The sequence below is a fragment of the Podarcis pityusensis genome, assembly GCF_964106645.2.
Source record: "Podarcis pityusensis genome assembly, chromosome: 2".
Taxonomy (NCBI): Eukaryota; Metazoa; Chordata; class Lepidosauria; order Squamata; family Lacertidae; genus Podarcis; species Podarcis pityusensis.
In genome coordinates, this window is record NC_138029.1 from 10,923,227 (window position 1) to 10,984,174 (window position 60,948).

General features: G+C 47.3%; 2 long non-coding RNA genes across 5 annotated transcripts; one reads left to right on the forward strand and one right to left on the reverse strand.

The window, feature by feature from the left end:
• Nucleotides 1–17,142: 17,142 nt before the first annotated feature.
• Nucleotides 17,143–29,091, reverse strand: LOC308471164. Of its 4 annotated transcripts, XR_013982733.1 has the most exons (5): nucleotides 29,053–29,090; nucleotides 20,666–21,712; nucleotides 19,851–20,034; nucleotides 19,052–19,187; nucleotides 17,143–18,735 (listed from the first exon to the last, which is right to left on the reverse strand). It is a non-coding gene; the product is annotated as an uncharacterized lncRNA (long non-coding RNA). The 4 variants fall into 4 exon arrangements; XR_013982732.1 differs by having other exon boundaries at nucleotides 19,851–20,822; nucleotides 29,053–29,091; XR_013982734.1 differs by having other exon boundaries at nucleotides 17,143–18,732; nucleotides 19,851–21,712.
• A 98-nt stretch (nucleotides 29,092–29,189) lies between these two features.
• Nucleotides 29,190–58,174, forward strand: LOC308471200. Its single transcript, XR_013982785.1, has 3 exons — nucleotides 29,190–29,234; nucleotides 30,277–30,315; nucleotides 57,879–58,174. It is a non-coding gene; the product is annotated as an uncharacterized lncRNA (long non-coding RNA).
• Nucleotides 58,175–60,948: the final 2,774 nt, after the last annotated feature.

Consider the following 60,948-nt stretch of genomic DNA (forward strand, 5'->3'; position numbering starts at 1 on the left):
CTCTGACTCAAGGAGGCGGGAGCAGCAGCAGTTGCTGGAATCATAGGTATGTAATGTGCTTTCAGCTATATATATTTGTTGTTGCATGCCTCTTTGGTTTTTTTTTTAATGCAATTGTGAATATATCCAGGGTGTGTGTGTGTGCGAATGACAGTGGGTTGAGAGAAAGAGGCTGAATTGGGTTGGACAGATAGTCTCTTTTCCTAGGAGAAGAGGCTGATTGGAATTGTCAACGCTTGACCCAAAGAGAGCAGAGATTCTTGTACCTTTAATAGCTGTGTGGCTCAGTGGCTGCATTGATCTCAGCCATTTGTCCTTGTCTTCTTTCAGATCAGGAGGAAAACCCCTAGCAATCTGCAGGGAACTGGCCCAATGCATTTTGCTGAGGCAAGGGACAATACTACTACTACTACTACTACTACTACTACTACTACTACTACTACTTTATTTATACCCCGCCCATCTGGCTGAGTTTCCCCAGCCGCTCTGGGCGGCTCCCAATCAAATGTTAAAAACAGTACAGCATTAAATATTAAACACTTCCCTAAACAGGGCTGCCTTCAGGTGTCTTTTAAAGATAGGATAGCTGCTTATTTCCTTCACATCTGGAGGGAGGGTGTTCCACAGGGTGGGCGCCACTACTGAGAAAGCCCTCTGTCTGGTTCCCTGTAACCTCACTTCTCGCAATGAGGGAACCACCAGAAAGCCCTCAGAGCTGGACCGATGGGGGTGGAGACGCTCCTTCAGGTATACAGGACCGAGGTCGTTTAGGGCTTTAAAGGTCAGCACCAACACTTTGAATTGTGCTCTGAAACGTACTGGGAGCCAATGCAGATCTCTCAGGACTGGTGTTATGTGGCCCCGGCGGCCACTCCCAATCACCAGTCTAGCTGCCGCATTCTGGATTAACTGCAGTTTCCGGGTCACCTTCAAAGGTAGCCCCACGTAGAGCGCATTGCAGTAGTCCAAGCGGGAGATAACTAGAGCACGCACCACTCTGGTGAGACAGTCCACGGGCAGGTAGGGTCTCAGCCTGCGTACCAGTTGGAGCTGGTAGACAGCCGCCCTGGACACAGAATTAACCTGTGCCTCCATGGACAGCTGTGAATCCAAAATGACTCCCAGGCTGCGCACCTGGTCCTTCAGGGGCACAGTTACCCCATTCAGGACCAGGGAATCCCCCACACCTGCCTGCCCCGTCCCCCCAAAACAGTACTTCTGTCTTGTCAGGATTCAACCTCAATCTGTTGACAAGATAGCAACCCCCGTCCCAGATAGTCACAGACTGGACTGGCAGTGGAGTCTTACTTCAGCACCAGCAGTGGGACAGCGTCCTTTTCTGAACCTGAGAGCAGCAGGCCAGCTTGCAGGGGTTGGGGAGCTTAGAGAGAGCAGCCTATGTAACTTACACAATACCTCAAGGATCGCCTCTCTCCATATGAACCTACACGGACCCTGAGATCAACTTCTGAGGTCCTTCTTCATGTGCCTCCTCTACAAGAGGTCCGGCGGGTGGCAACATGAGAATGGGCTTTTTCTGCAGTGGTTCCCCATCGGTGGACGAATGCTCTCCCCAGGGAGGTTTGCCTGGTGCCTTCATTATACACCTTCTTGGGCTTGCCGATCATAAGGTCAGCAGTTTGAATCTGCGTGACAGGGTGAGCTCCCATGGCTTTGTCCCAGCTCTTGCCAACCTAGCAGTTTCAAAGCATACCAGCGCAAGTAGATAAATAGGTACCGCTGCGGCAGGAAGGTAAATAGCATTTCTGTGCACTCTGGCTTCCATCACGGTGTTCCGTTGTGCCAGTAGCGGTTTAGTCCTCCTGGCCACATGACCCAGAAAAGCTGTCTGCAGACAAACGCTGGTTCCCTTGGTGTGATGGTCTGGGACTCGGTCTCGGTCTCGGAGCCAGAGGAGTCTCAGTCCACACCGGATCCTTTGCCCCAGGCGGCATCTGAACCTAGTCTGGGGCCTGATTCTAAAGAGTCCCAGTCTGCACAGGCTCCCCTGCAACAAGCACCAGCTGGGCCGAGTCAGGGGCCTGAGCCTGCCCTGGCTCCAGATGCGGGGATTACCTCGTTGCCTTCAGCTGGGCCATCACTTACAGCTGCTCCACTACCAGCTGGGTCAGGAGAGGCTGAGGCGGTCTCTGGGTCTAGTAACCCACCGACATCTCCCGAGCTGCAGAGACTGAGGTCTGAGAGAAGGAGAGACCTGAATACTCGCAGGAGGAGTGCTCACCCATGGGCAAGACAGGGAGGTGAGTCACCGGGGGATCAGGACCGGCCGTTACCTCAACAGAGATAAAAGGCTGCTGGACCCCGCCCCAGGTTGCGGGAGCAATGTTGCTGTTTGCCAGAACCTGCCTGTGATTCTGTGCCTGACATTGCCTGGTTTCCTGCCTCGTGTCCTGCTTTGGCCCTATCGAACTGACTCCTCATGGGACCCTTGGATTTGGGACTGGACCTGGACCACGTTATTCGGATTACCCCTGGGCCCAGCACACTTGGCCTGAAAGTGAGATGAGCGCTGCACCCTGTAGTCGCCTTTGACTGGACTTAACTGTCTGTTAGGTGCCAGGCAAAAATGTTCCTTTTTAACCAGGCCTTTGGCTGATTGACATCCAATGCCCTTTTAAAAGGTGTTGAGGTTATCTGGTTCTTCTTCTTCTTCTTCTTCTTCTTCTTCTTCTTCTTCTTCTTCTTCTTCTTCTTCATTTTGTGTTTTCCTATTGTGTCTTTATGTTGTGACGACTAGCCAACTTAAGAATAAAAATGCAGCTGCTTTTCTGTGGGTTCCACTTAAAGCAAACCCATGGGTAAGACTAACCCTACAGGCCCTCAGTATGAAATCCTTGTGCAGCCTGGATTGGGAGAGGTGCTTCTGGGGGCTAAGCGAGTGACCTCATCTAAACCATGCAAACCGTTAACAGTGCAGTTCTACAACACTCACCTGGGAGTGTCACTGAGCTCAGTGAGACTTACTTCTAAGTATACTGTATACAGGTGTGACCGGAAATTTCGGTGAATGGTCACAGAAATCGGACAGCGAGAAATATTCGAACATACATACCTTACAGGCCTTCAGAGTAGGCCCCCTCTGATACAGTGCACCATTGACAACGTTCGTAGAACTGTTGGAAACTTCTGAAGAAGTCCTCTTTTCGTACTGCTTTTGGTTCCCTCGTCACAGCAGCTTGGACGTGTGAAATGTTGGGAAATCTGTGCTGTTTCAGTGCAGATTTCAGTTTTGGAAAAAGAAAGAAATCCCGTGGGGCCAGGTCGGGAGAATATGGAGGGTGGGACAAATCAGTAACCCCAGTAACGATTTCACACAGAATATGCAATTCTTCTGCCATCATTTGGACGGACAAACGGCGATCCTGCATCAATAGCTCAACTCTGTTGACATTTGCCGCCGTTCTGCTCTTTGATGGTTTACCAGACCAAGGGTTGTCTTCTATGGCTTGCCGCCCTTCACGGAAATGCTTAAACCACTCATACACTGTATTTTGAGTTACATCTCTGCACACAGTTGTGAGGATTTTGTGGGTTTCCGATGCCGATTGTATGTTCGAATATTTCTCGCTGTCCGATTTCTGTGACCGTTCACTGAACTTTCTGGTTACTTGACATCTTTCCGCAGGGCCTGCGAGACATCTGTTCCACCAGGCCTTTGGCCAGGGCACAGCCTGACCCCCTCCTCTGGCAATCCTCACAGAGCCCAATGGTTGCCATTAATCTGATTTGAACTGATTTTATAATGAAATGATTTTAGAATGTTGTATTATTTTACCGTTGTTAGCCGCTCTGAACCCGGCTTCGGCTGGGGAGGGCGGGATATAAATAAAAATTTATTATTTATTATTATTACAACTTGTATTTATAGTTGGATGGGGGAGCTGTGGCCCTCCAGTTATTGTTAGACTCCAACTCCCATAAGCCCTAGCCAGTAAGGCCAATGGCCAGGGATGCTGGGAGTTGTGTTTTTTCAAAGCTGAAAAATGGGTTTCAGGGGACTGAGACCCCCCCCCCTTCCCCAAGTCAGTTGCTTTTTTGTGTCAGGAGAGCGAATGGCGTTCCTTCATGCTAAGAGAAGGGTTTCTCTCCTCAGATAAAAAGGCATCTCCTTTCTCTGGCCAGGTCATGACTAGATGATATTGCCTTGGAAAAAAACAGCCTTCCCCTCAGAGCACATTCTGCCTGCTGTAGGGAACATTCTTCAGGGAAAATGTTCTTATCAGGGTTTAGCAGGAATGGCCTGCCAGGGGTTTAGCAGGCACACAAAAGAAGGCACTTGCTATTAAAAGTGTGCTAATGACAAAAAGAGTTCTGATCCATAATACCAACGCCTTAACCAGCCACCCGTTGAACTTGCTGTGATATTCCCTGTTAAAAGAAGGATACAGTATGGCCTTTTTAGGTTCTAAATAGAATGACAGTTAAAAACCATGAGGGTCATCTAGCCCAACCCCCCTGAAATGCAGGAATCTTTTGCCCAACGCGGGGCTTGAACCCACAACCATGAGATGAAGAGTCTCATGCTCTACTGACTGAGCTATTTCTACAGGCAAGCTGTTTATTGAGCATTCATCCTGGTGGTGCTTGCATGGAGGCTAGATGGCAGTTGCATCAAAGTAAGTGTCCCAAACACTCCTGTGCATCTCCCTGCCATTTTTCTTAGTGTAAAAAGCCTAACTGGGGAATGTGCGTTTTTTGTGGAAGACCTCCCGGCCAACCACAATTGTTCAACCTGATTTTGCCACTGGTTTATGACTGAATCCTTCCAGCAACCATTGGAAGTGCTCCTCTACATGGTTCTTCCATTGATAGATTTTCTTAGGAGGAGAATTTGATGATGATTCAGTTATGCTTATTTTGATTGTACTTATTAAAAACTAGCTTCCTTAAACCTAATAGGTAAAGGTAAAGGGAACCCTGACCATTAGGTCCAGTCATGGCCGACTCTGGGGTTGCGGCGCTCATCTCGCTTTACTGGCCGAGGGAGCCAGCGTACATCTTCCGGGTCATGTGGCCAGCATGACTATTAGGCATAAGCCTATTAGGTGGCTTCAATATTAGAACATAATATAAGAACACAAGGAGAGCTTGTGGGGTTGGGGTAAAGGCCTATCTAGTCCAATGCCCTGTTCTCACAGTGGCCAACCAAAATCCCAATTGGAGCAGGACACGGATGCAGCAACACTTTCCTCACCTGCAGTCAGTGGCGAAGCTACATGCTCCGGCACTGGGGGCAGATAGAAGGTGGGGGCGTGGCTAGTGCACATCCTGGGGGCATGGCGCGCTGTCTGCGGGGGTATGATGTCCGGAGCGGTGGGGGAATGCAGCGCATGTCCGGGGGGAGCCATGATGGTACCCCCCTCTTCGATGGTGCCGGGGGTGATGTGCTCTCTCTGCCTCTCCCCCCCCCCCCCATTCCTCCACCAGTGCCTGAAATTCCCAGCCACTGGTATTTGAGAGTTGAGAAAGAGCATAGACATCCTGGCTAGCAGCCATTGATAGTCTTATCCTCCATAGATTTGTCCAATCGTCTTTTAAAGTCTTCCAAATTGATGGCCATCCCTGCTTCCTGTGGGAATGGTGTCCACAGTTTAACCCACTTTTTCTTTTCTTCCTGAGGGCCGAAACTGCGTTCACTTGGGCAGAAGCCCCTTAGACAATTTATCATAGTGACATGTGTTTCCGTTACATTTCATGACAGGTACCGGGCTTCAAACTCGCTTCTGTGGATCGATTTAAAGGGGTTGACGTGCTCTGTCGTTTGTGGAACACTGGTTTCTAGGTGTACATGTAAGAAACTGGTGATTGTACACATACACAAAGTTGGTATAGTTGTCCGAGAACTTGGATTGATTGCAGTTTCCTGTTGGTTGTTCCCTTGAAGGCAAACTGGCTGCTTTGCACTGTGAAGTGTTACTGATATGGGAGCTCGACCTTCCCAATCCTACATTTTGGGCTGCATTTATTGAAAAGCGAGAGACGGGCACTCTGCACGCGCTTGGAGGTATTGCCGCCACAGCCAACTCCTCCAAACATATAGGAGGGTTGAATCTCTCTCTTTCTCTCTGCCCCAAACAATATGCTTACATTTTTCATGCTGTTTTAAAAAGCAGATTCAAACCGGCAAATTTTATTTTGAAGGGGAAAGCGTCTGTGGGCCCTTAATCCTGAACGTAATTCTGATGCAGATGATTTCCTTGTGAAATAAAATTGGACAGTTCAAGCACGTTTTTGAAACAGTGTGATGAACATAACCCGGAGAAGTAGCCCTCTGCCTTTTAGAAACCAAAGCCTGCTTGCTTCTGTTTACATCGTGAAAATGATGCTATTCACAGATTAACAATGCCTAGAGGGCCCTGGGGTTGCTCCAAGTCGGAATGTATACTTCTTTTCTGTGATTCCAGAGTGCCTGAAGGCCAGACATTATTCTCCTATCCCCAAACAGTGTGTGGCTCTATCTTGCGGTCTGTTCCCCATCAGCTGAGCTAATGGGGTTTGGACTCACAAGGCTTGTTGTAAATGGGTTGTGATTCGATCACCCGGAGTCAGTGTGGCGTTTTGATTATTCCCCCTCCCCAAACCCCTTTCCTCCTTTGCCGGTCTAGGAGATAAACATTAACCATGACTTTAATTTCTCCACAAACACCTCTGCTGCCAACTCCACTTGCCCACTCACCCTTAATACACAGTGTAGGAGGATTTTAGCCGCCAAGCTTTCCGGGATAAAGAGCAAGTCTCAGCAGAACCCTCTCCCACAATCCTTGTTTTGTCTCTGCTGCTGCCGGGGAGCCAATTTGTTAAACAATCCAGTTGCCTCGTCGTGGAAAAAGAAAAGTCTGTATGTGCGTCTCGCTTGGGTGAGGGGTGCCTGGTTCGCTGGAATGAGGTTTCTTTTATCAATACTGTGCTTCCTGCGTTCAATTTGGGCAGGGTGTCTTGGAGTGAAAGACCTGCCGCAGCTACTGCCGGGCCTCACGTTGCTATTGATCAAGGGGATCAATAGGAGAGAGTCTGTCTGACTCCATTTGACTCGCTGCTTTCCGGTATTTGCAGTACAATGGTGTTGCCGGCATTATTGCCAGGGCAGCCCGTAATGTCATACAGAACAGTTCCGTCTCTTGTGAAGGACTCTGGGAGGAGTAAGTACATTCTGTCTCCCATTGGACACACTTTGGGTAATCAATCTGCAATGAGCTTCCACTTTTGAGACTGAAACCAGTTTCTTAAGAATTGCTGTTGAACACGTGTAACATAAAAAGCAAGCACTCGGTCTCATACAAGGTGTAACCGGAAAGTTCGGTGAATGGTTACAGAAATTGGATAGCGAGAAATATTCGAACATACATACCTTAGGTAAAGGTAAAGAGACCCCTGACCATTAGGTCCAGTTGTGGACGACTCTGGGGTTGTGGCGCTCATCTCGCTTTATTGGCCGAGGGAGCCGGCGTACAGCTTCCTGGTCATGTGGCCAGCATGACTAAGCCGCTTCTGGCGAACCAGAGCAGCGCACAGAAACGCCATTTATCTTCCCGCCGGAGCGGTACTATTTATCTACTTGCACTTTGACGTGCTTTCAAACTGCTAGGTTGGCAGGAGCAGGGACCGAGCAACGGGCGCTCACCCCGTTGCGGGGATTCGAACTGCCGACCTTCTGATCGGCAAATGCACCGTTGACAACATTCGTAGAAACGTTAGAAACTTCCGGAGAAGTCCTCTTTTCGTACTGCTTTCGGTTCCCTCGTCACAGCAGCTTGGACGTGTGAAATGTTGGGAGATCTGTGCCCTTTCAGTGCAGATTTCAGTTTTGGAAAAAGAAGGAAATCTGGTGGGGCCAGATCGGGAGAATATGGAGGGTGGGACAACTAAGTAACCTCAGTAATGATTTCACGCCGAATATGCAATTCTTCTGCCATCATTTGGATGCACAAATGGCGATCCCGCATTAGTAACTCACGACATTTGCTGCTGTTCTGCTCGTTGATGGTCTGCCAGACTGAGGGTCATCTTCGATGGTTTGCAGCCCTTCATGGAAATGCTTAAACCACTCATACACTGTCTTTCGAGTTACAGCTTCATCTCCACACACTATTGTGAGCATTTTGTGGGTTTCCAATGCCGATTGTATGTTCAAATATTTCCCGCTGTCCGTTTTCTGTGACCATTCACCGAACCTTCCAGTCACACCTTGTAGAATCATAGAATTGCAATTGGGAGGCATCCTAAGTGATATCTAGTCCAACCTCTGCAATGCAAGAATCTCAACTAAAGCATCCATGACAGATGACTGTCCAACCTCTGCTTAAAACCCTCCAAGGAAGGAGAGTTCACCACCTCTCAAAAGAGTTCATTCCACTGTCAAACAGCTCCTATTCTCAGAAAGTCCTTCCTAATGTTTAGGCAGAATCTCTTTTCTTGTAACTTGAAGCCATTGGTTCGATTCCTACCCTCCAGAGCAGGAGAAAACAAGCTTTTTCCACCTTCCATGTGACAGCCCTTGAGATATTTGAAGGTGGCTATCATATCTCCTCTCAGACTCCTCTTTTCCAGGCCAAACATACCCAAGCTCCTTCAACCGTTCCTCATAAGGCTTGGTTTCCAGACCCTTGATCATCTTGTAACTTGATGCCGTTGGTTCAGGTTCTACCCTCCAGAGCACTGAATACAATACAGCTGCCCATTGCTACAACTGGGGCAGTTACTAGAAGAACATCAAATGATGGCTTTTGGAATGGAATACAGTGGTGCCCCGCAAGACGAACGCCTCGCAAGACGGAAAACCCGCTAGACGAAAGGGTTTTCCGTTTTGGAGGCGCTTCGCAAAACGAATTTCCCTATGGGCTTGCTTCGCAAGACGACAGCCCATAGGGAAATCTCCGGGACAGCGGGGAAGCGCAGCGCGTCTTCCCCACTGTCCTCGGACCTCCTCCCCCGCCCGGCATCGGAACGAAGCTCCGATGCCGGGGGGGGGGACGCCTCCTCCCCCCGCCCGGCATCGGAAGAAGCTCCGATGCCGGGCGGGGGGGGAACGCCTCCTCCCCCCGCCCGGCATCGGAACGAAGCTCCGATGCCGGGCGGGGGGGGGGGAACGCCTCCTCCCCCCGCCCGGCATCGGAACGAAGCTCCGATGCCGGGCGGGGGGGGGAACGCCTCCTCCCCCCGCCCGGCATCGGAACGAAGCTCCGATGCCGGGCGGGGGGGGGGAACGCCTCCTCCCCCCGCCCGGCATCGGAACGAAGCTCCGATGCCGGGCGCGGGGGGGGGAACGCCTCCTCCCCCCGCCCGGCATCGGAACGAAGCTCCGATGCCGGGCGGGGGGGGAACGCCTCCTCCCCCCGCCCGGCATCGGAACGAAGCTCCGATGCCGGGCGGGGGGGGGAACGCCTTCTCCCCCCGCCCGGCATCGGAACGAAGCTCCGATGCCGGGCGGGGGGGGGGAACGCCTCCTCCCACCGCCCAGCTTCGGATGGCTTTCCTGAAGACTTGGGGTGGGAGGAGGGTTTTCCTTCCCACCGCCAACATTCAGAATGCTGTTCTGAATGTTGGCGGTGCGGAGGAAAAACCCTCCTCCCACGCAAGCCCCGGGAACAGAGGGAAAGCGCTGCGCGCCTTCCCCTCTGTTCCCGTACCTGTCCTGAAGGCTTGCGGTGGGGAGAAAAGCCCTTCTCCGCACCGCCAGCCTGGCAAGCGGTTTCCCTAGGAACGCATTAATTGATTTTCAATGCATTCCTATGGGAAACCGTGCTTCGCAAGACGAAAAACTCGCAAGAAGAAAAAACTTGCGGAACCAATTAATTTCGTCTTGCGAGGCACCACTGTAATTCAGTGCTATGATGCTCCTGGGGTCTTTCAGACAGTCGCTATGTAAGCCAAATCAAATGGTTTTACCCCAAGATTACCACTGTGACTCAACTTACCATGGAAACATCCAAACAAAGCAGTAGCAGCCATCTACTGAATTATAGCGGCACACTAGGATCTTAGGCAGGGGTCAGCAAACTTTTTCAGCAGGGGGTCAGTCCACTGTCCCTCAGACCTTGTGGGGGGCTAGACTATATATATATTTTAAAAATGAACAAATTCCTATGCCCCACAAATAACCCGGAGATGTATTTTAAATAAAAGGACACATTCTACTCATGTAAAAACACGATTCCTGGACCGTCTGTGGGCCGGATTTAGAAGGCAATTGGGCTGGATCTGGCCCCTGGGCCTTAGTTTGCCTATCCATGGATTAATATGTACCTGACCAGTAGCTTGGCTGAGCAGCCCAAGGAAATGATGCAAAGTGATATCTATTGGTTCAGATTCTACCCAGATCATGACATGTTAGATGATGGAATTAACAAAGCAGATTTCTTTTTTAAAAAACAAGATCATACAGAATGTAGCACTGCAGTTCCAGCACCTAAAGCATACATCTAAAATTTCCCTTGCCCTGTAATGGGTAGGCAACGCTTATTTATTTTCTGTGACTGCAAATATTTAGCTATGCTGATGTAACTGGACTGCCCCATTAGGACGTCTAGGTGAAGTGTACTCAGAATTTCCTTTTCTTTAGAAGAACATTCGGAGATTTACGCTCATGAACTCCAAGTGTCCTTGTTTATCAAGGACAATATACCTATTTTCTAGATCCAGTCCCTGTGTCTGATAAATTGCTGTCCCTATTTTTGCCTTTCAGGGATGCTTTCTTAAATGTTTTTGATGCAAGTTGCTGGAGTTGTCATTTTTTTCAAGCAGAAAAAGCCAACCTTTGAGGCTGTGATCCTATGCACATTTACTGGGGAGAAAGCCCCATAGAACTTAAAGGGACCTAGGTAAAGGTAAAAAAGGTCAAGGATCCCTGGACGGTCAAGTCCAGTCAAAGGTGACTACGGGGTTGCGGCGCTAATCTCGCTTTCAAGCCGAGGGAGCCGGCATTTGTCCACAGACAGCTTTCCAATTCATGTGGCCAGTATGACGAAACCACTACTGGTGCAATGGGACACTGTGACGGAAGCCAGAGCGCACAAAAATGCCGTTTACCTTCCTGCAGGAGTGGTACCTATTTATCTACTTGCACTGGCGTGCTTTCAAACTGCTAGGTTGGCAGGAGCTGGGACAGTGCAACGGGAGCTCACCCTGTTGCGGGGATTTGAACCGCCAACCTTTTGATTGGCAAGGCCAAGAAGCTCAGTGGTTTAGACCACAGTGCCACCCGCATCCCTTGGAATGGGACATTTCTCTAAGTAAATGTCCATAGGGTTGCAGTGTGAATGAGGGTGGCTGGGGTTGCATCCTGTCTCTAGAACACCTGAAGGAAAATGCACAAGAACAAATATTAAACCACCATGCAGTGCCCAGCCTGCCATTTCCCCCCTATTTTTTTTTATTCATTTTATAACACAAATAAAAAACACAAACAGAAAAGACAAACAATACAAACAAATTCTTGTCATATCCTTATTTTTCTAAACACTGTTAAGTGGGCTTCCCCAAGCCCCACCTATCTGATTTTCATTTTACTTCATCTTTAGCAGTTTACATATATCATAATTTCTAACCATCTTTTTTTCCACACTTACTTTAACCATAACAAACATCACATTTTATCACTTATAAAATCCACTATCTTCTACTTCTAACCCTACAGCCTATATCCACTTCCAAAGCTATTCTAAGATTTAAATATTAACATATTTTTTCAAATATTTCTTACCTTAAACTTCTTCCAGTCTTCTTCCACCGTCTCTTCTTTCTGGTCTCGGAGTCTTCCGGTCAGTTCTGCAAGTTCCATATAGTCCATCATCTTCATCTGCCATTCTTCGATAGTTGGTAAATCTTGTTTCTTCCAATTCTTCGCTAACAATATTCTCACAGCTGTTGTGGCATACAGAAAAAAGTAACATCCTTTTTGGGGATTTCACCCCCCCCCCTATACCAAGTAAAAAGGCTTCTGGTTTTTTAATAAATGGGTTTTTCAACACTTTTTTCAATTCATTATAAATCCTTTCCCAGAAGTCTTTTACCTTGGGGCATGTCCACCACATGTGGTAAAAGGTTCCTTCTTTTTCATTTCCAGCATTTATTATCGTGAGTATGATACATTTTTGCTAACTTCACTGGTGTTAAATACCGTCTATACATCATTTTCATCAACTTTTCTCTTAATACATTACAGTGGTACCTCAGGTTAAGGACTTAATTCATCCCAGAGGTCTGTACTTAACCTGAAACTGTTCTTAACCTGAAGCACCACTTTAGCTAATTGGGCATCCTGCTGCTGCCGCGCCGCCGGAGCACGATTTCTGTTTTCATCCTGAAGCAAAGTTCTAAACCTGAAGCACAATTTCTGGGTTAGCGGAGTCTGTGACCTGAAGCGTATGTAACCTGAGGTACCACTGTACAAGCTGTAAATTTGATTCTTTTTTTCCATAGTTTCTCCCAATCCACCATCATGATATTGTGCCCCACATCCCTGGCCCATTCAGTCATTACAGATTTCACTTGCTCATCTTTCGTATACCATTCCAGCTATAATTTATACATCTTAGATAGGTTTTTTTGTTTTTGTATCTAATAATTCCGTTTCCAGTTTGGATTTCTCTATTTGAAAACCGATTTTCCTATCCATTTTGAACACTTCATTTTTCTGTATGCACTGGAACCTGCCATTTTACAGCTGCAGTTGCATAGATATGTTTTGCATTGTTGATAACAAAAGTGGAGGCAGTAGAACAATTCCCTCTTTTTGGTATGCCTTTAACCAAAAGAACCATCACCCTCTTGGGTGCAAGACAGACTATTATGGAGCAAATGGATTTGGGGACTGCTAGGCTGTCACTGTTTATGGGTGGGATTCAATCACGTACCACCCAATTCAGGTGGTACAATTAAAGACGATTTGGCAGCCTTGCACAGCAAGCCTGCTTCGCCACCCCAAATTGGACTTTTGTGGGTTTTTTAGTTTAAAATATATATATATATTGTCAACAATAAAATTATTCACATATTGATAATAAACAATACGTACCAATTGCTGCTGCATGTTATAATAAACCCATACCTTCTTTTCTCTGTTTATTCTCAATATCCCTTTTACTGCTGAATTTACTCTAAATCTACTAGCGATCTAACCTGTTTACAATAATTCTTCATATAGTCTACAAACATTTTCCAATCCTCCTCAAAGGCTGCTTCTTCTTGGTCTCTAATTCTACTGGTTGGGCTTGCTAATTCTGCATATTCCATCCGTTTCGACTGCCACTCCTCTTTCATGGGAACTGCCTACTCCTGCCATTTTTGAGCATATAGAATTTGGGTTGCAGTTGTTGTTGTTTAGTCATTTAGTCGTGTCTGACTCTTCGTGACCCCATGGACCAGAGCACGCCAGGCACTCCTGTCTTCCACTGCCTCCTGCAGTTTGGTCAGACTCATGCTGGTAGCTTCGAGAACACTGTTCAACCATCTCATCCTCTGTCGTCCCCTTCTTCTTGTCCCCTCCATCTTTCCCAACATCAGGGTCTTTTCCAGGGAGTCTTCTCTTCTCATGAGGTGGCCAAAGTATTGGTCGGGCTGCAGTAGTTGCATACAAAAACTAATTCCTTTGGTTCTTTAATACATCTGACTCAATTATTCCTAGAAAACTCTGTGACACAGAAATTGATAGGAAAATTGATAGGAAAGTTGTTTAGCTATACTGAAGCTTTTGGGTAAAAGAGTATTGGGAAATAATTCATAATGAATTGAAAAAAAAGTTTAAAAGCACTTTTCCAAGTGCTTTTTAGCCTGCAGACCTAACATATAGAATAGAAGAACAAGAAGAACATACGTTTAGAGAAGATTGGAAAATGTTTATTGAATATATGGGGGGAAATTGTGCACACTGGAAAATGTTGGCAGCATTAAGATAAATTCAACAGGGTAAATAAGTTTTGATGGGTGTAATAATAGAATACCGAATGGTTTAGTTTATGTAAAATATGCAGGGATTTATGGTATGCAAAATGAACCATGGAAAGAAAAGAAGGGAAGTCACTGATAACAATCTAAATTGTATCTAAATTGTAAAACGGAAAATTTAAGTGTGTGGGGGGGCGGGCTATTTTTAAGGAAATTTACCTTAATCTACACTTCCAGCATGGGTTGCCATAGGTCTGGATTTTCCAGGACATTTCTGTGATTTCCACCCAGACATTGTTTCTGAGAGTGATTTCATTTACCAAGTGACCTTTAGTATGAGAACATGGTTGTGTGATCACGTTTGCATTTTCATCTATGAAATGTTGGAAGGAATGGGGACACTTGTCTGAGGGCACTGGCAGATGACCTAGCCAGTTGACTTGTCTGCAAGGAGATTGAACTGATGTTGCATCAAGCAGGCATTCTCCCCTACTTCATAGTGAATTTCCCTACAGCTTTCCTCTATGCCAAAAGTCTAGTTTTAGAGGGAAAGCAGGTTTCTGAATTGTTTACGGGAGGGTTAGGTGACGTCATGTCACAGCAACTGCTATCACACACTTTTCTTTGCCACTATCCTTTTTGCAAAGTATCGGGTTGTGGCAATCACACAGGGTCCCCGGACGTTTAACGGTCTATTGATCCATGTGCCACCACTCTGCTCGCTTCCCTGCTGCCACCAACCAGTTTGTTGTTGTTTAGTTGTTTAGTCGTTTAGTCGTGTCTGACTCTTCGTGACCCCATGGACCAGAGCACGCCAGGCACTCCTGTCTTCCACTGCCTCCCGCAGTTTGGTCAAACTCATGCTTCGAGAACACTGTCCAGCCATCTTGTCCTCTGTCCTCCCCTTCTCCTTGTGCCCTCCATCTTTCCCAACATCAGAGTCTTTTCCAGGGAGTCTTCTCTTCTCATGAGGTGGCTAAAGTATTGGAGCCTCAGCTTCAGGATCTGTCCTTCCAGTGAGCACTCAGGGCTGATTTCCTTCAGAATGGAGAGGTTTGATCTTCTTGCAGTCCATGGGACTCTCAAGAGTCTCCTCCAGTACCAACCAACCAGTTACTCTCTGGTAAAACACTGTAAGCTTTTTTTGTTTTTTTTTTGTTCACTTTTAACAACTGACTGGACTCAGTGTTTTACCAACACTGAGTCCAGTCAGTTGTTAAAAGTGAACCAAAAAACAAGTTTATTTTACAAACATTAACAAGTTTATGGTTTCTCAGATAATACAGTCATACCTCAGGTTGAAGTAGCTTCAAGTTAAGTATTTTCGGGTTGCGCTCCACGGTTGCTTCTGGGTTTCACCGCTTGCGCATGCGCAGACGCTCAAAATGACGTCACGCGCATGCGCGGAAGCGGCGAAACGCAACCCGCACACGCATCTTACGTTTACTTCAGGATGCAAACGGGGCTCCGGAACGGATCCTGTTCATATCCATAGGTAGCACTGTATTCCTGTCAGTATCTTAACTTTAGTTTCTTTACCGGCCTATACCTTCCTAATACCGTCTGACTGATTATCTCAACTGACTCCTCTTAACAAATTCTCTCACTCTCTCCCACCAGACTAGCCCAACCCACAGACTTTTCTTATCTGTCTCTTCTAACTCCAGACTGACTTCTCAACAACTCTAACTCTCTAAAAAAAACCACACCTCTGTGCTTAAACCTTATACACAGTTAACTCTGCCCCCTGGGTTCCCATTGGTTAGTCATTTTACAATTAGTTAACCCTTTCCCTATGAACCCAGTACGATGTCACACACATAGGAGGGCAAACGCCACACGGGTCTTTGGGGGTAGCAGGTTTGTTGCACAAGACCTCTCAGTCCACTATAATTGCTCCAGCTGAATTTGCAGGTATGCGGTTGTATCCCATCTGCAAATAGTAACATCCTGGAAGCACCAAAGCAGAGCAATAGGGCACACATGCATGCACACACACACACACGGAACAAAATAAAGAAAGAAACAAAAATGGTCTCATCTGAGTACAAGCAACTGGCAATAGCCAAAAGCAGCCAGGGTGACAATGGGAGTACAAGGACGAAAGAAGTCCTTGCCAACACCCAGCTATCCTTGGGCTGGTTGGTGGGATTAATGTGAGATTTCAAGCCCTGCAATATTTGTTGCTTTGTGGTAAATGGAGTAATAATTCCATCTGGGATGGTTTTACGATTCAGCAAAGGCCACTTGGGGGCTAGGATGATTCCCACTCGCGCCTTCTGCAGACGCCACCAGCAAACGACACACTACATGCACATTAAATCAAGACTGATGCTCAGCAGTGCAGACAAAACCCTGAGAAAAAGAGTGCGCACAGCTCAGTCTCATTCTTCCTCTCTGTTTCTTCTTCAGAAAAGCATCCTCTTGCACTTTTTCTCTTCAGCTTCCTTCCCCCCCCCCCTCCATTTGGTCCAATACCTGTGGCATTTCAAAGCTTTAACAACAACAAAACTATTAGAAGAAAAGCTTAAACACTGACTGTACTGCCAGGGATTCTTAGACGCTCTCCCTAGAGCCCTATGTAGAAATCACGGTTCGCTTGCCCCCATGTACTGCAAGGTATTATATGAGCTGGGAAATAGAATCGTTGCTTTTCAAAGATATGGGAGAGCTTGGCAAGATATGGGGAAGATATAGGCCTAAGATTCCTCAGGGCCAAATCCATGAAACCATTTGAGTGTCGGGCTAGAAGCTCACATTCCAGAGTCTGTCATTCACTCTGTATGGCCAGCCTACTACTACTACTACTACTACTACTGTTACCCCGCCTATCTGGCTGGGTTTCCCCAGCCACTCTGAGCGGCTCCCACAGAATATTAAAAACATGATAAAACATCAAACATTAAAAACTTTCCTAAACAGGGCTGCCTTCAGATGTCTTCTAAAAGTCAGATAGTTGTTTATTTCCTTAACATCTGATGGGAGGGCATTCCACAGGACAGGTGCCACTACCGAGAAGGCCCTCTGCCTGGTTCCCTCACTTCTCACAGACAAGGAACCACCCGAAGGCCCTTGGAGCTGGACCCCAATGTCCAGGCTGAACAATGTGGTTGGAGACGCTCCTTCAGGTATACTGGGCCGAGGCCGTTTAGGGCTTTGAATGTGCACATGTGTTGGGGGTGTTAACGGAAAAATCCGAGGGCTCCCTTGGACAAAAACAAAGACACCAACCAGGATAACTTGGAGCAAAACAGCAGCCTGTAGGCTTGGCCTTTATTGAACTGTTGCAACAGGGTGCTCCCCTCACTTGCAGGAGAGAGGAAAGACACAGAAAAAATGGTGTGTAAGGTCTTATAAAGACTTTTGAAATTCCCATCCTATAGATCAAGACCACCCCCAGAAACATCATACATACATCACAGAAAGGAGGGGTTGAGGGAGGAGTTGTGGTGGTAACCTGAGTGTCCTGTCAGCTGGCTGGTTCCCCCTTTCCCCCTCTCCATGAGTACTTTCCAGGTGACAGAGGGGAGTTTGCAGTTTCCTGCCCCCAGAGGGAAGAGCTGATTATTGTCCTTTGTTCCAGTCTGTGCTGAATCCACTCCCATATGCAAGTTCTTTGTGATCTTGATGGTCTTCTGTCTAGGACCATCAGGGTTGGCATAGCAACTGGGCAGGGCTCCTGTGGATGTGCTGGTATGCTGAAGGGATTATGGCTGCCCTGTATCAAACCTTCCCCATTTTGTAGTCCTTCCTTCATGGAGTAAAATAAAAGTGGAACAGTGCAAATCTGATGTATGGTTGATTTTCTATGAATTTAAAACAGAAGCGTAGCATATGTAGTGTGTGAGTGTGAGTGTGTGTGAAGTTTGTACAAACTGAATGATTGGGGGGGGGGGTTCCTGCTACAGGGGAGAGTGCATGGTCAGAATCAGGACCTGCCATCTTTCGATAGCTCCCAGGGCCTTGCATGGCACCTCTTTTTAATTCTCCCCTCCCCACCTGCATACCCTCCAACACTTTTCCAATGAAAATAGAGACATCCTAAGGAAAAGCAGAGGGGCGCGGATGGCGCTGTGGGTTAAACCACAGAGCCTAGGACTTGCCGATCAGAAGGTCGGCGGTTTGAATCCCCGCGATGGGGTGAGCTCCCGTTGCTCGGTCCCTGCTCCTGCCAACCTAGCAGTTCGAAAGCACACCAGTGCAAGTAGATAAATAGGTACCTCTCCAGCGGGAAGGTAAACGGCGTTTCCGTGCACTGCTCTGGTTCGCCAGAAGTGGCTTAGTCATGCTGGCCACATGACCCGGAAGCTGTACGCCAGCTCCCTTGGCCAATAAAGCGAGATGAGCGCCGCAACCCCAGAGTCTGCCATGACTGTACCTCATGGTCAGGGGTCCCTTTACCTTTACCTTTAAGGAAAAGCAGGGCATTGTGGGATCAAATCAGAAACCAGGATGGCTTCTGTAAGATTGGGACTGTCCCTGGAAAATAGGGATTCTTGGAGTGTCTTCACCCAGCTCACTACTCCAAGCAGCAGTAGACAGCTGTCAAAATGCCTAAATGTTTGAAGCTATATTGCATGCAATGGTATTTAGTATAATAGCAAGCAATACAATAATACTTAATTATCTTTAATAGTTGACACGCAATGAGATTAGTCCCTGACTGGCTGTGATGCAACGACAGGGAAAGTGGCTACATGCTTCGTTGGAACACATTGGCAAAATATGTCTTATTAGATCCTCCGGCCGACTCCCGTTTTTAATTGGCTTTGATTAACCATGTGTGCCAGGCCTCTGTGTTTTGTTTTCATTCGGGACTTTTCCAGGCAACTGCTTTAATTCGCAAGAAAGAAAGAAAAGGGGGAAAAGAAAGTGTTGTTCAAAGTGATCCAATTGCTATTGCCTGAGATCACAGAACCATCAAATTGTAGTGTTGGAAAGGATCCCATGGGTCATCTAGTCCAACCCGCTGCAATGCAGGAATCTTTTGCCCAATGTGGGGCTTGAACCCACAAACCTGAGATTAAGAGACTCATGCTCTGCCAACTGAGCTAATGTGGATGACTCCCAAACAAGGACAACCTGAAGGTGTCAAAACAGGCTGTTCTCCTGCTGAAGCAAATCTACCCTCACTACCCAGGGCACTGACCTGGGGGTTTGTGCAAGCCTAACTCTAACCAGGGGGAAGCAGGAAGGGTTCCTCCTCCTCCTTCTCCTTCTCCTTCTCCTTCTCCTTCTCCTTCTCCTTCTCCTTCTTCATTTTAAAGAGGTGGTTACCTGGTTACCTGGTAAAGTCCAGGGAAAACAAATGAGATTTGAGATGATGAATAATAGGCAATTATGGTTTGCATGCATGCATGGAACTGGTCCATTGAATTAATTCTGCATCTGCCACCACCCACCCACAGGTTGGCTGGCAAAGGGGGGGGGGGAACGCATCTGTTCCTTAGCCGAGGATGGATATGTACCAATTTACACTTAAAAGTTCCTGCATGACCTAGCCCTGCCCCCCGGGGGGGGGGGGAGACGGGACTGCAACAGCGGCTGGATCTGACACAGGATTGTTCCAGATGTTGACTGAACCACAGTAAAGGGGTTCCCCCCTCCTCTTTTCGAGGGGAGCAGGCTCATGCCAGATAAAATAACCGCGCGCAACTTCACCACCCATCCACTCACACTGACGCCGCGGTCCTGGCATGTTACTGGCCAAGCATGAAACCAGCAAAAGGGATTTGCCTCTTCCCGCGGAGCACTCGAATGATTATAAACATCGGCACGGAATCAAGTCAAAACTGGCTCTTAAAAAAAGAGAAAACCTTCCTAGATCTATGGGGATTAGCGCAGGCTGGGATGCTCGCTTGGCTGCGCTGGGCCTGCCGCTGCGGTCCTCGGTCGGGTGGCTCCTGGCTAAGCAGCATTGGAGCTCATTAACACAGGATTTTCCTCACCTCTGCCTAAGCACAAGCCTTCCTAATAGCCCCTTGGGTTAAGCTTCCAGACATCCAATAAAGCGCTTCTCACTTGCGGCTCAGAAGAAGCGGGTACCGTCCTCTGTCTGGAAGGGAAATAGCTCAGCTGGAAGAGTCATCCAGGACTGAGCCCTTCTTGATCTACAAAGGTAGTCACAGTAGGCTGTTGTGGAAAACAAAGACTCTTGTTGTTTTCTATAATTCTTATTAAATTTTCTGTTTTCCGTTTTCGAATATTCATTTAAACAACCTAAAAATACCAGTGACTTCCCTTCTTCCCTTTCCGTGCTTCATTTTGCATAATATAAATCCCTGCATGTTTTCTATAAACTAAACCATTCAGTATTCCATGATTACATCCATCAAAAACTTATTTACACTGTTGAATTTACCTTAATGCTGCCAATGTTTTTGAATGGACACAATCCCCCCCCGAATAGTCAATAAACATTTCCCAATCTTCTTTAAACGTATGTTCTTCTTGTTCTCTTATTCTATATGTTAGGTCCGTAAGCTGCGTCTATTCCAGCAGTTTAAGTTGCCATTCTTCTTTAGATGGGACTCATTTTCCATTTTGGGGCTAACAAAACTTGAGCCGCATTAGTGGCATACATAAATAACCTTTTCTGACATCTGGAAATTTCTGTTTGAATTATCCCCAACAAAAAGGACTCTGGTTTTGTGTGTGTGTGTTTTTGAAAAGTGTTTTTAAACATTCTTTTTCAATTCATTATGAGTTATTTCCCAATACTCTTTTACCCTTTTACAGGTCTACCACACATGATAGAACGTACCATCAGTTTCATTGCATATCCAGCACTTATCTGATTCAGTCTTTTCCATCTTAACAAGTCTACTCAGAGTTAGATAGCATCTGCAAATCATTTTCAGGTTGTTCTCCTTCGAGGAATAACATGCTGTAAACTTCAGATCGCTCTTCCAAAGTTTTCCCTAGAAATTAAAATCTATATTATGTCCTATATCTATTGCCCAGTGTGTCATAGAGGCACAAAGACTCTTATTGTGCGACACCTCAAAGAAGAATTGCATACCCTCCAAGCGTCCCGGTTTTCCAGGGACAGTCCCAGAATTACGAAAGCCATCCTGGCTTCTGATTTGATCCCAGGATATCCCCATTTCCCCTGCCAGTGCTGTTCCTGCTGAGCTCGGGGAGGAGGGTGAACTGGCGCTTGTGTTCCAAGTTGTTAAATTGTAGGTGAACATATCAGACGACACAGCGATTCTTCAAACAGCTCTTGTTTATTCACAGGCCAGAACAGAACTGAACTGAAGGGTTCAGCCAGCCTGCTTATATAGGGCTCCACTACAACGCAACAGTAACCACTTTCTGTAACTATCCAATCACTGAAAGTCACTTTCAATCCCTTATTTGCATATGTGGACCTGAGTGAAAACTATCTACAGTATCCCCCTGCTGGCCCAGGGTGAGAACTGCAGTACATAACACAAGTGGCAGCGGCAATGGAGCATCTCGTTGCCTCTCCATGGCTTCTCCATGGCCGCTGCTGGTGACCTCCCTGTTAAGCAAATCAGTCTCTTAAGCTTAAACCAAGAAATAGTATTCTCTATGAAACTGAATATCAATATACGTATCAAGACTTTGAGATTAGACCACTGAAGAAGCCCGGAACACCACCTTGGGAGTGTGCTACCAGCAAGCCCCAGTAAAAGGGCCCCATTGGGGGCAAACAGCGGCCTCTTGATTTCTTGGACTGCCAGGGCGAAACAGGTGCAAAACGCTGGCACCCTGTCTCACTAGCATGTCTCGGTATTGTGAACAACACCGAACTTACCTTTTGTTGTTATCTTCATGAATTTACCTAAAAAGATAAAGAAAACAAAAGACAAGAAAACAAAAGACTGAGTCGAGCACTTGAAAAATCTATTGAAATCAGACATTGGAAGTTCATCTTAGGTTGGGTAGTTCGCAAGTCTCTATGGCTTTGCATAAGGTTTTGTAATTTTCTCAGGAGATTGATGAAGAATGTATAATCCTTTTGGTAATTATTGTGTGCATATTAGTCGCCAACGTGTTGCATGAGTCGTACTACGACCTCCCTGTTTGGCAGCTCATAGCAGCTGTTGTAGAGCAGGTGAGGAGGAGACAAGGATTCTACTGCCAAAGCCCAGCCTTTTGTGACGCACTGGCTCTGAGGGGCAGGCAGAGGGCAGGAAGAAAGGGGGAATAAAATGAAATAAAATCAGGACTGAGGGGTTTTCTCAGGACGGTGGAGGGCATGTGTGCTGTGTCCTGTTGGCAAAATGGCATTGACACTTGCTCTTCTTCTGATAGGAACTGTTCTGCAGGGGTGGGGTTGTTATAAGAATTTTAAGGTCTTAAGGTAAAGGGACCCCTGACCGTTAGGTCCAGTCGTGACTGACTTTGGGGTTGTGGCGCTCATCTCACTTTATTGGCCGAGGGAGCCGGCGTACAGCTTCCGGGTCATGTGGCCAGCATGACTAAGCCGCTTCTGGCGAACCAGAGCAGCGCACAGAAACGCCGTTTACCTTCCTGCCAGAGCGGTACCTATTTATCTACCTGCACTTTGACATGCTTTCGAACTGCTAGGTTGGCAGGAGCAGGGACCGAGCAACGGGAACTCATCCCGTCACGGGGATTCGAACCGCTGACCTTCTGATTGGCAAGTCCTAGGCTCTGTAGTTTAACCCACAGCGCCACCCGCGCCCCTTTAAGGTCTTAGATATGCAATAAGTGTTCATAAATGTACCAAGCAAACATGTACATAAATATATAAACCACATGTCTGAAACCCCACAGAAAAAAAGTCCTGAACAAATTGACCTCAAATATTTCTCTCCAAAGTCAAAGTCGGAACCACCCCCCCCCCATTGTCTCTTTCCTCACAAATCCTGTCTTAAGGGCACATTTCAGATATGAATAGGGTGTGAGCCTGTGACCTGGCTCAGTAACTAAGTATTTATCATTACAAAAGACTGGCCAGGCTCCCCAGGCAATCTAATCAAGTGACCATTAAACGGGTAACCTGCCAGACAGGAGATAAACAACAACAGGACATAAACAACGCACTCAGATTTCTGTTGTAGACCGCCCTTTCTGTGATGTAGGTATGATGTGTCTGGGGGGTGGTCTTGAGCTACGCCCCTTCTGTGATGCATATATGATGTTTCTGGGGGTGGTCTTGAACTCCAGGGTAGGCAATTTAAAATGTCTATATTATGGTGGGCACACCTTTGTTCAAGGTCTTCCTCCTTCTCCTGCGTGTGTGTGCAGGGGGCACCCAGTTGCAACAATAAAGATCAGGCTTACTAGCTGCTTTGCTTCTCAGTATTTTCTAGTTGGCCTCTGTTATTTTCTCTGACTGATGGAGAACCTGCAAAGGATTCTACAAGGGCTCTTGTGTACCCCCATAAGGGAATAAGGGCAGATTTCCGTTTATTACAGGGTGGGGGAATGAGGGGTCATAGAATCATAGAATCATAGAATCATAGAGTTGGAAGAGACCACAAGGGCCATCGAGTCCAAACCCCTGCCAAGCAGGAAACACCATCAGAGCACTCCTGACATATGGTTGTCAAGCCTCTGCTTAAAGACCTCCAAAGAAGGAGACTCCACCACACTCCTTGGCAGCAAATTCCACTGTCGAACAGCTCTTACTGTCAGGAAGTTCTTCCTAATGTTTAGGTGGAATCTTCTTTCTTGTAGTTTGGATCCATTGCTCCGTGTCCGCTTCTCTGGAGCAGCAGAAAACAACATTTCTCCCTCCTCTATGTGACATCCTTTTATATATTTGAACATGGCTATCATATCACCCCTTAACCTCCTCTTCTCCAGGCTAAACATGCCCAGCTCTCTTAGCCGTTCCTCATAAGGCATCGTTTCCAGGCCTTTGACCATTTTGGTTGCCCTCCTCTGGACACGTTCCAGTTTGTCAGTGTCCTTCTTGAACTGTGGTGCCCAGAACTGGACACAGTACTCCAGGTGAGGTCTGACCAGAGCAGAATACAGTGGCACTATTACTTCCCTTGATCTAGATGCTATACTCCTATTGATGCAGCCCAGAATTGCATTGGCTTTTTTAGCTGCCGCGTCACACTGTTGGCTCATGTCAAGTTTGTGGTCACCCAAGACTCCTAGATCCTTTTCACATGTACTGCTCTCAAGCCAGGTGTCCCCCATCTTGTATTTGTGCCTCTCATTTTTTTTGCCCAAGTCAAGGAGGTCAAGGAGGGTCAGTTGGATGGGGCGTGAGAAACACCCCTATTTTCATCTGAGGAATGTCGCAGGGTGTGGGACTGTCTCATGGCAGAGGCAGGGAACCTGTGGCCTTCTAGGTGCTCCCGGACTTCAACGCCCATCATCCCTGACTACTGGCTATGCTAGTTGAGGCTGATGGGAGTTTGGTGTCCAACAACATAGGAGATGAGATATATATTTTAAACTCAACGATCTGATTAAAAAAAAGAGATCATGCTCCACCTTAAGAGAAAATCTAGAAAAAATGGTATACCGGTGGTATATTACCCCGGTCAAATTGGCCAAAATGTATAAATTGAATAATAAAGCCTGCTGGAAATGTAAATCCAAAGAGGGGGATCTCTATCACATGTGGTGGGAGTGCGAAAAGATGAAAAAATTTGGGGATTCAATATAGGTAAAGGTACCCCTGCCCGTAGGGGCCAGTCGTGACCGACTCTGGGGTTGCGTGCTCATCTCACTTAAGAGGCCGGGAGCCAGCGCTGTCCGAAGACACTTCCGGGTCACGTGGCCAGCGTGACGAAGCTGCTCTGGCGAGCCAGCACCAGCGCAGTGCACGGAAACGCCGTTTACCTTCCCGCTATAAAGCGGTACCTATTTATCTACTTGCACTTAGGGGTGCTTTCGAACTGCTAGGTGGGAAGGAGCTGGGACCGGACGACGGGAGCTCACCCCACCGTGGGGATTCGAACTGCCGACCATACGATCAGCAAGTCCTAGGCACTGAGGTTTTACCCACAGCGCCACCCGCGTCCCCGGGATTCAATATATAATGAATTAAAAAAACTTCTCAAGTATACGTTTCCTAAAAAACCCGAAATCTTTTTATTAGGGATAATAGGGAAGGAAGTAAAAAAGGAAGATCATAAATTATTTCAATATGTTACTGCAGCAGCGAGAATACTCGTGGCTCAAAAATGGAAACTACAGGAGACTCCCACAGTAATGGAATGGCAGGCTAAATTTTTTGAATATACAGAATTAGCTAAAATGACATACAGAATAAGAGACCAAAAGGGGAGAAAGTTTGATGAAGAATGGGGTAGATTATTGGCATATATAAGAACAAACTGTAGAAGCTTAAAAACTATGGCAGGGTTAACATAATTCCTGTGATGTGCATAGAAGGGGAATAAGAATCTACAGGAGGGGATATATCTCAAGAAAACCGAAGCAGGGAAGGAAGGAAGTTGAGGCGTGAGGACACAGAGTGTAAATATGATGATTTAAAATGTTGATTGTAAAAGGGAAAAAAAGAGATCATGATGTTGGTGCCCATACAGCCAGTTGGCATGGCAGAAGTCTTGAAGGCACAAGTGAGAGCAGGGATAAAAGCAAACTAAGGGGACCCGAGCTTCTACAGGGAAAGAAAGTGGAAGGAAAGGACAGCAGGCCGTAGAGTAACACACAACAAGATTGCTATAAAGAGTGCAATTTCCCACTCTAATTCCCAACGGGGGATGATAGCTAGATTCCCATGCCCAAAGATGCCTCAATCTGGAGTGAAGAAGTGAGGTCTGATCTCTCAGACACTACAAATCTCATTAAAACCATTACACAAAGCAGCGCAAATAAGCCTCTGATTATCTTTTTTTGCATCCTGTAGCTAACTCCCCGGAGATAACGAGCCAAGATGCTTCCTCCAGGCCATATAATAATCACCCCAATTACTCCTGAGCAGTGGCTATTAAACTCACCGCAAGGCACAGATAATTAAACAGGTGCCCACATGCAGCTGGGAATGACCAGATTTATTACTCAGCTGGCCTAGAGGCAGGGGAAATGGTCCGGGCCAGTGAAAAATGTGCTTCGGGGCACCTCTCCATAACACAGCTGATTTTCTTCCTCGCAGTTTTGCCACTAGACCGGCTGCTCCAATTACCACTTTGGTTTGCTTATTTGATTACGAGTGAATACCCGGTCAAGAAATTCACAGAGACATAGTACAGGACAAAGAGAAGGAGATTCCCTCTCTCCTTTCCCATCACTTCCAGGTTCTGTGAGAAACCCCACAGCAGCTTCCTTGTTTGACCTGGATACTCGAACCCCGACTCCCAAGTAGAGGAGCTGCAACAGTATCTGGCCATCAGCCTTTGGTGGAGCTAAAAGGGGTGTTGTGAAATTACCCATTTCGATTAGTTCCTGTGATGGCCTGGGATTCGGACTCAGAGGCTGAACCTGAGGAATCCCAGCCTGCACAGGAGTCCCCGCCTCCAGAACCAGCTGAGCCGGGGCTAGGGCTTGAGCCTGAAGGGTCCTCACCTGTGCTGGATCCTCAGGTGCAGGCATCAGCTGAGTCTGCTCTGGCTTCTGAGGTGATGGAGGACCCATTGCCTGCAGGTGCTCCACTTTCAGCCCCGTCAGGGGAAGCTGAGGTTGCCTCTGGGTCTGGTAACCCTCCAGTCTCTCCTGAGCTGCAGAGGCTCAGGGCAGAGAGGCAGAGGGAACTAAGTTCCCACGGGAGGTGTGCTCGCCTCCAGGCCAGGAGAGGCGAGTCACCTGTGGACTGGGGCCACCCTATGCCTCGGGGCAGATAAAAGCCAGCCAGCCCCAGTCCCAGTTTGCGGGAGCAACATTGTTGGTAGCCTGTTCCTGCCTGCACCCTGTCCTGCTCTTCTGCCAGAGTTCCTGACCTCACCCGGCTCCCTGCCTTGGACCCAGTTTCAGCTTTGACGGACAGCCTCCATACCGCACCCTTGACCTCGGACTGGACTTGGACCTCGCCGCATGGTTAACCCTCAGGACTAGCGCAGTCCCGGAGGTTCTATGCTTTCAAGCAGGGGTACCAAGTTCTGCCTGATATTGGGGAGGCCTTATCGCATGTGCATGACGTCACACATGCAACACGCATGTGTGACATCTCAGGCATCAGGAGTATGCTGCAAGGCCCTCCACCACCATGAGGAGGCCCAATGAGACCAGGTCCCTCAGCACTGGGGGGGCTCAGCCCTGTCCCCACATACTTGGGTAGGGGGCTGAGCTGTCCTCAGCCCCATGGAGTCGGTGTCTATGCATTATGGGGTGGGGTTGGGGGTTTAAGCATGTTCTCTAGAGCTTGGGAGATGAATGTGGCAAGCCGTGGTCATCCCCTGAGCTGAACTGAAGGTAATCAAGTCTCTACAATAATTGCATCCACGCTATATGTTTAAAGGACTCTATATATCATACCCTCGAACATTTCTCAGATGGAATTAGGGACATCTTTTGCTCAGCCTCAGCTAATCCTCCTTGTGGCGTTTGCCCTCCTAGGTGACATCATACTGGGTCATAAGGAAAGAGTTAAATGAGTGTGAAGTGATTGGCTAGTGGGAACCCAAGGGGAGGCGTTAGAGTTAGAGTTGTTGAGAGTCAGTCGGGTGTTATAGAAAGGAGAGTGAGGATACGTCTGTGGGTTGGGATAGTTTGATGTGAGAGAATCTGTTATGAGGAGTCAGATAGACAGTTGGGATAATTAGTTAGAAGTTACTAGGAAGGTATAGGCCGGTAAGAACCTAAGATTAAGAAACTGACAAAAAAAAATATCTGAAACCATAAACTTGTTAAGGCTTGTAAAATAAACTTGTTTATTTGGTTTAATGTTAACAACTGTCTGGACTCTGTGTGTACCCGAGAGAAATGGGTTGGTGGCAGCGGGGAAGCAATCACAGTGGTGGCACAGGGATCAATAGATCGTCAAACGTCCAGGGACCCTGTGTGATCGCCACACTCCTCAACCCCCCCATTTTTTGTCATTCCCCCCTGTGGCGTTCATACGGAGCCCCTGGTCATTTCACGGACTATAAACCTGTACACTACTAATCCGCTGCCACCAACCAGGTTCTCCCCAGTAAAAAACTTAGTCTCAGTTGGGTTCTCAAGATAATAACAAAGATTGTCGTTTGTTGCAAACACAAATAAACTTTAAATGCATTCAAAACACTGTTACCCTTTACCCTCCTAGTCTTATTTTACCCTGTCTCTAAATCTTCTACCTCCCCTCACACAAGAACCAACTGCACTAACTGTCTCTCTATTTCCATCTGTCTTTCAGCTGCTTTTTCCCAACTGTCTAAACCTCTGGCTAAGCCTTTTAAAAACAGGTAGGCTCCGCCTCTGGCTTTTCTATTGGTCTACTATTAACCCTTTCTCCCCCTGTACAGACATTTCCAAAAGAACGGGCAAACGCCACACACCCCACAGAGCATTTCCTGTCAAAAGAAGGGTGAGTGCCACCACCACTAGACCAAGGGGACACAGCACACACACCCTCAAACCAACCTGAGAAATCTCCTTACAGACCCTCCAAGTGTCTCTGTTTTCCAGGGACAGTCTTGGATTTACAGAAGCCATCCCGGTTTCTGATTTGATCCCGGAAGATCCCGCTTTTCCTTACGACGTCCCTATTTTCATCAGAAAAATGTTGGAGGGTATCAGGGACTGGGCAGAGGAGGAATGGTGGAGACCGCCTCTCCATCCTGACCCTTCCAGGGAGGAGGAAGAGGAAGACAGTATAGATTGACAACAGGGGTTTGAGGGCGGTCGCAGCTCAGAGGCAGATGAGGGGGAAAGTTGGGAAATCATGGGAGAGCCAGAACAGCCAGCTAACACATTGTCATTAGAAAGCATTTCAGACCCACCATCTCTCAGAACCCAGCAAGCCTTAAAAGTAGGAGAGCAAAGAGCTCAAAGACAGAGGGCACGTATTCCTGGCTCCTTATCTTCTACTTCTTGGTTATTTTTTCAAATACAGTGAAAAAGCTGCTATAGAGTTGAGAAAGGAAATGTGGTTGTATGAATCAGTCCCAAAGTCACACATGAAGTTGATCATTTGATGAATGTATATGTATTGGCCTCAACTTGATGGGTTAAAAACTGGCAAACCAATCTAAAACTTCTCCCCAACAGTAAAAGCTAATATATCCCCCAAATAAAACTATTCGTCACCCGTTATGGAGATCCATCCTGACAGTGCTGAGATGCAGTCTGACTGTTAACTGTTTTTCACTTTACCAAGACTTAAAGCATATCCCCTTTGTGACATCACACATGACATCAGAATGGCAGTTTGCATTCAACTTAGACTATCTCCATGCCAACAGCAATGGCCAGTAAACTTCTGCAGCCAGGTAACCATCATCCTGAGTACCCAGTTGTTTCTATCTAGACTATAGGATGTTTCTTTTTTTGCTCTTGTAATCAAAGCCTGAAGTAGAGCTGTGTATAATCCGAAAATCCACTATTAAAGAAAACTAATCGTCAGGTATAGTATCCCAGTAGTGAGGTATGGAAGTGAGAGCTGGACCATAAAGAAGGCTGATCGCCGAAGAATTGATGCTTTTGAATTATGGTGCTGGAGGAGACGCTTGAGAGTCGCATGGACTGCAAGAAGATCAAACCTATCCATTCTTAAGGAAATCAGCCCTGAGTGCTCACTGGAAGGACAGATTGTGAAGCTGAGGCTCCAATACTTTGGCCACCGCATGAGAAGAGAAGACTCCCTGGAAAAGACCCTGATGTTGGGAAAGATGGAGGGCACAAGGAGAAGGGGACAACAGAGGACGAGATGGTTGGACAGTGTTCTCGAAACTACCATCATGAGTTTGACCAAACTGCGGGAGGCAGTGGAAGACAGGAGTGCTTGGCGTGCTCTGGTCCATGGGGTCACGAAGAGTCGGACACGACTAAACGACTAAACAACAACAACAATTGTCAGGGACTGGGCAGAAGAGGAATGGCAGAGACCGACTCCCCATCCTGACCCTGCCAGGGAGGAGGAAGAGGAAGACAGTATAGGCTTAGAACAGGGGTTCGAGGAAGGTCACAGCTCAGAGGCAGATGAGAGGAAATGTTGGGAAATCATGGGAGAGCCAGAACAACACCCAGCTGACATATTGTCATTAGAAAGCATCTCAGATCCTCCATCTCCCAGAACCCGGCAAGCCTTAAAAGTAGGGGAGCAAAGAGCTCAAAGACAGAGGGCACATAGCAGCACCCGTAGAGGAGGTGATGATGATGATGATGAATTAGGAAGTGGGAGAGGCGGAGGGTGGAGATTCACTTAGGACAATGCCGTTATCCAAGAGGCTGGGTTCTCTAGCCTCTCTCTATAAAGATTGAAATTAAAAAAAGGACAGTAAGAAACTTTTCCTTGTCTTTATACTTTCCTAGGCAACCAGCCTGGACCCAGTGACAGCATCCTGGCAGAGGGTATGTCCTTAATCCCAACTTGTTTTATTTTATTCTCTGGTAGATTTACAAAAAGAAAAGCACACGCCGATACAGTGGTACCTCGGGTTACAGACACTTCAGGTTACAGACTCTGCTAACCCAGAAATAGTACCTTGGGTTAAGAACTTTGCTTCAGTATGAGAACAGAAATCCCATGGCAGTGGTGGTGCAAGGTCCCATTAGCGAAAGTGGTGCTTCAGGTTGAGAACAGTTTCAGGTTAAGAACGGACCTCCAGAATGAATTAAGTTCTTAACCCAAGGTACCGCTGTAAATCAATTTTAGAAAGGGGCAAGATTAGATGCAGATGAACAAAGCATTTTTTCTTTTTCTTTTCTTTTTTTAAAACAGAGTCTCCTTGCACTCCACTCTGCTTCCTCCTTTCTTCCCACCCAGGGTGGCCCTGCCCTCTGCCTGCCCCTCACAGGCAGCCCGTCGAGTGGGGCTGGGCCTCGGTCTTGCCAGCAGCCGCCTTTCCTCCTCCTGGTCTGTTCTCCAGCAGCCGACACAAGCAGCTCAAGGAAGCAGGTTGGCAACAGCAGCCATGGAGAGTCAACAGGATGCTCCCTCGCTGAGTTCAGTGGCAGCAGCACTGGCAGGGGAAATAGGGACATTCCGGAACCAAATCAGAAACCAGGATGGCTTTCACAATTCCAGGACTGTCCCTGGAAAATCAGGACACTTGGTGGATATGTGTCAGGGTACTGCCATCGAAAGGGGGGAGGGAGGCAGAAGCATACAGGGAGCTTCCAACTTTGCTGAGCAGTAACACCTCGTTGGAGACTGGTGAGAGCGAAGCCTCTGGAGAAAGGGAGGGGGAAAGGAGGGGCGAAGGGAGGCAAAGGCTCACAGAGGTTACTGTGAGCCCGAGCACTGCTCCCAGGCAGGCTGATAGGGAAACAGACATGCAGCTTCCGTCACCTAGTTTTCGCAAGGGAGTCAAATGTAAGGAAAGGAGGAGGAGACTGGGGATGTCGAAGTTCTTATGCTGAGGGGGACGGGGACAGGAAGAACCCACTCTCGGAATCTGCGAGTGACTGACACAGTCATGAACTTTGGAACACTGAACTGTACATAAAGGTAAAGGTAAAGGGACCCCTGACCATTAGGACCATTAGGTGGGGTTGCGGTGCTCACTATGAAACTATACACTATACACTCTGAAAGTCCCCGAACTTTGATGACAGAAAGTGAGGAGGAATTAAAGAACCTCTTAATGAAGGTGAAAGAGGAGAGCGCAAAATATGCTCTGAAGCTCAACATCAAAAAAACGAAGATCATGGCCACTGGTCCCATCACCTCCTGGCAAATAGAAGGGGAAGAAATGGAGGCAGTGAGAGATTTTACTTTCTTGGGCTCCATGATCACTGCAGATGGTGACAGCAGCCACAAAATTAAAAGACACCTGCTTCTTGGGAGAAAAGCAATGACAAACCTAGACAGCATCTTAAAAAGCAGAGACATCACCTTGCCAACAAAGGTCCGTATAGTTAAAGCTATGGTTTTCCCAGTAGTGATATACGGAAGTGAGAGCTGGACCATAAAGAAGGCTGATCACCGAAGAATTGATGCTTTTGAATTATGGTGCTGGAGGAGACTCTTGAGAGTCCCATGGACTGCAAGAAGATCAAACGTATCCGTTCTTAAGGAAATCAGCCCTGAGTGCTCACTGGAAGGACAGATCCGGAAGCTTAGGCTCCAATACTTTGGCCACCTCATGAGAAGAGAAGACTCCCTGGAAAAGACCCTGATGTTGGGAAAGATGGAGGGCACAAGGAGAAGGGGACAACACAGGGTGAGATGGTTGGACAGTGTTCTCAAAGCTACCCACATGAGTTTGACCAAACTGCGGGAGGCAGTGGAAGACAGGAGTGCCTGGCGTGCTCTGGTCCAGGGGGGTCACGAAGAGTCGGACACAACTAAACGACTAAACAACAACAACAACAAAGTCCCCACCCCCACCCCACATAAATGATGAAGTGGCAAGATCCAGCCTTTGGCAACAGGATAGCTTGCGAGACTCAAGCTAGATCGAGTCTTCGATTCCTGCAAGAGCTGAACTTCTCTGCAGGTTAATTAGCATAACACAATTATCATAAGTTAAATTAAATTAATTAACAGAAGCAAGAGGAGCTTTGCAGACGTTATCAGAATACAGAAAGACAGGACGAAAAAAGACATCACTTCTTTTTTTAATGAATATGGCAATTTGAAGTATGTTAATGGTTTTGCTTTCAGCATACCTTTAGGAATGGGACGAATGCTAATATTAGAATATCTGACCTAGTTTGATTTTCTTTAACTGCAGGGGTTGAGGAGTTCTAGGTCAAGGGGAGGAGCCTAATGTCACCTCTTTTTAATTTGGCAACTACTGACAGATATGTCTACTTCTAATCTCGTTAGAGCACCTGACTTCCCCAGGGAAGGTAACTGAGACCAACACAGATTCCACCCAGTGGTGTACTTAGGAAATTATAGAATCGGACAGTGTTTTATGTGTGTGTGTGTAGTGAAGGTGTCCATTTTACTTTCCCCCATGACTTCTAAGGTAGGCCAGTAGCTGAAGACGTTCTCAGATAATACGCCACCACACTTCCTTAAGTTTTCCCCACCCCCTAGATGGGAATTATTTATTTCTACAGATCCAAGCCAAATACTTATATGGGGGAGGACAAAGAGAGTGTTTAGTGTACCCCACCCTTCCCAGAGCCCAAGGTAGCTTGCTTGGGGGAAACCAAAATGCAGTATAGTGGTACTTTGGTTCTCAAACGCATTGGTACTGAAACAACTTAGAACCCAAACACTGCAAACCCAGTAGTAAGTGTTCCAGTTTGCGAACTTTTTCTGGAAGCTGAACATGCTCTATTTTGAGTGTTACGCTTCCATTTTGAGTGCCACACTTCCGTTTTGAGTGTTACACTGAGGTCTGTCTGTTTTTGCTATTTATTTTGCATTTCTGTGGCTTTTTTTCCTGACTGTGTGGAACCCAGTTCAGCTACTGACTGATTGTGCGACTGCAGTACATTGTTTATCACTTTCATTTTATAGATCAATGGTCCTGTTACATAGTAAAATTCATGTTAGATTGCTGTTTTAGGGGTTGTTTTTAAAAGTCTGGAATGGATTAATCCATTTTGCATTACTTTCTATGGGAAAGCACGCCTTGGTTTTGGAACACTTTGGTTTTGGAATGGACTTCCGGAACGGATTAAGTTTGAGAACCACGGTACCACTGTATTTCATAAGAAATAGCAGGATAGATACAGGACAGATATGGATTATGTCTCATGTCGTGTGTACATGCTTTCCTTACAGTGGTACCTCGGGTTACATACACTTCAGGTTATAGACTCCGCTAACCCAGAAATAGTACCTCGGGTTTAGAACTTTGCTTCAGGATGAGAACAGAAATCGCACAGCAGCGGTGCGGCAGCAGCAGGAGGCCCCATTAGCTAAAGTCGTGCTTCATGTTAAGAACAGTTTCAGGTTAAGAACGGACCTCCGGAACGAATTAAGTACTTAACCAGAGGTACCACTGTACCTGATGCACTGGATGCAAAAAATAAGAGTGTGTACAAAAGGCAAAGGAGAACAGTGATTAGTACAATCAATTCCACCATCTATCCAAGTCCCCCAGCTATCAGGAACCCACGGAGTGCAATCTAGACCTGAACTCAAGACCAGTGTTAGAAACTGAGATATGAAAGCTGGGAGCTGAATGGCACCTTCAACCTAGGTTATGGGCACAACAACGGAATGTCTCGGTGCGCTTTTTTAAAAACAAGAATACAAAGCTGAAAATGAATGAACTGCAGCTAAAATATTATGTTCATTTTTCACATGGTTTAGTCCTTCCCCTGCCCACCCACCTAATATTCTTAAGAGGGTCTCTTCTCCAGTCTTCAGAGAGTAGCTGGAAGTGGGGAAGCCGAAACAGCTCCTCCTTTCCTTCCACTCTGCAGTTTTAATCTGAAATCTTAGGTGTAGTACTGCACTCAGAGCTCAGAAACTGTTCGTGCTCATGAAATTCCCTGTCGCAAAATGTGTCTGGAACAATGGGAGTTTCGAACACTGCTTGAGAGTGGGAGCAACTGATGGTCCAGGAACTTTCCTTGTCATTCATCTATGGTCCTTCCCATGCTTGTCTTTCCTTACAAATAATATTACACCTGTTCTGATGTCTTTGGAACATGAACACACCGTACATAAGGAAAATGCTAGTTTTGTGCCTTGGAAGATGGCAGTATGTCGACATACCTTTTTGTGGTCTCATCACCTACGAGGTTAATTTGTATTTTCAAATGCATTCAAATCCTGTTTCGTGATGGTTTAGATAAGTGGCAAGATTTGCAGATGCATAGGAACTTATGGAAAGAAGCAAACATGAGTTGTTGTTGTTGTTTTTAAAAAAGGGGGCCAGGGGAGAGAAGCTGACATCAGTAAGGCTATCCCATATTCAACGCAACTCACATGTTGTCCTTGCATGCAGAAAGGATATGTCAGCCTGGATAGCTCAGCTGGTGAAAGTGTTGTGCTGATAACGCCAAGGTTGCAGGTTTGATCCCTGTGTGGGACAGCTGAATAGTCCTGCATTGCAGGGGGTTGGACTGGATGATCCGCAGGGTCCCTTCCAACTCTGCAATTCTATGATTCTATAATCTTGCTAGTGGACAGTTGTTTTTGTGAGGGTTGCATAGACATGGTTAAAGGTGATCATGTGCAGAAACAGTTAAGTGCCAGTACAGTCATACCTCGGGTTACAGCCGCTTCAGGTTGTGTTTTTTTGGGTTGCGGACCGCCGAAACCCGGAAGTACTGCAACGGGTTACTTCCGGGTTTCGGCGGTCGCACATGTGCGGAAGCGCTAAATCGTGCTTTGCTCATGCGCAGAAGTGCTGAATCTCAACCCGCGTGTGCGCAGAAGCGCAGACACGGGTTGCGAACGCTGCGGGTTGTGAGCATGCATCCTGCATGGATCACGTTCGCAACCCAAGCGTCCACTGTACAGTCATACCTCGGGTTAACTGCATGCTTTGCGCATGCGCAGAAGCGCCGCTCTAGTTGCGGACTTTTCGAGGTGTGAATGGCACCCCGGAATGGATCGTGTCCGCAACTAGAGGTACCACTGTACTGATATAAGAGATCGGAAGAGACTGAAACATAATTCTCTGTGTTCCCTCCCTCCCCAAACTCAGACCCTCCAAGTGTCCCTATTTTCCAGGGACTGTCCTGGATTTACAGAAGCCGTCCTGGTTTCTGATTAGATCCTGGAACGTCCTGCTTTTCCTTAGGACGTCCCTACTTTCATCGGAGAAATGTTGGAGGGTACGGAGTTATGTGATCCCTGATCCAAGGAGATAAGTAACTATGCAACCTTTAGAAGACATCTGAAGGCAGCCCTGCATAGGGAAGTTTTCTGAATATTTTATTGTGTTTTTATATATGTTAGAAGCCGCCCAGAGTGGCTGGAGCAAACCAGTCAGATGGGCGGGGTATAAATAATAAAATTGTTGTTGTTGAATAGGATGTCCCTATTTTCATTGGATGCGGGTGGCGCTGTGGTCTAAACCACAGAGCCTAGGGCTTGCCGATCAGAAGGTCGGCGGTTCGAATCCCCGCGACGGGGTGAGCTCCCGTTGCTCGGTCCCAGCTCCTGCCCACCTAGCAGTTTGAAAGCACGTCAAAGTGCAAGTAGATAAATAGGTACCACTCCGGCGGGAAGGTAAACGGCGTTTGCGTGCACTGCTCTGGTTCGCCAGAAGTGGCTTAGTCCTGCTGGCCCCATGATCCAGAAGGTGTATGCCGGCTCCCTCAGCCAATAAAGCCAGATGAGCGCCGCAACTCTACAGTCATCTGCGCCTGGACTTAACGGTCAGGGGTCCCTTTACCCTTTATTTTCATTGGAGGGTATGCAAACTGCGACCCTACTGGCTGAATTTTTGGCACAGTGCTCATGCCGTTCTGACAGATGCCAGCATGCTCTCTATACCTAGTGATCTAGCTCAAAAGAGCCTCTAGCTGTTCCTCGCTGTGAGTTCTTGTTATCTGCACATCCTCTCTGGCCTCCAGAGTCCCTGCTCTGTGATTTAGACGGCCTTTTTGACTTGCAAATGGGACTCATTTCCAAAGCTGTGGCAGGGCCTTCTCTGCCTCCCTCCCTGCGCACGCGGAGAGCAACATCTTCTCTCTGTCGTGTTGCAGCCCCCCCCCCGACTTGTGGGTACCAACGTGTCATCTCGGAGCCTCGGGAGAAGCGAGAGAGAATCCAGCCCTCCCGATCCAGGCTCTTACTTTAAGCCCTTTAACCTCGGTAGATCTGCAGGCGTCACACTTCATGGGAACGGCAGAGTTTTACATCCCCCCAGAGCCATCTTCATTCATTTGTCTCGTAGGTAAAACGAAATCTGGAAATTATTTATAGACCACTTGGGCTTTGACTGCGAGAATCAACCACGGATCAAGCACATTCGATGCTTTAGGTGGTTCTGATGAAGAGTTGTATGTTGCGGGCCTTTTGCCCTGGCTGAATGGGCATTGCTTTCACCCTTGTCTTCGAAAGCCGCCTGTGGGTGCCCATATTAAGTTTGCTGCACAAATTCCCAGGAACAGCATCCTATTTAACATTATTACTATGTATGCATGTGTGTATACACAGACAGACAAAGCCACATTTTATCATCCGAGTGCCTTGATTTTCCAAGGACAACCCCAGAATTATGAAAACTGTCTCGGCTTCTGATATAATAATAATAATAATAATAATAATAATAATAATAATAATTTATTATTTGTACCCTGCCCATCTGGCTGGGTTTCCCCAGCCACTCTAGGCGGCTTCCAACTCAGACCAAAAATACACTAAGATGTCACACAATAAAAACTTCCCTAAACAGGGCTGTCTTCAGATGTCTTCTGAATGTCAGGTAGTTGTTTATCTCTTTGACATCTGATGGGAGGGCGTTCCACAGGGCGGGTGCTACCACGGAGAAGGCCCTCTGCCTGGTTCCCTATAGCTTTGCTTCTCGCAATGAGGGAACCGCCAGAAGGCCCTCGGCGCTGGTGCTGACAATGTTGAACTAAGATGGATCAGTGGTCTGAATCAGTACAAGGCGGCTCCTCTGTTCCTAAGAAGTCACGGGCTTCTTGTTGTCTCCTAGTCAATTATGGACCATTTAATGTATGGCTGCTCTGCTGCTCTGCATGCAATAAGTTGTAAAGACACAAATCACAGCATTTCCATATGCATAGGGGAGCACAAATCCTTGAACACACCCTATCAGGCATGCATACAGAGTGGAGTTCTCGAGTGATCTCCTAATTCTATCTGAAATCACCACATTTCTCCTAGGCAGCTCCAGATCAGTGTGGCTATATGTAAATATCCAATCTCCTGATTACTAGAACATTTTGGATGCTTCCTCCTTCACACTCCCCAGCTAATTTGGATAAATGAGATGGCGTTGCATTATTTATAGAGCAGTTCTTCTGGCAAGGAGGGGGTGGGATTGGAATTTTACCATTCATATCTCATTCATCCTCGGAACTGTTCTACGAAGCAAATTATTCTAATTCTCACTTTACCAAGGGTGGGAAACGGAGGGCAACTCCCTGACAACAATACTCTGCTTTCATTAGCACGTTGTGTGTCTGATCTACCGCATGGCTACTTGCCACTGCTATGCCAGCCACTATGCTATGGCAGCTCATTGATACACCTTCTCAGGGACCTCTTAGATGCACCTAGGTGGTTATTTGCAAATAAAGGGAAAAAAATAAATCAAACAAAAAGATATAGACACAGAGTTAGCCCCAGACTGACCCCTGCGATGGTAAAATTTTGGGTGCCTCTAAGAATGATTGCACCAGGGACACGGGTGGCGCTGTGGGTTAAACCACAGAGCCTAGGACTTGCCAATCAGAAGGTCGGTGGTTCAAATCCCCGTGACGGGGTGAGCTCCTGTTGCTTGGTCCCTGCTCCTGCCCACCTAGCAGTTCGAAAGCACGTCAAAGTGCAACTAGATAAATAGGTACCGCTCCGGCGGGAAGGTAAACGGCATTTCCGTGCGCTGCTCTGGTTAGCCAGAAGCGGCTTAGTCATGCTGGCCACATGACCCGGAAGCTGTACGCCGGCTCCCTTGGCCAATAAAGCGAGATGAGCGCCGCAACCCCAGAGTCAGCCACGACTGGACCTAATGGTCAGGGGCCCCTTTACCCTTTACCTTTTAAGAATGATTGCAGCTCTCTTAAGTCTACTGCTGCTGAAATGCCAGCTTCTCCCTGCTCAAATAGAGCGGCTCCAGCTGTTCTAAAATGAATCAGCTCAGAACCTGTTGTGCACAAATCTGCTGGTGGCTGCTGTCCAACCCTCAGCAGCTGCCCTGAGTTACATGTCTCAAATTTTCTCCTTTCCCACAGCAATATTCAGAGGTGGACTGTGTTTTCGTGCAGACAGCAGCACAAAGGTAGTGAGAAGTACCGTGGTTGTAGTCAGCTCAGCAAGATGCTCTCTGTGATGGATGGGAGGGTCCCTCCCCCATTGGTAGATTCCCTTTAGTATAAGAAATATGACAGGCTGTCACCAGAGTAGAAGAACCTGCTAACACGCCTTAGGCTGTCCAGCTGTATCAGAAGTTTCTGGGTTCTACTGCCAAGGCCCCTCCCTTAATAATAATAAAAATAAATTTTATTTATACCCAGCCCTTCCCGGCCAGAGCCGGGCTCAGGGCAGCTAATACCAATAAAATTACAGCAATCTCCAGCCCTCCTCCCCCTCCTCTTCAGTCCAGTCCCTGACATCCTGGGACTTGTAGCTCACCCCTCAGAAATCTACAGTTCCCAGCACTCTAAGCAAACTACCTACCCTAGGATTCTTTGAGGGGGGTAGACTTTGCCAGCCATTCCAGAACCTGGCCCTTTGCTACATCTCATGACTGTATCAGAACCCAACTGCTGTTTGCTGAGCTGCCTTTTTGGAATTTAGCTCGACTCTGCTTATTGGATCCTGGATGTGAACTTCATCGGTATTTCAGTCCCAGCTGTACCCCATATCTGGGCCAGACCCTTTCCTTATAAAGACTGCTGCCTAAAAAATGTATCAGTTGTGGACTTCCTGAGAACTGTCTTTTTCAAGATGCTCCATGTGGCACCGTTGATTGGTATCAGGATATACGGTTCATCACAACCTCACTAAGTCTCCGAACAAGCTGATATCTGGCTTTTCATCTGCCACCTCAAAAAAATTGCTCCATATTGAAAATATTATAGGATTTGCAGGGCAACCCTGTGCAGGTTGACTGTTTAGTAAGTCCTATTGGAATTTCATGGAGCTTACTCCTATGAAAGAGTGCAGAGGACTGCAGCCTTTATGGTACTTTAACAACCACCAAAATATTATTTTAGCTTTGAAGCTCAGTCTGCAAGAAAGATCATTGAATGCAACTGTCTGACTCTGGGGCATGCATCCTGATTTATTTATTTCGGGGCACAAAGTTTGTGTGGAGGTTAGATGACACCAGCTACTTATTGAGCATTCATTCTGATTAGTTTGTGGAGAGGTTTTACAACCTTTCCCATCCTCTCCAGTGCATTTTCTGATTAATCCCTTCTTGCAAAACGTCCAATTTAGCTGGTGGTGTCAGCACCGCAATCGCACCTTCTGTGCTGCAAGGTTGTGAGATGTGCCCACCGCGGTTGATATAAAACCAAACCTCAGCTAAAGTGATTTGACCTGCAAAGGATAAGATTTAAAACACCCCAGTGAAGTTGAATCAGCCAAACCTTTCATTCTAATAGACTTCTCTTTTTTTCCCCTAGGAAAGTGGTGAACATTTCCATCTCCTGCAATTGTCTGTTTCTTTTCCTTATTTGGGCGCCTTGGTTAAGCTAGATGGGGGAATCATCCATGTGGTGATTGTTTTAATCCAGTTTGAAGTCATTTTTGGAAGGCAACCCCAGCCTACCTTCCTCTTTGTGCCCACATTGTTACATTCCCTTCTTTTTACTCTTCCTTTCTCCCTCGCATCCTTTGAAATCCCAGGACAATTACGCAAGCCACTTTGGTGCTTCATCCTGCTGTCTTTTGATTCCCTTGTCTTCACTCAATTCCTATGGGAAAATCACAGCGTGTCAGTGTGTAACCACCACTGTTAGAAACTGAGATATGAAAGCCAGGAGCTGAATGGCACCTTAAACCTAGGTTATGGGCGCAACAATGGAATGCCTAGGCATGCTTTTTTATAACAAGAATACAAAGCTGAAAATGAATGAACCGCACTAAAATACTAGGTTCATTTTTCACATGGTCTCCTTCCCCTGCCCACCCCTCTAATATTCTTAAGAGGGTCTCTTCTCCAGTCTTCAGAGAGTAGCTGGAAGTGGGGAGGCAGAAAAAGCTCCTCCTTTCCTTCCACTCTGCAGTTTTAAGCTGAAATCTTAGGCACAGTACTGCACCCAGAGCTCAGAAACTGCTTGCGCTAATGAAATTTCCTGTTGCGAAATGCGCCTAGAACAATGGGTGTTTCGAACACTGGTAACCACATGTTTGCATCGGCACAGTAAATGTCTCTAGCAAGCATTGGAACGATACAGCTTTGTTGTTGTTGTTTAATCGTTTAGTCGTGTCCGACTCTTCGTGACCCCCTGGACCAGAGCACGCCAGGCACTTCTGTCTCCCACTGCCTCCGACAGTTTGGTCAAACTCATGCTGGTAGCTTCGAGAACACTGTCCAACCATCTCATCCTCTGTCGTCCCCTTCTCCTTGTGCCCTCCATCTTTCCCAACATCAGGGTCTTTTCCAGGGAGTCTTCTCTTCTCATGAGGTGGCCAAAGTATTGGAGCCTCAGCTTCAGGATCTGTCCTTCCAGTGAGCACTCAGTGCTGATTTCCTGAAGAATGGATAGGTTTGATCTTCTTGCACTCCATGGGACTCTCAAGAGTCTCCTCCAGCACCATAATTCAAAAGCATCAATTCTTCGGCAATCAGCCTTCTTTATGGTCCAGCTCTCTCTTTATGATACAACTTTGTTGTTGTTGTTTAGTTGTTTAGTCGTGTCCGACTCTTCGTGACCCCATGGACCAGAGCACGACAGGCACTCCTGTCTTCCACTGCCTCCCGCAGTTTAGTCAAACTCAGGCTGGTAGCTTCGAGAACACTATCCAACCATCTCGTCCTCTGTCGCCCCCTCCTCCATCTTTCCCAACATCAGGGTCTCTTCCAGGGAGTCTTTCCAGGGAGTTTGGCCATGAGGTGGCCAAAATATTGGAGTCTCAGCGTCAGGATCTGTCCTTCCAGTGAGCACTCAGAGCTGATTTCCTTAAGAATGGATAGGTTGGTCTAAACTTGTCTCCTTATTGAAGAATTGTTCTTTCAAATTTCTGACATGTGGACACAGCACACTATTCATCTGCAAGAGCAGAAGCACTGTATTCCTGCATCATAAGGCCTGTAAATAACTTGGGAGATCAGCTAGCTCTGTTGTTACTACCACCCATCCCCAAAGCAGGTTGTTGCAGTCACCGAATGACCTCACCAGGGATCTTCTTTCATCTTAATGCGTCTTTAAGTACATGCGTCCTTATTTGCAGACCAACAAAAAAAGATACAAAGATGCATGAAGCAAAGATGCTTAGAGCTGCAAAGTAAAACACAGACACGGCCAAATAATACACACCAAGTATGCGTGCTCACGCACCCATGTAGACTTGTTTAAACAATCCTTTAGCTAGAGAATAACCCCTTGACTCGGAACTGTTTTTACACATTTAGACGGAGTCCTCTGAGCTGAAAGCAACTCAATAACCCCTGACCCAGCCAGGAATTCTTGAGTCTCCTCTCCATCATCCTGGGATAATGAGCAGGAAAAAGAAAAACAATGGCAGTGTGGCTATTGCAGGTCAGAGCTTGCAGTCTGACAAAGCAACATGTAATGATCTGTAAAAGACCAGGAACATGACACATAGGATCCATGCAAAAAACCCATGCGGTTGGCAACACCCATGTGATTGCTTAATTTGCACATGCTTCCGGTAGCGTTGCACTATGGAGGAATAGTTTCCAGGCTGCTCTGTACTGCAATAATAATTTAATAATAATAATTCCCCAGCCACTCTGGGCGGCTCCCAACAGAATATTAAAAACATGATAAAACATCAAACATAAAAAATTTCCCTAAACAGGGCTGCCTTCAGATGTCTTCTAAAAGTCAGATAGTTGTTTATTTCCTTAACATCTGATGGGAGGGCATTCCAAAGGGCGGGCGCCACTTCCGAGAAGGCCTTCTGCCTGGTTCCCTGCAACCTCATTTCTCGCAGGGAAGTTGCCAGAAGGCCCTTAGCTCTGGACCTCAGTGTCTGGGCTGAACGATGGGGGTGGAGACACTCCTTCAGGTATACTGGGCCGAGGGCATTTAGGGCTTTAAAGGTCAGCGCCAACACTTTGAATTGTGCTCAGAAACATACTGGGAGCCAATGTAGGTCTTTCAGGAGCGGTGGTATGTGGTCTGGGCAGCCACACCCAGTCACCAGTCTAGCTGCCACATTCTGGATTAGTTGCAGTTTCTGGGTCACCTTCAAAAGTTGCCCCACGTAGAGAGCATTGCAGTAGTCCAAGTGGGAGATAACTAGAGCAGTTATCTGTGGGCAGGTAGAGTCTCAGCCTGCATTCCAGATGGAGCTGGTAGACAGCTGCTCTGGACAGAGAATTGACTTGCGCCTCCCTAGACAGCTGTGAGTCCAAAATGACTCCCAGGTTGCGCATCTGGTCCTTCTGGGGCACAGTAACCCCATTCAGGACCAGGGAGTCCTCCATACTTGCCCACACCCTGTCCCACAAAAACAGTACTTCTGTCTTGTCAGGAATCAACTCAATCTGTTAGCCACCATCCATCCTCCAACAGCCTCCAGACACTCACACAGGACATTCACTGCTGTAACCAGAGGCCAGATGCGACTAAGTCATTGCGCCAGCAGAAGCCAGTGCAATGAATTCCCACTAGTGCAGGGGGCCTTTCCCTCTCTCCCCTCCCCCATGCCTTCCCCATATCTGCTCAAGAGGGGTGGCAGGGCCCCCGGTACAGTGCATGAGGGAAGGGGATCTTGTTCCGTTTGGGAAGCAGAAATGCTTGTGACAATCTCTGAAAGGTAAAATGAGAAATTACCTTGGCAGGCCACCATACGGAGAGATGGACAGCTGAAGGATGCGGGTGGCGCTGTGGTCTAAACCACTGAGCCTCTTGGGCTTGCCGATCAGAAGGTTGGCGGTTCGAATCCCCACGATGGAGTGAGCTCCTATTGCTCTGTCCCAGCTCCTGCCAACCTAGCAGTTTGAAAGTACACCAGTGCAAGTAGATAAATAGGCACTGCTGCGGCGGGAAGGTAAACGGTGTTTCTGTGTGCTCTGGTTTCCATCATGGTGCCCCGTTGCACCAGAAGCGGTTTAGTCCTGCTGGCCACATGACTCGGAAAGCTGTCTGTGGACAAATGTCGGCTCCCTCAGTCTGAAAGCGAGATGAGCGCCGCAACCCCATAGTCGCCTTTTTAGATCCTGTTTGTTTGTAGCGTGATGAGAGGGCTGTGATGTCTTGTTCTATTTTGCTAATTTTTGAGGAGGTTTGTTTTTTAAAGAATGCTTTCTCTTTTATGCAAGCTCCTCTGGTGACCGCTTTCATTGCGTCCCATAGGAGGGGGGTTGTTATATTGTCTACATCGTTTCCCTTGAAGTAGTTTTGGAGAGTTTTTGTGAGACTCTCTCTAATTTGTTTGCTTGCAGTTAGGATGGGACTGAAGGCCCATGATGGGGTGGTTTGTGTTCCTTCTCCTATTTTAACAGTGACTTCTACTGGGGCGTGATCTGTGATTTTAATGTTACCCATGGTGGCGATCACGCAGGGTCCCCGGACGTATTGACCCTGTGCCTCCACTGTGATTGCTTTCTTCGCTGCCACCAACCCGTTTCTCACGGGTACACGTGGAGTCCAGTCAGTTGTTAACATTAACAAATAATCAAGTTTATTTTATAGGCATGAACAAGCTTATGGTTTCAGTTAATTTTTCTTGTCAGTTTCTTAATCTTAGTTCCTTAACTGTCCTATTCGTTCCTAACAACTTCAAACTGATTATCCCAACTAACTATCTGACTCCACCTAACAATTCCTCTCACTCTCTCACCACACAACTCGACCAACCCACAGACTATTCCTCCCTCTTCCTTCTCCAACTCCCCACTCTCAACTGACTTCCAAACAACACCAACTCTCACTCTAACTCCTCCCCTTGGTTCCCACTGGCCAATCACTTCACACTCATTTAACCCTTTCCTTATGACCCACCTAGGAGGCAAACGCCACACCTATGTTCGTTGATTCCACTGAGGGGATCAGACCTTGTGTGAGCAGAATGCTGTCCAGTCGGGACACTGGATGTATGGCTGGTGTCTCCCAGGTTTTGCTCACCCCAAATGTCATAGAAACCCCTGCTTTTTAGCATTTTTAGTAACCTGTAGGAGTCCCTAGTTGTTGGGGGTTTCCTTCGGACGAAGGTTGCCCATGGCTCATAGTCGCCTTGGACTGGACTTAACCGTCCAGGGGTCCTTTACCTTTTACCTTACCACTACATTATGGTGACCGCACACAGCACAAACCCATGCTCACATTTGCCCATGGCTGCACACTCTTTCCTGCATGCGTGCTTTGCCCTGCTCGCCCCTGCAGCCGTGTTTCTCAGGAGGCCGAGTGGTTTAAGCACAACCAGGGAGGCGTATTGCAGGGCCAAACTTTGAGCCAGGGAGATGCTGCCTAGTGAATTATGCATGAGGCCAGAAAGCTTTTATCTGTGCGGACAAAGGCCTGTAGCCAGCCAGCTGGGCTTTCTGCCGTACCTGTAGCTTCCTCCCGCTTGCACTTTATCTCCATTCCCAGCTTGTAATTCAGCCCAAATATCAGAGAAGGCCGGGAGATTAATTTTCTCGGTTTGCAAGGCAAAGAGGTAGAGTTGATGTGTGTGTATGCAGGCACTACGCTCACTCTGGACTCCCAACCGCTTAATCTGCAGATGAGGCCTGCAGAATGTGTTGGGGATATATATATATATATATATATATATCTATATATATATATCTGAGTCAATGAGGGGAAAAAATCAAAGACAATTTCTTGGTTCGGGAGGCGGCTATCATGATGTGTGTATATGTGTAACTGCACATGAATAAATGCACAGAGCGTAACGAAACTAACATGTGAATTAGTGCATGTATGCACATAGATATAATGCATATGCATTTTTGGTTATTAATGCATTGCAATGGCTTTCTGCTTACTCTTTTTCTCACTGGGTAATTGGGCAGCCAAGTGCACTGAGTGACTGCTCATGCCAATTTCATATTAGAACTGCCCAACCCACTGTTAGGATTACCACCTTTTAATTAGTCCCTGCTTCTGCACATTTCATGGTAGCTTGTTATGCAGATATTGGCAGGTAAACCAGGGGCGAACGAAGGCGTTGTGACACCCGGAGCGGGGCGTCGCTACGTAGGGCGCATGTGCCGTACGTAGTGATGCTGCACATGTGCTGTACATAGTGTTTTGCCACCGCTGGCGCTCCAGTGCCATACAGACAGTGCTGGGACCTTCTGCTCGCAGCTGCAGCCACAAACGGAGGATCCTCTGTTTGCGGCTGTAGCGGCAACAGAGGGATCCCACCGTCATCCGTACGGTGCTTGAGCAGCACTGGTGGCAAACTGCAACATACAGCACATGCGTGCGATGCCGCACATGCGCTGTACATAGCGGTTTGCCGCCGGCACCGGGATCCTCAGCTTGCGGTTGCAGTCATGAACGGAGGATCCTCCACATGCGGTTGCGGCGGCGCACTGGCTGCTTGCGCTGCCGCGAGCCCCAGCGGGGTGCCTTCTTGTCACCCCCCAAGACATGGCCCCCGTGGCGAACTGCCCCCCCCCCCGTTGTGATGCCACTGAGGTAAACTCCATTCTAGTACAGTCATACCTCATGTTACGTTTGCTTCATGTTACATTCTTTCAGGTTACGTCCCGCGGTGACCCGGAAGTACCAGAAAGGTTTACTTCCGGGTTTTGCTGCTCGCGCATGCGCAGAAGTGCTAAATTGCGCTTTGCGCAGAAGACCAAATTGCACCGCGCACCTGTGCAGATACAGCACTTCAGGTTGCGCTCTTTTCATGTTGCGAACGGGCCTCCGGAACAGATCCCGTTCGCAACCAGAGGTACCACTGTACGTGCAACACCTGCTGATTTCTGCAGATTAAACAGTTGAGGGATAGGGACCATAGAATGGAGAATGTGGAACAGTTTCCATCGGGAGGTGGTGGACTCCTTGGAGGTTTTTTTTTATTTTTAATGATATTTATTAAAATTTTAGAAAAAAGAGTTACATAAAAACAAGAAAGGCAAAAACAAAAGACAGAAATAAAAATACAAGAAAAATACAAAATACAGAATAAAAGAATAAAAAACACTTAAGAAAAAGAAAAAAATAAATCAGTCTTTCCATGCCTTACATTCATATCCTTGTTTCTCTGACCTCCTCATACCTCCCTTTTTTGTATTCCAATTCAATTAGTTAATTCAGCAATTTCTTTCCCTCTTTATTTTCTCTTAATCCTTTAACTTAATATACTATAACTTTAAATTTTCACCTGTTATCAATCCATTTTTACATACACCTTTATAGCATTACTGCTTAAACCGCCTAACTTGGAGGTTTTAAAGCAGTGGTTGATGGGCGCCTGACATATATGCTTTAGCTGAGATTCTTGCATTGCAGAGGGTTGAAATAGATGAGCCTCAGTGTACCCCTTCCAAATCTTCGATTCTATGATTCCATGTTTCTAAGGCACAGGAACAAACCAAGCAGTTTTATTCTCTGCCAGTTGGCAACCTTATTTTAAACCTTTGCCTTTTGCAGTAACCCTTGTCAATTCAAGGTCATATCCTCCTTTCTGAGGCCCTGGCAATTCCACATGTAAACATCTGCAATAACCACACTCAGCTGCCATAAACATACAGGTTACAGACGCTTCAGGTTACAGACTCCACTAACCCAGAAATAGTACCTTGGGTTAGGAACTTTGCTTCAGGACGAGAACAGAAATCGTGCGGCGGTGACGTGGCGGCAGCAGGAGGCCCCATTAGCTAAAGTGGTGCTTCAGGTTAAGAACAGTTTCAGGTTAAGAACGGACCTCCAGAACGAATTAAGTTCTTAACCCGAGGTACCACTGCACATCTATACTCAGAGATCAGCGGTTGCACTAGCGAGATATGGAAGAGCCTAAGCTAATGTGGTCAATTGGCAGCAGCACCTATCCATGCTGCCTTTCGTAGAGACTTCACACTGGTGTGTGTGCGCGCGCATGCACACACCACAGGCTGTCCTTGTTCATTAGCACTGATATAACTGTGTATCAGGCTCATACCTTTCCCAGCTGAGCCCGATCTGTTTCAGAAACATTTGCAACATCGAAAGCTCCAAGTCATAATTAGTAATTTATGCAGCTTCTAATCAATGTGGAATGTGAATTTCTAATCCTTCTGGCTTTGTGTCAAGAGAAGGCAGGCTTCTTTTGGAGCTCAGCTTCCCAGGAATGGCGGTGCAGGCTTCAGCGGCGGGACAGTGCGCATGGCTGCAGGCATTAGGAATCTGTTGGGGGTGTGCAAGCAGAGTCAGGCATGTGCCAGCTGCAGGCTGGCACACAGACACGCAGAAGGGGCATGTGGCTGGGGATTTGAATGCCAGATATGCCAGCTGAGGAGATTCAACCATTCAGGAGACCTACATGCACGAGACCTGGTTCCTCCAGACCTCTTAAGCGCTTTGGGGTTGTTGTTGTTGTTGTTGTTTTAAACCCATGGCAAGAAGTTGGAATTGTGTATGGTTGTCCACATGGCACCATCTCTTGTGAGCACAATGCGAGTATAATGTTGGAGACTCCAATGTATGGACTCATAGCATCCACTGCCTCCCAAGGCCTATCAAAGAACTTTGGCAACTGAGGCAGAAAAGTCAAATGAGACCTACTCTGCCCACCAAGGTTTGGTGTGTATCTGGTTTTCCCTGTATCTGGCGGCGGGTGTGCAAATCCAACATTGCTGATGTCGCAGCAAAGCATAACTGTTGCAGTCACTCACGTTTTGCTGCCTCGGCGAACCAAATTATTTATGAAGCACGACAACGACACTCTGCCATGGAAGGCTTAGGGCCAAATGAGAAGTGGCATTTATCACAAAGCTGCACACACACTGCACATTTAAAGTGTGTCCCACTCTGCAGGAATTCTGGGAATTGTGGTGTGTTAAGACTGCTGGGATATGCAGATGACACAACATTGGTGGCAGAAAGTGAGGAGGAATTAAAGAACCTTTTAATGAGGGTGAAAGAGGAGAGCACAAAATATGGTTTGAAGCTCAACATCAAAAAAATGAAGATCATGGCTGCTGGTCCCATCACCTCCTGGCAAATAGAAGGGGAAGTAATGGAGGCAGTGAGAGATTTTACTTTCTTGGGCTCCATGATCACTGCAGATGGTGACAGCAGCCACGAAATTAAAAGACACCTACTTCTTGGGAGAAAAGCAATGACAAACCTAGACAGCATCTTAAAAAGCAGAGACATCACCTTGCCAACAAAGGTCCGTACAGTTAAAGCTATGGTTTTCCCAGTAGTGATGTATGGAAGTGAGAGCTGGACCATAAAGAAGGCTGATCGCCGGAGAATTGATGCTTTTGAATTATAGTGCTGGAGGAGACTCTTGAGAGTCCCATGGACTGCAAGAAGATCAAACCTACCCATTCTGAAGGAAATCAGCCCTGAGTGCTCACTGGAAGGACAGATCCTGACGCTGAGACTCCAATACTTTGGCCACCTCATGAGAAGAGAAGACTCCCTGGAAAAGACCCTGATGTTGGGAAAGATGGAGGGCACAAGGAGAAGGGGACGACAGAGGACGAGATGGTTGGACAGTGTTCTCGAAGCTACCAGCATGAGTTTGACCAAACTGCGGGAGGCAGTGGAAGACAGAAGTGCCTGGCATGCTCTGGTCCATGGGGTCACCTAGAGTCGAACATGACTAAACGACTATACAACAACAAAAGACCGTTGGGACTTTAAGCCAAACTACAGGTCCTAGGATTCTTGGCTGTGTTGCAGGAGGTTATACGATGTTGTTAAACGTGCTTTGAGTGGGCTTTCAATGTATGGTGTTTATGGAGCCATTGTTTGGTCTTGCACGGTTCTTTTTTCTTTCCCAAACAGGTGTTGCAGGCGGAGCGTGTAAACCGGATAGGGACCACAGCATGGAGCTTTAATCCATTGTTTCACTCCCACCTGCTTTGTGGTCCCGATCCGAGTCCACACATGCAGTTCTGCTCTTCTCAATGGGAAGAAACTTGGGCAACAATCAATTCTTCCCACTCACTTAATCCTCTCTTGTGCAAACCTTATCTTCGGACGTCATAACGACAAGTTCCCTTTTTTAAAAAAAAGGTTTACTGAATTTTTTCATGGCACAATAAAAAGGATAAACTAATCTACAAAGAATAATGAGAGATACTAAGAGAAAAGAGAGGAGACAGAAAAATAAAAAATCCTCTCTCACCGCTATATTTTAATTTTTATCCCATACAGAAAAAAGTGAGCCTTCCCAGAATTCCTCATTTCTCATAGCATCTCACCCTGTGAGATCCCCTCTTCCCCAGCTCTCACACAGGGTCCTAACCTTCACTTTCAACTGCTTGCAGTTCTTACCCAAATTTCTATTCCATACCCTCCAACATTTCTCCGATGAAGATAGGGACACCGTATCCAATAATAATAATTTTACTATTTATACTCCGCCCATCTGACAGGGCTGCCCCAACCGCTCTGGGCGGCTTCCAACTTATATAAAAGCATAACAAAGGTAAAGGGACCCCTGACCATTAGGTCCAGTCATGGCCAACTCTGGGGTTGCGGCGCTCATCTCGCTTTATTGGCCGAGGGAGCCGGCGTACAGCTTCCGGGTCATGTGGCCAGCATGACTAAGCCGCTTCTGGCGAACCAGAGCAGCGCACGGAAACGCCGTTTACCTTTCCGCCAGAGAGGTACCTATTTATCTACTTGCACTTTGATGTGCTTTTGAACTGCTAGGTTGGCAGGAGAAGGGACCGAGCAACGGGAACTCACCCCGTCCCGGGGATTCGAACCGCCGACCTTCTGATCGGCAAGTCCTAGGCTCTGTGGTTTAACCCACAGCGCCACCCACGTCCCCTAAAAGCATAATAAAACATAATAAAAAAAACCTTCCCTATACAGGGCTGCCTTCAAACGGCTCGGGGGTTGGATAACCCTCCAACATTTCTCTTGAAAACAGGGACGTCCTAAGGAAAAGTGGGACATTCCAGGATCAAATCAGAAACATGTACAGCTCCTGTAAATCCGGGAGTGCCCCTGGAAAATAGGGACACTTGGAAGGTCTGCTATTCCCAATTGGAAGAAACCTTGGCCAACAATCAGTACTGCCCCTGCATAACCGTCTCACCCAAACCAAGGCTTTGTCACAGGACGTCATAACAACATGTTGTCCCAGTTGCCAAAAGACCCAGAAAAGCTAGCCCTGAATCAGACCAACGCACACAAAGAGTTGCGTGAATCTACCCTGTTAAATAAGGGGTTACTCGGAATGTAGGTCTGGTTTGCAATTTTCCTCTGAGGATAAGATTCTTTTGTGCAATGAAACCCCACCCCAAGTTTCCTTTTGCCTTCTGATGAGCTCTTCCATTCCCCACCCCCACTAGGCTCAGACTCGCCATGCCTACATAACGGCAGCAGAATCTAAACACCCTCTCTGTACAGGTATATAAATCAGCGCAGCAAGACAACTGGGAACCAACCCCCAGGGTACCTCTGATAAGCCCAATTGCTAAAACTTCCCACAGATGAGAAGGAGCCTTTGATCTCTCTGAAGTTACCTCATCCCTTACGCAGGCTGTTTGTCAAGAGGCAAAGGAAAAGATAATGGAATGGATGCAAACGGACAAAGAGCGCAGGAGACACAGCATCCCCTGAATAAAGAAACACTCTGCAATTTACCTGTGGCCGGACCTGGCTGCTGCTGCTGCTGCTGCTGTGACCTGATTAAACCTCACACAACACAGATGGGCACAGGGTCATAGCCCCATTGGGGTCAACGGGATCTTCCCTCTAGGACAGGGAATGGGGACCCGGGGACCCTTCAGACGCTCCTGGATTACAGATCTCATAATGCCTGACCATTGGTCCTGCAGGCTGGGGGTGATGGGAGTTGAGAGCAAAGCAATAGGGTCCCAACCTTTGCTCTACGGGAGCCCCTAGGGGCCAAAACGCAGCCAGGTGCAAATCAACTTCACTGGGGAGGTGGAAAGGTAAAGGACCCCTGGACAGTTAAGTCCAGTCAAAGGCGACTATGGGGTTGTGGCACTCATCACCGCTTTCAGGCAGAGGGTGCCGGCGTCATGTGGCTAGCAGGACTAAACCGCTTCTGGTGCAACGGGACACCATGATGGAAATCTAAAAAGGTAAAGGTAAAGGGACCCCTGACCATTAGGTCCAGTTGTTGCCAACTCTGGTGTTGCGGTGCTCATCTCGCTTTATTGGCTGAGGGAGCCGGTGTACAGCTTCTGGGTCATGTGGTCAGCATGACTGAGCCACTTCTGGTGAACCAGAGCAGCACACGGAAACGGCATTTACCTTCCCGCCGGAGTGGTACCTATTTATCTACTTGCACTTTGAGGTGCTTTTGAACTGCTAGGTTGGCAGGGACTGAGCAACGGGAGCTCACCCGTCACAGGGATTCGAACCGCCGACCTTCTGATCGGCAAGTCCAGGGCTCTGTGGTTTAACCCACAGTGCCACCCACATCCCTATGGAAACCTAAGCGCATGAAAATGTTGTTTACTTTCCCACTGCAGCGGTGCCTATTTATCTACTTGCACTGGCATGCTGTCAAAATGCTAGGTTGGAAGAAGCTGGGATAGAGCAACAGGAGCTCACCCCTTCGCAGGGATTCGAACCACCGACCTTCTGATCGGCAAGTCCAAGAGGCTCAGTGGTTTAGACCACAGCGCCACCCGCGTCCCACTTATGAGGCTCAAAGGGCCAGAGCCTCAAGTTCATATATCCAGTTGTGAGGGGGGAAATTGAGAGGTTACACAGAGAGAAAGTGGCTGGCCCAGGGTCAGTCAGTGAGCTTCATAGCTGGTGGGATTTTGAACCCGGAACCCTAGACCAGGCACAGGAAACCTTTAGCTCACCTGATGTGGCTGGACTACAACTCCCATCAGCCATGGCTATTGACCATGCTGGCCAGGGTTGATTGGAGATGTAGTTCAGTAACATCTGGAAGCCCAAAGGTTCCTAACCCTGGTTTATTCCAACAACTCACCAAGGTCTTGTCTTTCTTTCCCAGCCCTGTCAGCTGCAACCTGTTTAACTGGAGATGTTGAATGAACTTTTGGATACAAACAATGTGCTCTATCACTAATCTATGGCTCCTCCTAGCCAGAGGTAAAATTTGGTCAATGGGCCACCCAAGGCTTGCCACTGAAGATCTGGCCCTAATTTGAGCTTTTGCAACCCGGTTGGTAAAAGGGACGCAGGTGGTGCTGTGGGTTAAACCACAGAGCCTAGGACTTGCCGATCAGAAAGTCGGCGGTTCGAAACCCCACGACGGGGTGAGCTCCCATTGCTTGGTCCCTGCTCCTGCCAACCTAGCAGTTCGAAAGCACGTCAAAGTGCAAGTAGATAAATAGGTACCGCTCCGGTGGGAAGGTAAACGGCGTTTCCGTGCGCTTCTCTGGTTTGCCAGAAGTGGCTTAGTCATGCTGGCCACATGACCTGGAAGCTGTACGCCGGCTCCCTCGGCCAATAAAACGAAATGAGTGCCGCAACCCCAGAGTTGGCCACGACTGGACCTAATGATCAGGGGCCCCTTTACCTTTAACCCAGTTGGCTCCAGTGAAGCCTATGGCCTTATCAATGAGTGTAAGAAAGCCAGCCCCCGACTATAGTAATTTCCATTTCTAATTTATTTCTGGCCCCCACTGGATTGCCGTACCACACAATTTACCATGTGGAGGTGGGAGGGTGTCAGAAGAAGCATCTAGGAACAACTAATTAGCAAATATAAATGGGTGATGTAAGGTGGAGCAAATCAAGCATTATGGGGATGATGGGCTAATGAGTAGGAGGAGGGTTTTCTCTGACAGATAATATTTAATGCTGTAAAGGAAAACATAATCCTCAGCCACCCAGGTGGTGATTCATTTTAAAAAAAACAGAGAGAGGGGAGAGAGAGAGAGAGAGAGAGAGAGAGAGAGAGAGAGAGACTAAAAATAAGTTTGATACAACAGCAGCTCATCTGTTCTCCAGTTGGCTAGAGCACGTGATCAAAAAACAGATAGTGTCAGTGTCTGTTACAATCTGAATTGCACATGGGATACCATTGATTTAGCTCGCATGATTGAGAACCAAGTTCAGTGTGAATAATGTACAAATGATGCAGACAAGTAGTCGGGGGATTGGCATGTTGGATTCTGTGGCTAGAAAACAAGAATCTCTGAAGATGGAAGGTGCCGTTGCCAATCACGAGCTATCTGCTTCTCCCTTGAAGCGAAAGCACAGAATGTGCTCAGTTTCTAGTGTTAAGCCAAAGCTAAGAGGGATGCGGGTGGCGCTGTGGGTTAACCACAGAGCCTAGGACTTGCCGATCAGAAGGCCAGTGGTTCGAATCCCCGCAACGGGGTGGGGTCCTGTTGCTCGGTCCCTGCTCCTGCCAACCTAGCAGTTCGAAAGGACGTCAAAAGTGCAAGTAGATAAATAGGTACCGCTCTGGCGGGAAGGTAAACAGCATTTCCGTGCGCTGCTCTGGTTCGCCAGACGTGGCTTAGCCATGCTGGCCACATGACCCGGAAGCTGTACGCCAGCTCCCTCGGCCAATAAAGCGAGATGAGCGCCGCAACCCCAGAGTCAGGCACGACTGGACCTAATGGTCAGGGGTTCCTTTACCTTTAATGGGAAGACTAGCTCAGTGGCAGAGCATCCCTGCCATCTCCAGGTAAGGCTGAATCTGAAAACGTTGGGCCTGCCTTTTTAGAAGACCTATCCCCATGCTTGACAGATATTCCCCCTTTCCACTTTTGTCAAGGAGGTCTGCACAGACAAGTCCACCACCTCTCATGGGAGTCTGTTCCTTGGTTGAACAGCTCTTGCTGCCAGAAAGCTCTTCCTGATGTTTCGTTGGAATCTCCTTTCTTGTAATTCAAATCCACTGGTTTGAGGCCTACCCTCCGGAGCAGGAGAAAGGAAGCCTGTTCCATCTTCCAGCCCTTTAGATATTTCAAGACAGGTATCATATCTCCTCTTAGGGTGTATCTACACACAGGAAAATCCCCACTATAAATAAGTCAGAAATTAGATCATTAGAACAAATGGAGGGAAAAAAACCCCTATGTAAAATCGCCTAGAAATGTTTTCTGCTCTGCAGCGCCATCTGGTGTCACACTGTTATAACGCATATAAAACGTTTTTTCTTTACTAATGTAGCTGAGTCCCCAGTCTCCTTTTCTCCAGGCTAACATACCCAACTCCCTCAACCGTTCCTCACAAGGCTTGGTTTCCAGAGGATGTTCTTGCATATGTATAGTATTCTACATTTGGCTCATTTGGTTTCCAGTGGGCTTCAAAAGCAGGCTTGCCAGCTCTTCCAATTTGGCAGAGAGATACTAGCTGTTAAGGCTAATGACCTTCCCTTCTGCTTTCACTGTTGTTTCCTAAGCAATGTTATTGCCAATTAAGCTAAATCGCCCCCAAGGTTGAGCTAGGCTTACTAGATCAAAGCAAAAAAAGAGAGAGACAAAAAACACCCAGTCCAGTTTGCTAACAAGCACTTCAGCTAGTTCTCATTTTAAGATTCCTAAAAACCAATTTTTAGGGGAAGAGTCGAGACTCAGCGACAGAGCAAATGCTTTGCATGCAGAAGGTCCCGGGTTTAATCCTGCCACTTCCAGTCAGAAGAATCAGGTAACAGGCTATGTGAATATACTAATGGTCTAAACCATGGAGCCTCTTGACCCTGCCAATCAGAAAGTCGCCGGTTCAAATCCCCGTAACAGAGTGAGCTCCCGTTGCTGTGTCCCAGCTCCTGCCAACCTAGCAGTTCAAAAGCACACCAGTGGAAGTAGATAAATAGGTACTGCTGTGGCGGGAAAGTAAACAGTGTTTCCGTCACGGGGTTCTGTTGCATCAGAAGCAGTTTAGTCCCGCTGGCCACATGACCTAGAAAGCTGTCTGTAGACAAACGCCGGCTCCCTCGGCCTAAAAGCAAGAAATAATAATAATAATAATAATAATAATAATAATAATAATAATTTATTATTTGTACCCTGCCCATCTGGCTGGGTCTCCCCAGCCACTCTGGGCGGCTTCCAACAAGTATTAAAAATACCTTAAAATGTCACACATTAAAAACTTCCCTGAACAGCCTTCAGATGTCTTCTAAATGTCAGGTAGTTGTTTATCTCTTTGACATCTGATGGGAGGGCGTTCCACAGGGCGGGTGCCACTACCGAGAAGGCCCTCTGCCTGGTTCCCTGTAGCTTTGCTTCTCGCAGTGAGGGAACCGCCAGAAGGCCCTCAGCGCTAGACCTCAGCATCCAGGCAGAACGATGGGGGTGGAGACGCTCCTTCAGGTATACTGGGCCGAGGCCGTTTAGGGCTTTAAAGGTCAACACCAACACTTTGAATTGTGCTCGGAAACGTACTGGGAGCCAATGTAGGTCTTTCAAGACCGGTGTTATGTGGTCCCGGTGGCCACTCCCAGTCACCAGTCTAGCTGGAGATGAGTGCTGCAACCCCATAGTCACCTTTGACTGGACTTAAACGTCCAGGGGTCTTTTACCTTTACTTTTACCTTGCATGCAAGTCAGCTGCTCTACTGCTAAGCTATGGCCCTTTCTTAACAAGCTGCTCCTATTAAGACTTAATAAAATTGCAAGCACCGAGAGAACTAGCTCTAGTTCCTACGTTTATTGTTCTAGCCCAGGGCCATGACAAACCCTCAGCAACAGTATCAACAAAACAATGAATGTTGGCATCCAAAACAATATAGAACATCCATACAAGCCAACACCCATTATGTGAAAGAAAATACCAGAGGCACCAACAAGCTTAAATCTAGCTTGATTTCAGATTAAACTTCCCAATTTATAGTGATGTTACTTAACTTCTTTTTCCTGACCTTCTCCCCACCTTTTTTTTTTTTTTTTTTTTTTGCAGCCAGTGTATAGAGGGCCCCTCCATGCGTTACAAAGCTATCATTGTCATTCAGAAGAAACCGAGTCATTTATGCCTGCTTGCTTGTGTGAACAAGGGTTTCAGAAAGTGATCTCTGGGGTCTTTATCTGAGGGGCAGGCTAACAGATAATGAGTGATGTTTTCCATCTGGAACTGCTCATATTGCTCCTCTGCCTAATCAAAGAACGAACCTAGGAATTACAGCGCAGAACAATACAGTGGTATCTCAGGTTAAGTACTTAATTTGTTCCGGAGGTCCGTTCTTAACCTGAAACTGTTCTTAACCTGAAGCACCACTTTAGCTAATGGGGCCTCCTGCTGCCGCCACGCCGCAGGAGCACGATTTCTGTTCTCATCCTGAAGCAAAGTTCTTAACCCGAGGTACTATTTCTGGGTTAGCGGAGTCTGTAACCTGAAGCGTATGTAACCTGAGGTACCACTGTATTTCGGGCCACAGTTCAGTGCCGAAACATGGACCGTCTTACTTTCCAATTTTAGGAAAACATGTTCATTTATCTACAAAAATGCATGGAATAAAACCATGCAAATAATAAAAATTTCTGCCCTGATTTTACTGGCTTTGTAGTCATTATAGATGTGGTGGGGAAAGGGTTTGGGAACTTTGCGATTGGAGAGGGGTGCCAAATCTTCTGAAGATTTTCATGGCTTGGCATATCTATAGACTTTGGCTGATCGTCCCACCGAAAAACCTGCCTGCCCACCAAACTTGCAGTCCTGACATCCATTGGTTTTTTTTAACCTAGGTGTCGTTGCCCAACACCAAGACCAACGTGTCACCCCCAATATCGTATTGACCGGTGATGGCCTGTTGCCATGGCAATTGCTGTCAAGAACCTGAACTGGCCAGAAGGCTAACCGCTCTGTTTGAAGCATCATTCAGAGGCCCAGTGGATTCAGTTCTTGCGCTAAGTGAGACAGGCTCTTGGAAAACATAAAGTGAGAGAGGGAGGCGAGAGGCTCCTAGCCCTTTGGGGACGGGAAACAAGCAGGCTCTGCAGCTTTACTCCCGCTTTGTTTTTTGATCTCGCAAGTAACATTTCAGCCTCTCGCTGTTCAGCTCGCTGGAGCCGGCACGGGGCTGTGGGGCCCCCAGGAGGGCCGCGAATCAAATATTCCTTCTCTACTCTGGCAGCGATATTGCCAATGACAGCAAATGCATTGCTCTAATCTTTTCCCATTTTACTCATCTGCTACAGGATCTGACCTCCCTTAACAGCTTTGAAGGCTGTGCCAAGCAGAGGCGGCAGCAGGGCTGGCTGAGAACAGAGGCCCAGGAACAGCTGCCACCGCATGGAGGAGACGAAGGATTCCCTCATCAACAGCCTCACACACCCCAGCCCTATGGCTCTAGGTTTTCTGCTCAGTCAACGAGTTAAATTTGTGCTCATTGAAATGGCTGAACTCAGAGATAGCCATTTGGCCACTGGTGAGCTCCATCTGGCCGCAATATTTTTTCCCTTTTTTGTCTAGTCCATAAAAGTCTGGAGTTTTGCGGGATGTCTGACTCCGTATCGCGGCAGCCATGTCTTCCTTTTATTAGGAGCCTCCTTCCCCAAACCTAGCCTCTAGACACTCTGTAAGGTAAAGGTAAAGAGACCCCTGACTGTTAGGTCCAGTCGCGGACGACTCTGGGGTTGCGGCGCTCATCTCCCTTTATTGGCCGAGGGAGGTGGCGTACAGCTTCCGGGTCATGTGGCCAGCATGACTAAGCCGCTTCTGGCGAACCAGAGCAGCGCACGGAAACGCCGTTTACCTTCCCGCCGTAGCGGTACCTATTTATCTACTTGCACTTTGATGTGCCTTCGAACTGCTAGGTTGGCAGGAGCAGGGACTGAGCAACGGGAGCTCACCCCGTTGTGGGAATTTGAACCACCAACCTTCTGATCGGCAAGCCCTAGGCTCTGTGGTTTAACCCACAGCGCCACCTGCGTCCCATAGACACTCTGTACTAGATGCTAGAAGAGATGAGGTATAGGTATAGTCTTCTTCTGCAGGAAGTGCTGGCAACCCACGCTATACCACTGTGGGCAGTCACTGAAGACCAGTTCCCCCCAAAGTGGGCGATACTGCCCCCTGGGGGGCTCTGGAACGATCCAGGGGGCAGTAGTAGCCTTGAATGCAATTGGGGGGCATTGAATAAAAATAAGGGGATGGTGGGAGCATAAACAAAGAAGAGAAGAGAGTTTTGAAAAACTGTTCATACATGTTTCATCTGCTGTGTAATGACGCTTACCACCAGCTTGAGCACCTCCACTAGATCGGGCAGTCATGGTGGAGGCGAGGGTTTTGTTCCGGCCTTGGGTGAACCCTTTTCAGCTTCACCCATCCTGTGGCTGCAGTGCTGGTCCCACCCCTGGGACAGATCAGACTGAGATGGCAGGCTTCGCTCTGGTCCACCCCACGGGTTTTTAAGTCTGGGGCCTAGCAGATCTCCAGGGGGGCAATTGAGTCATATTTTTTTCTGAAAAGGGCGCAGTAGGCCAAATAGGTTTGGGAAGCTCTGGTGTAGACTATAGGTAGGTAAAGGTAAAGGACCCCTGGACAGCTAAGTCCAGTCAAAGGCAACTATGGGGTTGTGGTACTCATTTCGCTTTCAGGCTGAGGGAGCCGGCGTTTGCTCATAGACAGCTTTCTGGGTCATGTGGCCAGGACTAAACCACTTCTGGCATAATGGGATCCCATGGTGGAAACCAGAGCGCACAGAAATGCCGTTTACCTTCCCGCTGCAGCGGTACCTATTTATCTACTTGCACTGGCGTGCTTTCGAACTGCTAGGTTGGCAGAAGCTGGCACAGATCAACGGCAGCTCACCCCGTTATGGGGATTTGAACCGCCAACCTTCTGATCAGCAAGCCCAAGAAGCTCAGTGGTTTAGACCACAGCGCCACCCATGTCCCCTTCTGTATAGTGTAGAGACTATGCATAGCTAGACAAACCAATGACCTTATTCAGTGTAAGGCAGCTTCCTAAATTCCCATGTATGATGAACCCTGCTGCCCAAGTTCCTGATGCCCCCCCCATTAGATGCCCCCCAAATGTCACCTTGTGGCAGCTCTAGATCATTATTTCTCAGCCACATATATAATGGGGGGCATCATATAATGGTTATGTGAACCTTCCCTAAGTGGCAGTGGATGTATGTCTCTCCCACAGTCAGCCCAGTGACCCCGCCCCCACTGGTTAAGAGCCCACTGAAAGCAGACTGAGCAGATCGACGCAATGTACTGAAGAAGAATTGTGATGTTTTTCCCATATGTCTTCCTTGCAACTCAGTCTATATATACACACACAAACACACACAGAGAGAACAAGTAGACCCTAGAGCTTATAAGAGCACTGTCAAATGCTAAGTAATTATATATGAAAAATAAGTTGAAATATACTCAGAGTCGCAAAGTGATTTCATGCTCTTTATTCAGCTCATAGTGGTGAGGAGGAATGAATGAAAGTCCCCTCAAAGTATCTGCTTTATATACATTATTTACACAATGGGCTGCACATGATTGGCTAATTCCGGATTTCTACCGTAAGCCAATCAGGTTGTGGATTCACTTCTATCTGGAGCATGATTGGGTGGTTCCTGCCAACCAATCATACTGCTGCATTGTTCTAGGACCAATCAGACTGCTGCATTTTGGATCCTATTGTTCTAGGACCAATCAGACTGCTGCAGTTTGGATCCTATTCAACTCAGTACATAACATAAGTGAATGACAAAACAGAGGGAGATGTAAAACCGTGTAGCTTAATGTTTGGGCTTCTGCCTTCTTGGTGTTACTGAGAAAGGCAGAAGCCAAAATGTTTCAACTAAGCATTTATTTATTTTTTTAGAAATTTCTGTTTCGTGATTATATCTATATTCACGCTAGGAAACAGGTCTCTTCAGGGACAGATGGGCAAATGAATGCATATGGAAATATGAGAGGTGGGATACCACATTGAATGGAGCTTTTTGGAAAGGCAGAACATATTGGAAGTGGTAGCTGTTACCAGTTGCCACTTTCCATGATGTCATGCATTCAGGTTTTCTTCCTTCGCGCTCCTGGTCTAATGGGTGATCTCTCTCGCGCAGCCCAGAAAGCAACAGCAGTCTTATGCGCTGATTTCAGAAAGCCTAGATTAATTCATTGAATACAAGCATGTGGCAGCATTCTGGCTGGGGTTGCCAACTGTTTCCTGGCAGGGCTCCCGAGCCTATAACTGCTGCCTAATAAGCACAGATTCAGCCGATGAAGCATGCTGCCTATCGTTTCATCTCTGTACTAG